We start from the raw sequence: 64,527 nt of genomic DNA on the forward strand, positions 1-64,527 counted from the left end.
TTGCAGCTGTTTGATAATCTCACGACATAAAGATTTGCAGCTAATTAAGCTCGTAAGTTCAAAGACTCAACAGTATCTCTCAAGAACAGGTTTGCCTTTGTCATTTTATTGCTGCCAGCTTGCCTAAGAACTATAAAGATATCAATGGTAATTGTAGCCTTTAAATTCCCTATTTCCGACGAAATATTTTATAATTCTACTTTCGGATGCCTTGTGCAATGATCGCTATTATGATGGATGCGATAATATACAATTTGCTGAACGTTTTGCTCTTCACTCTTAGTCGCGTCTTGGATGGCGTCCTATTTATGTGCGGTGAGAAGTCTCAATACCGTGATATAAGAGGCCCTGACAGACTTCTTTTCCGTGAGAAAACCTCAGGTGTTTGAAGCACGCTTTTATGCTGCGCCAACGGCCCATGTCACGGCTATAAATTAGCAGACAGCTTGACGCCAGGAATAAAATAAAAAAATTCCCCCGCATTTCCCCGAGGGGGAGAATGTGAAAGTGCGAATGCACGGTTGTCGGCCCGCTTGCGGCGCTTGCGCTCGGCCCCCGCCGCCCACCGCCTCGCCAACTTCTCTTCCATCTCTTCCATCGGGTTTGTAGTATCACGTGTACACCACGCAGTTATCAAGCCGCTATAACGCCGCTGAGTCGCCAACGCACGCCGCTGACGACGTAGTTTGAATGCGTTAAAGATATAGGGCGCGTTACTCACACTGATACCAGCGTGGCGTCCGTAATGTAGACCTTCTATACTGATTTAAATATCACCTACTTTCAGAGCTCCGGTCTTAAGGAAGCGGAAACTTCCTCCCTTTTTCAACTCAAAAGGGTTCGTCGATCAGTGACATAGATAGCGACCCCTGCAAAAATATTTCCCCGTAGTGTAATCTGTTTTGTTTTTAGCTAAATTGTTCTTTTGCGGAAAAAACGCCCGCTAAACCTCTGTTTTTGCGAGCAATTATTGGGACTGCTCGATAAATACGGCGCCTCTTCTTCAACTGCCTAAAAGCCTTTCAGCCCATAATGAATTTTTCTTCTCTCTGCTTTCACAGAATTTGTATTTCCCTACTGTTTCAAAATAGTTCAGGAACTTCTGGGAGCGAGAAATAATATGCTGCTATTTCTTGTGTTGACAGCTTGTCCGCAACGTTTTAAATATAGAACAGAATGGCACACGTATGCAAAAAGATGTAAAAACCCAAAAATGTGGCCACAAAAACTTTAAAGTATTATACATAATTTTTTAGCAGTGCACCCGACCGTATCGGCCCCATGGGTTTACATGCGTTCATTCGTCAAAGCATGACTCTAATCATGGGGATACAGTACGTAAAATTATATAATACCTAACTCTAAAAGGGATTCTTCTGGCAACACAAGTGCCACCCTCAGAGAGTTCCCTTTTCAATACTTCATGGTAAAATGAAAACACCTAGACCATTACTTTTTGTTGCCCCAATTAAGCTTTCACAAAAAGGTCATTCTTATGCCAAACTGTATAGGCACCAGACACTCTGGGGGTTATCTCAATGTTTCCGAACGAAACATTATTCTTTGTTGCAGTCTTTTGACTCCTTTCACGCCTTAAGAAAAAAACTTTATTTTTACAGTCTTTGAACACCAATAAACCCAGCTGGCTTTGGTGGAGAAGTTATAATAAGACTCTCCTCGGGGATCGAGGAGCTTGCGTGAGAGACAAAAAGGATTTTCTCAACAACACCGACTATACCTTTGATCGGATGTTTTTGTGGGATGGCCGCCTGTAAGTAAATTAATCGGCCACTGTAAATATTACAAAAACTTTAATACCGCTATGTGAAAGATCATCCCCATTTTCGTAGAAATAAGTTATAGACTGCAATTTAAAATATTGACGTTGCTGACGCACACCTCATGCATAATTTCCTAAACAATCACAAAATGTGCACTTCATCCTGTGTACACCAATGTTAAGGTTACCTTTATACAACCTTGAACTAAAATTTATAATTTATAACTTATAATTTTTTTTATAACTGGAAGAAGTATTAAGAGAGGAAATTGTATTAGCACGGTCTTTAACAATTCATCGCCTCTGAATGCTTATGCTGATGATTACAAAGGTATTTATCGGGGCCAAAAACTTAGAAGGGCCTAAGTTTGTTTATGAAGCCCTCTCTATGTATTATTTGCGTCGTTTACAGTCCCAAAAATCTTTCTTTTTGCGCACAGCCAAAGCAAGCACCTCACCGCCAAGCTTGTCAAAGGAAAGGGAGGCATGCCTTTGAAGGTTGTCCGCAGAAAGAAAGGTAATCTCGGTTTACCTATATGCGGCCATTGAGAATAGACAGGGACCCATAGGACATGCACCAACCCCTGCCTTCATGTAAATTAAGCATACGTTTAACAAAGAAATTAACCTTCCCAAAATACAATGAAATGTTTCCTGTTTTGGTAATAGTTTTCAATCTGCAAATAGATCTAAAATATTAATAATGCAGCGAAAAACAAAACATCTGAGCAAAACTACTCGTTCTTTCTACTTGTACTACTGTTTAAATTATTTTTGCACGCCACGAATTTATGAAAACTGTGACCAAACAGACGTGCGGGCCCGCTATCAGTCATACACTTCACCTGTCTTTGACAGGCGGGGCCTATAGGTGTTACCGCTACCTGCTTACTTCAGGCAAGTGTATTAAAAGCACTGCGAATGAAGGACAGCCACCAAAACATTAAAAACTGTTTACAACAACAGCGAAGCGGGATTACTGGCGATTTCCTAGAAATGCCACATAAAGGGGTAATGTATGCTCTTAGCTCATTACTCCGGGAGCAATAGACAACCCATGTCGGCAAAACATTTTCTCCTTCTATCTACGGGTGGAGGGCGGTAGAGTAGCTGTAGTGTTGAACTACCCACAAAAGTACATAGTTTCTGTTCAAGTAATTGCGCTTCTCTGTATTACCCATTCATGTTTTTTGGGATGTTCGTACTATAAACTATTTTTTCGATATTTTAGAGTACTGCCGATAGAGTGAAAAAAATTCCAAAAAAACGCAGAAGTGGTAATTTACAAAAATAAACTGCTTTACACACAGAGTTTCGGAAGAATTTTTAACTCCGGAAAGGACCCTGTGAATCTCGCGGAAAATAAAATCTGATAACACAGATTTCTTGTTATAAAGTGCTTTACTGCATAAAATGTAATACACCAAGTCGTGTAATTCATCGCGGTATTGAGGGCTTTCCAAATTTTACTTTGGTGATTAATTTGTCTGCCACGAAAATTGCTTTCCTGTCCTTTGTCTAACATTGGTGGTCATTAAATTAAAGAGCAGCGAATTTGAATTGGCGAGTAACAAGTTACAATCCACCCCAGCCATTTAAATTAAGTACACATTCCAAAAATATGAAGCCACGGCCCCACTTGACCAGTGGAATGCAGGAAATAAACGTTTTCTTCATTTACTATTTATGGACCATTTATATACCATTATACAGGAAGTACACCATTTACTATTTAAATATTGGCTTGGCAGCATACTTGCATACCGACACTAGCAGTTCCTCAGACGCGTCACAGAGCACCCAAAGAAATGTATCTATACTTCAATGCTTCTTCTGAAATTTTTGTTTCCATCAGAATGTTTCCCAAGAACTTCAGTCACTCTTTGTCTTGAAAATATCTGTAAACATTTAGACAAATGCCGCTGAGGTACAGAATTCTTATGCCGTTTGTATAGAGTATGACTTCTTAAGAGCCAATTTTTTGGCTTTTGTAAATTCTTTCCAACCAATTATCTCCATGTAGGGCATTGTAATGATTACAGGTGTTACTTCCGCCAAAGCTAAATTTTTGCTTAAATGGAGGGCATTACACTTTCCGCTGATCCGCTTTTTAATTCGCCTTTTTTTGTTTTCAAAATAATGGTCGACCAATGATCTCTAGTACGCTATTATAACGAATAAAATGCAAGTTCTGCAAAATCTGCCTTTTTGTGGTAATGCAGGGCATTTGGATGATCACTCTATACAGTACCTTCCTTATATTGTTCTTATTTTTTGGTTTTTGAGAATTCTACTCGAACCATTACCTCTATTTACGGTATGATGAGGATTAAAGATGAAACTTTCACGAAATCTGCCGTTTTTTTCATTTGGAGGGCAGTATGCGTTGCGCCGTTTTCAGCATCTTTTGACTACTTTCAGCATTTTTTTACTTCAGCATTTTTTACTTCTTTGGGGTTTCAATGCTCTATTCGGCCAACTATCTCCATTTGCACTATTACAACGATTAAACGTAGAACTGCCACGCAATCTGCATGTTGTGGAAATGCAGGGCATTGCAGGGTTCTCCATTTTCGCTATATTGTTATGTCAATCTTATGTTATGGTTTTTTTTTAAATTCTGTTCAATGAATTACCTACCTAACGATTACCTATTATAACGATCAAATGAAAGGTTCTGTGAAATCTCTATTTTTGGTAAACAGCAAGGTCTTCAACGGTTCACCTTTTTTGCCGCTTTTTTATAAATTTATTTTTTGTGGACGATCAAAAAAAAGGTTCCGCGAAATCTCTATTTTTGTTGAAAAGTAAGGTGTTCAACGGTTCGCCGTTTTTGCCGCTTTTTTATATATTTATGCTTTGTGGGTATTCAGAATTCTGTTGAACCAATAATCTTCCTTTACGCCATTATGACGAATAAAAGTGCAACTTCTGTGAAATCTGCATTATTGTGGAAAGCCAGGGCAATATACTTTTCACAATTTTCAATATTTCTTGCATATTTATTATCTCCATTCACATTACTATTATGAATAAAGGTTGATCTTCGGCGATATCGGCTTAATTGGGGTAACTCAGGGTGTTACACGGGTGGCACTTTTCGATATTTCTTATCTTTTTTTTTCTATTGTTTGATCTTTAAAAATTCTGCTGGACAAGTTATATATATTCGCTCTGTGGTAATGATTAATAGGGAACTTCTCCGAAATATTTGTTATTGTGGATATGCAGGGCGTACCACAGTCCCGGCATTGGGGGGGGGGGGGGGTGCAGAGGAGGGAGGGAAGCGGTGGGAGTACTTGGCAAGGAATGCTACGCAAATAAACTATGTATCTCATGTTTGCTTCTTCGCGGTTCAAACTTTCACCGCCATAAAGCCCAGGATATAAAGACCAACGATAATTATAAAATACGCGCACTTACGAAGGCAACTTTTGCACTTTCTTTTCTTTTAGCCTCACGGGTATCATTCCAACTTAGATATTGGAATAAATTTGAAAAGTGTTCTGTTTTCACCACACGTTTATACGGTAAGTTTCAAACTATATAAAACATTGTTTATTAATCAGTAACGGCAATGTAACTTACGATAACGCCACCAACGCGTAACAGGCGTGTTATATTGTGAACAACAACTTTATAAAAACGTTTCTGAGAGACGTAAAAATTTCTTTGCAAATGTAAAGAAACGCTATTAAGATACTAATGGTGATGGTTGAAAAAAGTTGGACAACTTGCACCAGTGGTGCAAGGCCGGAGAAACAGCACAACTGGCGTCCCTTCTTCCTTTGTCTATGACCCGGCTCCTGCACCTCACATGGATATCTGAAGTTGCCGCTGAAATTTCAACACGACTGGCAAGCCCACATCGTTTAGTCCGCGGGTTTTACACCTCTCTTTTACACCGCGGCAGCCAGTTTCGCTTACTCGGCGTCTGTAGTGTAGTGTGAACTCCGCGGCGGTGTCCACTTCAGGCGCGTATGCCCGTGAACTGGCGAGAAGAACAGCGGGCAAGAGATCATGTCCAGAACGCTAGGCACAATGTTTTTGAAGGTCGAGCTTGACGACGCCGGGCGCTCCTGATAACGTGCGCGCTGACATGCTCTCGGTGTTCTTTCTTGTTTTTTTTTTTTCTGAGCTGCTTATTTGGCGCGGAGCTTGCTCGCAAGCCTGAATGGCTACGGGTGCTCCGCAGGAGTCGCTCGCACACTCACGTGCGTTCTGGTAAGGCTCAACGGGGGGACTAAATGCTTAAACAGCGCTGCTTTTATAACATTGTTCAATTCATTGCGTCTAGTAGCTCATTCCGTCTAGTAACCTAGTAAGTACACCGATAACACCCCAAGATTTCACTACTTCTTCCGGATTTCCAACGTCTGTTCAAACGTTAGAACATGTAGCATTTCGGTTTTTGAAAATTGGGCGCTGTATTTGCAGACGTCGGGAGTAAGCTTCCTGTTTTGAAATACACAAAATACAACAAATCGAGATTGTGCAACGGATAAATTCAACCGCTTGCAACAGTTATGCATAAAGCACATTCTCTTCTCTCGTGCTAAATTTTCATTTCATTTATAGACACGTAACCACACACCCATGAATCACCATGAATCACCACGTGGAAACAAGTTACCTATCAGGCTCTATCATTTTGTTGCCTACCAGTACGTTCGTCTAGAATGAAAGATAAGTACAGTGCGCTCCAGAAGGGATGCTTGGGAGAGCTTCTGTCATTTTAAACGTTTTACTGAATGTAATATGCAGAAATACGGCCGCACAATCATGATGTTAAGAACAGTCGGGCTTCCGTGTGTACAAGGCAAGGTATACATTCTAAAAATTAATACTGAGCCTTTCGGTTCGAGGATCTGCTAGACCGATTTCAGTCCTGCTGTGTTAAAGCGTGCAAAAAGGTTGAGTTGAAGGTGCTTAGGACACAAGGTCTGGGGTAACAAAAAAAACGTACTTTGATCTTAACTGTGGTATTTCTTACTCGTAGTTCGTTCAGCAGCTTGAAAATTATTTCTTTCTGGCTGTTTTGTTTAACGGTATCGGTAAAATTTTCCAGGAAAGCTGGAATGTGAAATGTACGTCTGGAGCTGGAAGCTCTTCGGAATTTTTCCGAAGTGTAGAAAAGCCTACAAAACGTACTTCCCAGACAAACCTCACAAAATATTCAGCGTAACTTGCCTGGAATGAAAGAAAGCGAAAAATTCAAAAACTGCAAAAGCAGCAGAATAAATGGTGTTACTTGAATGAGTGTTCTGTATTCACTGTTTCCATCTGCGTGATATTGTGTAGACTGTCGCAATTCCGCATTCTTTGAACGTGATTACTGTTCGCTTACGACCCAGGAGAATTTTGGGCAACCCGCACGTGTTTGTGCATTATGCGGAGTTCTTTTTCATTTTCATACAGCCGCGTGTGTTGAGACATAGAACCCAGAAATCAAAGCCAATGCCAAGAGGGCTCATCTCTTCGCGTATTGTTTTCTTTTTCTTGTCTCATCACTAGACCTAACACAAGCTGACACTGAAGCTCCTCGCGTAAAACCGCTGGTGGCGGCCGTGCAGCGTTCAACGCCCTTTATAGAAACTCTACCATGTAAACCATGTAATTGTCACGGGTTCTTACGGGCCGCCCCGTAAGGCAGAGACAAATACCAAAGTATCGCAAAAATGCGCTACCTAATCACTAGTATCGCCCTATAATAGACGCGATCGTAGATAAAACCAAAATTATCTTTACGCAACACGCAGCTGGTTGCGATCATGTAAATGGCGTTGGCTTAGGGCGAAATTCCACGTGGTGTGGATCCCAGAAGTAAATTTCGGGATTTGAAGGCTCTTTGCAAAGGTTCACTGAAGACTACGCAATTGGACTTCGTAGCTTGATTTTCACACCCCGTCACACACCCGCACGGCGCCGCCTGCATTGCATTTAAAGCTAAGCTTTCAGCTGTTCAGTGATGTCGCCTATGATCCACCCAAACATCGAGCAGAAAATCGAGCTGTGTTTGACGATGCTGATGATCGGGGGTTAAGTAAAGAGAAATAAAACGCTTCCTCGGTCCCTCGCGAAATGAAGCCCAATTGCGGCCGCTATAACACCATCCGGGCATGGTTGCATCTGAAGCAGTTTGGATTTGGCAAAGGGTGCATGAATGAGCAAACGTAGACAGAAAATGCGCCCCTCCGTCTAACTACGACGATGGTTGATCCCAGCGAAAGACAGTGAATGCCCGTATCAGTAAAGCACTAGAGATAACACTAGAGATAAGAGTTATATGCAATCCTGCCACAGCCACCGGTGTTTCAAACGTAAAGCTATAGGTTTCCCGTGGTTACAGTTTAACTGAATTTAACTTTAGTCCTGAGCGCTTATGGCATACAGCTGCCACAAAATTTCAAAACGCGAGCAATGATGCTTTTTTCTTCCGAATACATGCTCATCACTAGGATTCTAACCCAGCTTAACTTCGAGTTTGCAGTTACCTTCTGTTAATTTTCATGAAAAGTAAACACGGTAATGTTTCAGAGGCACTGCAGGAGCAAAAGTGCGTCTCATGTTATACTGTGCAGCCCTCAAGTCCATTACCGAAGCTACAATTTCCAAATCTGTTGCGCTCCCGGAAATGTTGCACCTTCTGGGGCAAATCCCACTACCACTTCGATGTTACATCTTGCCCTACCACGTCGACGTTGCTCTACCACTCCGGTGTTGCAGGGCATGTTGCTATGGCCGAGTATATTCGCAAGGTGTAGTGCAATGAGGGCAGCGCCAAGACCATTTGATCTACTGAAAAGAAACCGTATTTGAATGTCTCATTTACAAAATTAAGCAGATCTCTTTATGTGCATGATCGTGCTGCTCCTCCACCGATTTAGTCAGTACGCTGCATAGCTTGGATCAAAATGTTCCAAAGGCTGCCTAGGTAAGGGGACAGTAATGCCACGAATGGAATATTTCATTACGTATTGTCAAGCATTCAAGGACGATAGAGTGTTCCTAAAACAATACGGTTTATTGTTGAAAAGTTGTTTTCTGCAATAAGCTATAAAAGCACAAACAGCAGACAGCGCAGCTATGTCACGTAGTCTAGAACAACTTAGGGATCTGAAAGCAATTAAATTTATTGGAGGGATCTTCGGCTCCGCAATAAGCCAGAAAAGCACAAAGACGAAGAAGCAGTCAGCAAAGTGACTTACAGAGACGGTCGTTGGCGAATTCAATGCTGCAAAATTCGCTCTGCAATCTCTCGTGTGGGAATGTCTTTCTTTCCAGAGACAATCGTACACTCCAAGAACAATGTCAATGAGATAAGAAGCCTCAGTTAGTGACGAAAAGGCTACAACGTTTCCGTATCAAACAAGACTGCAGGACGTCGCTTACAACAGAAGCAGTAAATTAGCGCTCTCCTCGAAACACAAGATACTGAGCACGAGGTCGCGGGTTCGATTCCCGGCCGCGGCGGCCGCTTTTCTGATGGAGGCGAAAAGCAAAAACGCCCGTGTGTACGAGATTTCGGCGCACGATAAAGATCCCCAGGTGGTCAAAATTAATCCGGAGCCCTCCACTACGGCGCGCCTAATCGCCTGCGTTGCGTTGGCGCGTTAAACACCACAATCAATCATCAATCGAAACACAAGATAGGTCTGCAGGATGTGGTCAAGTACTAGTAACAAAACGGGCGTTTGAGGCGTCACAATGTTTTTTCCGCCGACACGGAGACGTTGTGAATGCAACGAAAATGGCAGCATCTCCGCTCCGTGAATGATGGCGAGGGGGCGGAGCACGGGAACTCGAAATGACATTCAAGTTGCGCCCGGAGTGACATCCGATTTGCGCCCCGACCGTCATTCGATTTGAGCCGTGAGTTGCACCTTGATTATTACCTAACTGAAACTGCAACTCACGGCTCAAATTGAATTTCGCTTGATTTTTGCTTGATGGTCGTGTGCGCGTGATGGTCGCTTGATGGTCGTGAGGGCAATTGTGAGGTCCTAAGGTACTCCGGACCGTTACCGGTGAGGGAGTAAGCCGTTTGACTCTCGGGTACTAACTCACGGTCGGATTAGCGTACTTACTCTGGTAATGATCGCCCTTTTTTTCACAATATTATATTCACAGTTATGGGTGCGATCATTACGCGAGGTAAATTTTTCAAGAAAAGGTTTCAGCGCAGAAAATGCACGTTCACATCAGAATGTTTACTATAAGTCTCAAGAACATAATAAACATAACAAATAAAAACTTACTAAAAACTCCACTGACCACCAAATGAACACTGAGTGATGCAAAATGGAGTGTTTTTATTACGGAATGCGCCGGAATTACTGAATTACTGAACGCGCCGGGACGAGTTTGCTGTGAGGTGAGAACAGGTCGACCAATAAGTGGCTGCTGCTGTCACAGTGTGGGACATCAAGACGCGGCCGCCGACGACACGGCAAGCCGAGCGCGTTTTTTTATGTTTTATCAGTACAGTATGTGTATTTACAGAGTTTCTTCCGCACCAATATTGAATTCACGTTTGCCGATATCGCTAATATCATCACGTCCGCGGCAATAACGTAGCCATGTCCGCTTTGAAAGATGAGGAAACTAACGTAAGCACGACCATCGTCGTCTAGACTTGGCACACATACGAAATGCCATACGACATGACATGTCGTATGGCTCCGGCAAGTTCAGGGTGCGATCATTGCGCGGGAAATAAAGAAAGTCGTATTTTGACGACGAACTTCAGGGGTGAGATCATTGCGCGAGTGCGATCATTATGCGAGTGAATACGGTAATTAATGGTAAAGACGACTGACACTAACTCTGTCTGGCCTACCAGACACAGGCTCGAATCCTTCCGGTGCCTGTGTGATTTTGTTGCGATTGTATATGCTATCCACACGGACTCGGACGGACATTGTGCGGTCCTAAAGTACTCCGCACCTAAAAATACGCCGGCTTCCTGTTGCAGTATCACAAGTTTGCACTGCTAGCGCTTATCGGCGTCACTTGGTAAACAAAGCAGTGACCCCTTGCCGCTCCTGCTTGTTCAGGCGTAGCGACATCCCGCTACGCAGGAAGTCTCGAGCATTTCATTCCAGTGAAAGCGCACGATATGACCCAAGGCGCAACATCGACTAAATTATTTCAAACTCTCAAAATAACCCGCCGATGGTTTCGGATTCCGTGGGAGCCTTGTTTCGTTGACACAGCGCAAAGGTCCCGTCGGTCCCCCACTGTTCTCGTAGTGCCGCCCACGCGGGGGCTTCGGCGACTTAGCATTCTATAGTGTTACGGCGGGGTTTCATGACCAAAAAAGCATTGAAGTACTCTGGTAAAACATACTCGTTATGTAGGATTGGGCAACGAATGAATCCATCAAAGGAATGCGTCGCGTACAAGTCCGTCGTTAGACGGAGGGGTGCATGATTTTATATTGGACCTTTTGGAACCTTACGTTCATGTACGGTTAAGGTACAATCTCTAACCTCGCTAATTCACCTATTTTGGAACCGACCTGCCTTTTAGCCGACGTCAGATGGAAAATTAGAGCTGGGGCGTAATCTGAAAGTATGGGATTTCCTAATTCTCCTCTTTCGGCATTCGACGTAATAAAGAAACCCCGAAATTCGCCGCACTATTTGTCATCCTTTTCATTTGTAAAATTCTTCAATATTCGTAGAGCCAGAACTATGACAATATATCACAAAGCGATACAAACTTTGAATTTTAAGTGCTACACTTTTTAAAAGCTATTAAGAATAATGAATACATTGCAGCTCTTACGGGCATGGGTTGCATAGCCTAATTGCAACTGCAGAATACCTACGCTTAAAATGGTTCGGAATGGTGCAATTCTATGAGAGCGACTCTTTTTCTGATAATAAAATGAGTTTTGGGCGCCTACGGACTACTTCCGCAAGCATGAAAGAATCCCAACACTCGACTAGGTGAACATCTGGACAAAAAAAATTATTTTTATGTCAGGATACACTCTTTTATGCTGATTACGTTTTCAGCTAGTTAAAACACCAATGTTTCTGGATTCCCAGGAAATAAATGAGATTTTCCCATTGAGGATCAGTGGCGCGTGCGGTATTGCCTGGCAGTTGTGTACGAGATAACGAAAGTTATATGCAAAAATCCTTGTCTTGCTAGTAGATTAACCCTTCAAAAAGTTTTCTTTGTGAGGTACAGTTCTGGAGCTCAAGACACTTGTGTCAGTTTCAACGTCTCTGTTGAACTAGCAAAAATAAATAGCGAGAGAAATAGGTTGTTCAGGCTGTCCGTACTTTATTTTACCCTAAACACCATCTATAGAAAACCTTATATTGGTGTTTCGGGCAAAGTGATCGGTAAACTTGCATACACTTGTTGGGTGTGCCAAAAGCTGCCTTAGTCCAAACACGTATTTCACACTGCGGCATCCCTGTAAACAAAAAGAAATGCTTTTGTAAATATGTAGGCTACTGAGACCTTCATAGGGGAGTTTTGTCCCAAAAATACCTGTCTTAACATCTAGTTCACTAAACTTCACTTTTAATATCATTTGTCTTCAAATGACAATAAAGAGATAGTGCGACATATCTACCGAAAGAAGCAGCCGCTACGCACGACCATAGTTGAACGAAAAGTAAATTATTCACCACTTCAGGCACAAAATATTGAATTTGGGATTTCCAAAATTGCCTAGTCAAAAAAAAAAAAAAACGTCAATTCACCGGACACGGTGCTAAACAACAACTACGAGTAGATGCCTCGGCTTTGACTCCTTAGAGAGGCGTAAAAGTACAAAGCAGATATGCTTTGTTAGCTATTTAAAATGAAACACTGTTAGTTATCTAGGTAAAAAGGCGTAAAAGGGAACCAACGACACTCTTAGCCTCACTCAGAAATATATGCAGAGGGTATACAAACAGCTCCAGTTAAGTAAGTTTTGTATTTTTAGATATTGCTGGCGCAAGCCTACATTTAAACGACTGCACATCCTCCTAACGAGGAGTTAACGAAGACGTGTCCAAAAACGCAACGCAAATGAAGTTCATAATTTAGATCTAACGAGAAATAAATGAGCAGATTCTTCTGGTTTTACGTTGCTTAGGTTCTTATGAGGAAAATACCAGTTCATATGTTGGCGATTGGTACTTACCATCCTGGTGGAGGGAAAAAACTGCGCAGTGTTCTGCCTGACTCGCGAATAGAAGCATGTACCGTTTTCCGTTTCCCCTTCCTGCATCAAATTGGGATGTCAATGTGGATTTATGTGCAAAGAAGGCTGGGTGGTTAGTTATGTGCGAAGAAAATAAATTAAAGGAATTTTAGCGCGCACGAACACTTTCACAAAAATATCGCCCACAAAAATGTGACTATACACCGTCGCCCTTAGTAGAGTGTTTAGTTCCAGAGCGTGGCGAACATCTCGTCTCCAAAAATGTTCCAACATTCGGCCGGCGATAGAATGCCAAACGCTTAATTGCGAGGTCCTTCAACAGAACGTTCTTTGAAGTCAATTTAGAGGAGAGGAATCTTTTGGAAACTTTGTTTTATGTAAATGCATTACGCTTTGGATGAAACATTGGTCGGTCGCCTTCAACGCATCGTGATTTGCGTCCTCTCCGACCTGTTCGCTTTAGAGGTGTGCGGGAAGATAACTAAAAATCGACCTCTTACGCAGTAACTACTGGAATAATGCCTAATCTGCGAGTCATCGTATTTTGCGTAACAATGTGGCTGGCGCCGTTGTTGATGTAAATACACCTCCAGGCCTAGCATACACCAAAATCATCAATGAATGTTTCATATTACCGTATTCTTGCAATCCTAAGCACCCCATGGTTCTAAGCACCATGCCCTACTTTCGGGACAAAAATTGTATACAGCATTTGCATGAGAATCTCAGCCACCCTTTTTGTAAGCAATCATCGCAAGGTAGACTTCCGACGCGTGGGAACGGGCCCGAGTTGACGTTGTGGCGAAGTCATTAATGATGTTTTCAGTTAAAAGCGACTTCTCAGAGCAGAAGACGTCATCCTGGGAGATACTGAGGGCGGCGGCCGAAGCGGCACGGCGGTCTCTAATGGTAGTGACGGTGACTGAGTATCCTACGTAAGCAGTGGGCTGACTGTCTGTACCTATTTCTCTATGATATGTCCGCCAAATGAAAACATTATTCTTCGCGCCTGTTTCGTCGTGATGAGGTCGAAAGAAAGTGCGGAAGAGAATGAGGTAATACAGATTTTAGAATCTAAGCACCCCCTCCCCTCACTTTGGGCATCGCTGTGATGAAAAAAGGGGGTCGCTTAGAATTGAGTAAATACGGAAATCTTGTCACGAAAATTTGAGTGTACTGACGGTACTGTCCAGTTTTACAGTTTGCTCTGCCAGTGCACAACGCGTACAGCCACTCAACCTGTACACTACATTGCTTACAACTACAGGCTATTCCGTAGGTTGTGAGGATCCTCAATACCGTGTCGTGGTCTTTTCATATCATTCCTCGCTTGGAAAATAATAGTCTGGCCAATATGCAGCTACCAATTGTTATCGTTCCGAGGTAGAACAGTTCCGCGTTTGTGGGAAATGTGACAACTTAGAAACGCAAAGTTGTTTCTGAGAAAATAACCCTAAATACAACCAGTTCTGCTATTTTTCCCGCATTTTCTGATGATATCAAGTTTGCCACACACATATTTATGCGATATTTTTTCTTCTAAGCTTTTCTAACCAGTCGCCGTGACTACAGTGTACACTGGTATGAGCATTATGCCTTTTTAACCCGACGTGATACCCTTCTACACTGCTTCGCGACGACACTCTAATTGCGTTTGAACTGCTTAAACCCGCCTTCGTCCACGTACCCATCTAACTATCTTCCTTTTTAAACATAGTAACCCTGCTGCAAAGGCACACCTTCATTGTTGTCTAACGTAAAACCCGTAAAACCATGACTTATACCCGCGGGATAATTCTGGAAGCACTCCCCAATGCTTCAACACGTTTCGCAACTCTGAACGATCTTTTGGAGCAAGCGAAACCTCTCTCTCACCAGGCTGACCCTGGTTCTCACGCTGAACTCTGGAAAAGCCGTAGCTTATGTCCCTTGCAGGATCCTCTGTATACAACAGAAATTTCCGTCGCATGCTCAAAAGGAATGTCACTCATGCCTATACAACATTTTGGTCTTGTTTTTGTTCAGTACTTTTCTGCCTTATATTTTTTTCCCATGTAAAAAAGAATCAAATCATGCATGTTGCTTGGAAAAACAGTCTTTGCTCGGCTCATGGGTAACGCACAGTATCAGAGTAGCATACTGAATCACTTACTTGGGTTCTTGTACGTCGTAAGGGTTGGACCAAATTCACCCCATTTTGCGGCGGCCAGAAATCCAAAAATGCGTTCTCCATGTCTGTAGAAATATTACCATAAATATTGTCAGTTATCCTGTGACAAATATACTAATGAGCCGTGACAATAGTCCAAGCGGACCCCTGATAATCTTTCTAAAAATGTAACGAATTTGGGATTTTTCTTGGTGACTCTTTCTAGAGATCATGAGGTCACTGCTTGAGGGGGATATATAATGGCTCACATTTATGTAATATCTTCAATACTGTAACTTCAAAAGTTCAATGAACGTATCTTTACATAATGTCTATGAATTCTTGAATTGCGTCCTATTTTTTTCGCTTCAGCATGACGCACTGTATATAATATCTCAGCCGCTGCTGTCGCCAATATTGAGAACTTTGGTGCGTGTAATCTTAAGCACGAGCACCACGTGGCATGCGCGCTCCGAGAAACAAGTCTTTCAACAACGCCTCCGATGCGGACGCGGGTGGATGACGTGGCACAAGGTATCATTCGCGACAGTGAAATGACATTTTAGAGCTTCTTTTCAGAAAATTAACTACCTCTAAATCCTCTCTGCGCTGTTTTGACTATTCTGCAGTACCTGTACCAGTCCTTTGATCAGTAAACGATTCTAGCCAAGGGATAGCGTTGATGACTTGGGCCCCATGCTCTTAAACACTATACCCGCCTAAAAATTGACAATTTTATGTCGATGAGTCGGTTTTATGTAAGTGCTACACCCACAAAAGCAAGGTGTAGCCAGTTCTTGTAAAGCTCGGAGTAATATGCTGACAAGCGGGGAGAATGTGAAATAATAACAAGCACGTTGCTACGTACCTCGACGCCAATTTTTACGCTAAGGGTTTGTATTGGTAAATTTTCGACTGGTAATTTTATAAATTCTAAATTATAGGTTATAAATATTATAAAATATATAAGTTATAATATAAATAAGTTTTATATATAAATATATATATATATATATATATATATATATATATATATATATATATATATATATATAAGTTATAAGTTATATAAATTATAAACTTATAAGTTATAAATATAAATTATAAGTTAACCTGCAGAATTTTATAAATTCTGCAGGTTAACTGCACGACCAGTGATGTGTAGCTATAAGAGCTTTAACATGGGGTTTCCGGTTTACATTTTTTGTGGCCATAGATAGGGTGAATACAATTTATTTGGTCAAAGTGTGCTTTCAGTAAGAAAACGTGGGCTGTATGTGCCACCCTAGCTCTAAAAATCCTTTATTACGATGATTCCACGTATTGAAAAGTTGTGAAAAGAGGATTACTGACAAATGCTTGCGAAATGCCTATAAAAAATTATGGGCACAGCACGTTTACTACAGTGTACAGAAAAAGGGCACCGCCTTGTTGCTACTGAATTTCTCTCAGACATTCTGTTCTCTTTTCCAGGATACATAATAAAAAAGGCGCAGTTTTCGAGCGTTGTGGCCAGCGCGACAGCAGAGACACGCACAATCCGCACAGTGGCAGTTCCATACGTGCACCGACTGCCCCAGAGCCTTACAAAAACCGCCATAAAATATGGTACCACCGCCATTTTTTCTACACCAGGACGATTTTTACGAGTGTGTAACTTCGTGAACCAAAACCAGAACACAGCAGGTTGCCAGAAGCACGCGACTCGGTTCATCAAATGCAAGGTTGCCGTCTTTTACCAGATACTACATATTCAAAATTTATGATATAAATGGGGCGAATGCACTGTCAGCCAAACAGGATTGTGCGCAAATGTCCGAAGGTGAGAGCACAAAGCAGCAGTAAAAGCAGTTGCAGTCTCAAAACATTGCTTAGTCACTGCCACCGCTACACGAGTACACCAGGATTTTAAGGCACAATCGCCTTGTGCGGCTTGAAGGGGCCGATAGAAAGAGAACGATGTTCAAACCATACGAAATAAACACTCAGGATGAGAATTAGGCAAGCACCATTTCACTGGCACTTTAAGAAATGGTCTTGATTTACAGAAGTATTGTGTATACTAATGCGACGTGCGGAGAAACTTGATTTTGGCCTTCATTTTTACGGGTTTAGTTATGTTTTTTTGTATCTAGTTGATGACTCGCGTCGGTTCCGTCCGCATTCTACTCCGGTATTCTCGCCTTTTTCGTCTGAAGAAATGTATGCGCAACTTATCCTTCCGTGAAATTTCTTTTATCTAAATAATATATTTGGAAAGCAGTAATAAATAATTTCAAACAAACCTTCTTGCTATATTTATTTTACTCATTTTCCTATTACTGCAAAGCCACCTCTTTCTTGTTAAAATTCGTTGCGTTTGTGTAGCAACCTACAGTGCCTAAATATATTATCAGGCATTTGAAAAAAAAAACAGCGCATACACGTATAAAACCAGGAATGAGCCACAATAAAACCCCAATAAACAATCTGTAAATAAATCTCACAAAATAGCAAGAACGAATATACGCCCGTTGTTTAGTTGCGAAAGAACGGAAGCCTAATGCTTGGACAAATGTACCAGGGGAGCATTTCTAGAAAACCTATATATGAGCACTCGTCATAACATGTTGACAGCGAAATTCAAAATTCTGCATTCTGGCATGAAATTTCTATGGCAGATAGTATTGTCTGTGACACACGTTTCTACATTGAAGGTCACTTTTAATTCATTTGGTACACGTGCAATCAGTCAGAATTAATCAAGTGCAACATACCGGCAATAAAACAATACACAGGCATAGATGTAATATGGCATGTCCTCACCGAAACTACTTCAACCTAGAAAGAGGGGAAGGAGATGCTTTTGTACTCTGCGTGTTCAGCAGCCCCCGTAGCAGCCATGAGTTTTCGAAGCTACTCCGCGAGGAAATAGAAATAAACAAGGGGCATGCCCTGCCATAAAATGGGTCGTTAACCCAAGCCACTCAACCTGGGACTACAAACGAGATGCGACCAAAAGAACAAACCAATGCAAGGCGCCCAAATAGCTGGGATTTCTTTAAGCACCGATTCAACGTACGGCAACGAACTAGGCAAGAACGCCACCATAGACACGACGCCAGATTTGATCTTCACAAGAACACTACGTATGCAAACCAATGGCTATAAAAGTAAAGCCATCTAAATGCTGCAGAAAAGAGTACTTAAAACGACCACATTGATATCCAGACTCGCTAATATACGCCAAGTACTCAAAGAAACCAATTTAATCACAACGATTCAGTCTTTTGTCCTCAGTAGAGTGGTATACGTAGCACCAGTTCACACTCTCAAAACAGACAAAACAAACAACAATTACCAATATGATGGCAAAAGATTGGAAACAGGCCATAGTATAGTCATAAGAACGCCGAAAAACAAATTAGAGACGTTAGGGGTGCACGATTCGCGTGACAATAATCAAAGCTTTGCAAATTTCCGAATTCTAGTGAGGTACGGAACTTCACACTTGGAGATGCATGCCGAGATCACTAAAAAATGGTTATGATTCGCAACGTAAAAAAAATATAACATTCCATACGAGCCCGAGAACATGTGCACATTCCTCCATTAGCCAAGAACATGTAGCCGTTGAATAATCAGGAGTGCAGACAAGGAAAACCCAATGCTATCTACAAGCGCTTCGAAGACACCTAGAACGCCTTATACGTCGAGGCTACTCACTGCTGGGACCGCACTGCCATAACAATGGCGGTGGTTGACCAGCATGGCCACCTGATAACATCAGTCTCCGTTCAGGCAAGCACGCCTGATAGTAAGGAAAAAGCTGTCATTGCTATGTCATCAGCATCAATGTAACAAGATGTATAACCAAAAATTCCAAAAAGTCCGTGTGAAATGACGCCAGGGGATCGATATCGTTCAAAGAGCTGAAAATTATGAATAGAAAAAGCGGAGCAATGCGATAAGAGTGCTAATAATAAGGGCACCAGCTCACATAGCCCCACCCCGCAATCAGGACGCTCACAAGCTAGCTCGAGGACTAACAGGCTAGGGTTGCGTTACAAGCACCACGGAGCAGTCCTCGCCCAGAAAAACCAACAGTGAATGCGTCACCACTTACAAACAGTTGATAGATCATTACCGATCAGGACGGCTAAAATACCCCGGGGGTGCACAAAACATTCAACAAAAAACAGATGCAGGAGTCTACTACCGAACGCATGGTGAAACGGAGCGCGAAAAGGAACAACAACCACCGGGAGGAACAAATACGAGAGTAAGGAGCCTGCTATCAACCAAGGTGTTTATTGAAAAAAAAAATTATACGTGAAGAAAAAAAGATACACAAAATAAGATCTTGCATGACTTACGTCCGAGACAAACGAAACCACCTTTTACGTAGCATACAAATGTTCAAATTTAGGTCTGACACAGATACGGATGGCTAACTTACACACTTCTCACACATTTTTGCAATGTGAGTGGCCTCCTCAATTTCGCGTGCCTTGTGGTCTCAACGTGTACATACATTGATGGTTGAATAAACGGAGGATGGCAACCAAATGACAAGGGATGCAAGGACAGGTGTGAAAGCTTATCGCTGTTCAGGGCCATTTTATGCTCGTGCAGACGTATAATCAAGTAGCCGTCTGTTTGACAGAAATACACTCGTTTGCATTCCAATGGTATCTTGTGGAACACCGCCACGTGGCAGGCCACAATCCTACCAGTGTGTTTAATAAGTTGACTGCCGAACCCTGAGCATGACGCAACCTTTTCTTCGACAGCCGAGCAAACACGAGAACTATTACCAGGGGCACTAAACACCAAATTAGCACAAGAACGGTCTGCCGCCTTTTACAGGCAGTGTAAATTGAATGCATGTAGGACACCACCACGCTCTTTACTTGCATAATTTCCACCTTCTCTAGATTATGCTAGAACTGCACCCAGACTTCGCCCATTTCACAAGCTTCTGACATAGACTGGACAAAATGTGAAAATATTAGTTCCTTCAACCTTGTGAAGAAGGATAACGTGTGACGGTGGACGCAGTCCACAGTGTGCACGTAGCAAAACAAGATGGTTTGTGATTTGCGCTTGAGCATACTTTCAAGCCAATTGACTGAAATAAACTTGGAATGACCCGAACTTTGTTCTCGCTCAAGGGGACAAACATGGAGCTATTCTCTTTCCCTCCCGCGTCACTTGTGTGACACACCAACCCAATGCCCCTGACCACTGGGTACATCGAACCGGACACATTGGGCCATTAGACGTCCGCGTTTATATTTCCCGCCACGACAACAGGCTTGTCATCATAAAGGGCATGAAACCTGTTCCTTCGCGTGCACGCCACCATTCTCCCACTGCTCCAAACCCGTGCTCGTATAAACCGGCAACCGGTTATGTTCGCATGCTTAGAAGTGAAATACACCATCGAGAATGCTGCTCTGAAAGCTCTTTACGCTAATCAAGTAATATTAGATCACGTCGTTGTTTCCAGCGGGCAAGTTTCTCTCCATCGAGGAGGGATCCGCAGTTACTCGTCGAGTTGGAACCCGAGGCGGCAACGGCGGCGGCAGTGGCTCTGCGTAGTTCTCGTACCCATTCGCGTTTTCGCTTCCGTAGACCCTTCTCTAATTCCCAGTCTTCGTCCTACAAGCGAAGGACATGCGTCCGTTTCATAGCGAGTTAAAATCTGGAAGGTGTCTAGTTTTATTCTAGCGGACAAACATGTCGCTCTCCGATTCCCTCCACCGTTGTAGGCGTAATACTATCTGCCTGCACGACAAACCCGACCTACACCATTTGATTTCGGACGAATCAGACCGGGCGCTTTGAGCCATGATAATTCCTCCATTAAATCTCCCACCAGCACAGCGCGCATGTTGTCGGTGGAGGCATGCATCCCAGCTGTGCGCGCACGCGGCCCTCCGTCCGCCTCCTTCCTGACCACTCATAGAGAGACAGCCGGTGATGGAATAAAACCATGAAAATGTTTCTCGGAAAGCCTCTCAATTTGGAGAAAAATTATCGGCTTACGCTGGCGTTCCAACCTGCCATGTTCATCTTCACCCGGGCGGGATTCGAGCTACTCGGCGATGTGGCATTTGAGATGGAAACAGCGGGGATTTCATCGTCGGCAGCGGAGGCTTTCGGTCGAGTATACGCTATGCGCTTCTGTTCAATCTCCACAATCACCTGACCATCGTCTACCGCTTTTGTCAGGTGTTTTCTCAACTTGCAAAATAGGCATCGGTGGTGGCGAGGGGAATAAAAGTTGTGAAAAGGGTGTTGGCGGTGGCGAGGAGGAGCCCTGGAGCGACGTTGAGTAATTCAGCTTCACCGGGGGAAGGAGGCGGAGACATATGTTGATTGTAGAGTTTTAACACACCGACGCAATGCAGGCGATGAGGCGCGCCGTAGTGGAGGGCTCGAGGTTAATTTTGACCACCTGAGAATCTTCAACGGGCGCTGAAATCTCGTACACACAGGGTGAGACAAATACTGCTTCCCACTAAAAGCCCAGCGGCTTTCAACCTTTGTACATGTTGTCGAAATCTGGGGCTCAGAAAATGGGGACAGGATTTGTAAATGGCCGACATGATGCAAGAATGTGCGATAGCGTTCTTCACTGTTTTGGAGTTCTCCGTTGCGTTCATTAGGAGCGGCCTTGTCGACCGAGGCCTCAACCATCATGAAACATGAAGATCATAAAAACGTAACGTCAGGTCAAGAAAGTGCAGAATGTTGTCTTTAGGAAGCTCGAAGTTGAAGTTGAGAACACCACCGCACCGGTTAGAAACTTTCAGGATGTCAACGCACACTCTGTGGTGATGTTGTATGTACGGCAGGCCTAAATAATCATCAACATATCAGAAGACGCGTTTATGAATCCTATGAAGATACCTCTCAATGAAGCGGTCCACTCTCCAATAGAAGATTACAAAAAGTGGGGGGCCTACCGTCGACCGCATGCAGATCTCCAGTTCTGCCAATAAAGTACATTCTGCCACCCGATAGACGTTGATCCGAGGTAGGACAGAAGTCCCAAAAACTTCCCACCTACACGCCACGTTGAGAAGAAAATAAAGCAATAAACTCGTGAAATATAGCATATGGCCGGAACGTGTTTTGGAAGTTTTGTCCTCCTTCCTCGGGTGAACCTTTGCAAGGTGGCATATTGAACTTCACGTGCAAAAGTCGAAGGTTTGCATAGGATTGAGGGTAGACACAACACTTTGTGAAATCTTCTTAATCAGAGTAAATAGCTTATTAGAGAAGCATCTTCATGGGATTCATACAGTTGTATTCCGGTACATTCATGATTATTTAATTCTGTCAGAGAGGAAGGATTACAACAGCATATGCTTTGATATACTCAAAGATTTTTAAGGATTGGTTCTTTAAACTGGTATAAAGAATTGCAGCAGCATGGGCTTTGATATCCTGAAAGCTGTTTAAGGACTGCTGATTTAAACTGGCTTACCTTCGAACACGTTACGGACGACGTCTTGCTGTTTTTTGACGTGAGGTTACGTTTTTCTGTTCTCCAAGTCTGTTGGTGGTTCTCGCCTAAGTGGACTAAGCGGCTCCAAAAGTACGCAACGACGCATCGAAAACCGTCAACAACAGCATCGCGAACTGTGAATTATGTCTGCCATTTTTGAACTGTGTCCCCATTTTCTCAACCCCAGCCTCGGACAACCGGTCACAAGGGTGAACGCCGCTGGGTTTCCTGATAATCTGTTGTCGAGCATATGTTATAACCTTCTGAAATGGGTGAAATATAGGTACTGTTCCGAGCCTTAGCGAGACAAGGCTGAAATAAGAAAAGGACAGATTCGAGTGGCACCCTACATGGATAGAATTTACCACTATCTGAAAAAAAGGGGCGGCGCGTCATGATGCTGATGCTTGTTTAATGCCCCGGGTAATATTTCCCGTGCTTGCTCGGCCGTCGAAAGAAAGGTTACGTTATGCTGAGGGTTTGGCCGTTGTCAAATAATACACATTCACAAGTATGTCACCTGCCGCGGGGTGGTGGTCTATTAGATATCTTTGAAATACAAGCGTGTGTATTTCGGTCAAACAGGAGGCTGTTTCAATAAACCTCTGCAGGAACCTGAATGGGCCCTGCACACCGATCAGCTTTCACATATATTCGCGCATTGCTTGTCATGGGAATACCGTACTCTGCCTGATAAAACTTCAGTGTTATTTCAACACCCAGACCAAAAGGCACATGAAAGGTGGAGGCCGCTGCATTGCGAAAATGGTTGAAAAGTGTATCGGTTCGTCTTCCGTATCTGTGTCTAACATTGAAGTTGTGATGTCACTTAAAAGATGGTTGCACTAGTGTTTGCCCAAGTCACGCCGCATCTTATTTTGTGTCTTATCTCTTTTCTTCGTGTACATAATTTCACGTTTTTCAATACAACTCTTCTTAATAGTAGCACTCCGCCCTGTTGGGCTGGCTCCTCTAGTGGTCATTGTTTGTGTTGGATCTCCGTTTCACCATGCGCTCTAATCAAATCGCCCAGCTTCCTTTGTTACTCCACTACAGACAGGATTGTACCCCAACCCGGTGCTGCACAGTAACTTCTATCCAGACCTACACAGCGACACATGTCAAAATGAAAGGTAGGGCTGACCTGAAACTTGTACTGGGCCAGCTCTGCTATCATCATCAGTGAGATTATGAGAATATTGATAACTACACCAGAGCAGTGGGACACCGTCTGCTCATCTCAGACGACGAGTCTTACATTATTGCTTTCTGGATGGCCGGCGCCGCCATCAAGGAGCAAGAGCTCCTTGTCGATGGCTGAAGAGGGACAGATGGGACTCCTCGCCTTCCATACCCCTGACCCAAAGAGGCGCTAATAATAACGTTTAAAAGCAAAGCATTTTACCCCTACCCCCTAGGTGTTCGTTCGCGACCATTGGTGTCAACAGAAAGCTCGCGGGAACAAACAAAAGAAGTTGCTGCCACCGCCAGGAACAAAACCCGGCACTAATAGAGTAACGAAGCGAGAGCCCGTTATCTTACCGATTGAGGTACGGGCCCACGCGGAGACAGGGAGGGCAGGTGGTGCACTTACCAAGCACATCTGCGGCTTTACCCCTTGTATTTTCGCTGAATGCCACGTGATAGCGTCACGCGACCTCTTGCACCGCTGTGCCTCCGGCCGCAGCACGTGTAGCGACCATGTGCGCGCATTGCGCATGCGCTAGAATTATCGGAAATAAAAGGAAGCTCGCACTAACGCTTGACATCTCACTTCTGGAACGTCAATGTGCTAAAGCCTGTGACCTCCAGTGTTCACCTAAAATATCAGAGATCCTTGTCCGCCCTCATGCCAAACGACATATCAAGGAAGACAATGAAATACACCTCGATGGCCGGGCCATCATTCCAAGCCCAGCATAAAGATTCTGGTCCTACATCTCCATGCCAATACCAAGACTGACGTATCCTTGCAGCGCCTCAAACACAGCATCAATAAAACCATACACATTGCAGGCGAGTTGCCAGCAAGAAGTGAGGCCTCGAGGAAGCCGATACCTTTCAAACATTTCAAGCTTTTGTCCTCTCAAGAATCACTTACTTCACCCCCCGCCTTCTTCTCGCAAGGAGGACATAAAGATCTTTGATATAATGATTACAAATGCAGTTGAACAGGCCATTGGTCTTGCCATGCGTGTGTGCGTCCACGGAGAGACCGCTCAGGATAGGACTCCAATTGAGCAAAACTGCAGTGGGTCGCCACATCCTTCACCAGATTCGCTAGGGAGCAGAGAATGTCACTCCTTGTGTAGCACTTCCAGGCCCCTGGCGACAAGAACTAGAAAGGCTCCCTTTGCTTATGAATTCTTCACATGACGAGTGTCGCCGACCAGCACAGGCTCATGCGGTCAATACCACCCTCGGCGGGAATCATGCCGTTATCTACACAGACTTATCCCAACATGGAGGGCAGTGATACACCATAATCGTGGCTACCTCGAGAACCAACCTTGCTTGTGCCTCACTGAAGGCCCAAGACATGATGGCAGCAGAGACAGGCATCGCCTTGGCTCTCACTGAACGAGGCGTTCGGAAGGTAGTCACCGATTCCCAACAAGCCCACCGGAATTATTATTCGGGGTGGGTGTCCCGAACTGCACTGCGTTCGCTAACAAACCACTTCCCAACCGGTTTCATTCAGGTCACCTGGACGCCTGCCCACGCATCCGTGGAGGGCAATTAATACGCCCATCAACAAGCCAGCGCTTTTACCAGGCTATGGATGTGCACAAAGACAGTCAACCGCTTGTCACGTTCAGGGAGATAGCCCAGAATTATTGCCTTCAGAGGCAGACCCTACCTCTGCCTTACCCTGACCTTTCCAGTGAACAACAAATTACCCAAGTGCTTATATATTGTGGCTCCTTCCCACACCCGACGCGTCTCTACTTGATGCGCCTGAATCGCTACGACGCTGAATGTAAATTTTGCTCAGAAGTAGAAACACTCCGTCACATAATTGGGATGTGTGACTTTAGCCCTGGACACCCCCCTCTCTTCCCGTCAACTACCCAACAAGGGCAATGGGAGATGCTGCTGTCCAGACCCTCTCTGCCTACCCAGCTTCAGCTGGTGGACGAAGCACAGACGGTGCGGTGTGCAAATGGGCTCCAGTGAAGATGGAACCGCTCCCTTGGGCCGCCCACTGGCCATTTAAAAATCTGAATAAAAGTATTCTCCCTCCTTCTCGTCTCCTCCTCCATCTGTGCCGCGGAGCTCGTCACCTGCGTCGGCGGCGGCCCAGATGGAGAAGTGAGATCGTGTAAGACCGGGTTTGAGCTTCCTGTTTTTTATAAAAAAGTGTTTCCACTCATGTGCTTCACCAATACAACTCAATCAACCACCGTTCCTGTAGTATGCATAGATTTAACCTGAGCAAAGAGTATCTCTTTAAAGGAGTAAAGGGTGCGGTTAAGTGCATTTCTCTTGTCTCTGTTTCAACTATTTCTAGATCGAGGTGAGTGAATTTAAGAGACGTCGCATTGGTTAATGTTGTGGGTGCCGTTATAGCTTTGCTTTCCAACCGCCTTCGCAGGGTGAATTTGCGCAAATTTTTTTTCTCTCTCTCTCGACCTGGGGTGGTCCAGGAGTCCCGTTTTTTGTGTTTTATTTAAGGAGACCTTGGGTACAGTTCCGCACAACCCGGTAATTACTCAATTTTATTTTTAATAATTTTAGTCGCCCTATTTATGAGAGCTTCCCAAAAATGTGGCACCGATCTCAGCATTCATTCACCTGTCTTTTATCCTTTGAGCCTGCGGCATTGTTGTGAACCATTCGTCGGCCGTTTTTAGGCCGGCGTTCCCATAATTTAGCCTGGCATAGTTAAGTAATGTAGCGCGTTATTTTAGTATTTCACTGATACTACTGCGCCCAGTATGCGTATGGTTCGGTACATTTGTTTCTGTAATGGCCTCTGACGGTATAATATTCAGGTTTCCTGCGGTATCAGTTCTAAATGACCAACCAAATTGAAGGAAACAACACGTCATGCGTTTCTATTTTGCGAAAATATTCCCCACGTTTGTGAGTGTCTGAAATATCACACGTCATGTCTCTTTGAAAACACCGGTTAAAAAAACTTGGGGAGCAGTGTTAAATCACATATTTATAAACCTTTTGTGGATCGACATGTACTTGCAAATAAGGTAACAGTTATATCAACCTACCTTTTCCCAGTAAACTTGTACTTACATATTGTTGCTATGTCGGTAGTAGCGATCAAAGTTGTAGCGCTGCCATGATAGGAGTTTTTTAACAAATACGATGCATTTCACTTCTTTCTCATGAATGACGGGACGGTAAGTTTGCAGGAGAGTCCATATTGGCTCACGGGTATCCAAAAACTGTAACAAAGGACAGACATGTGGAAGGACAGACATGCGGAACTATATAAACGGAGTTCAGACATCGGGTTTGCGTCATTATTTGATAAGCGAAAATTATAATCAGCGTGACAATGTGGACACAAGCAGCCGTTTGCTCTTTTGTACGCCTAAATTTTGGCTCAAGATCACCGGCCGAGAAACAGCGCTCAGAAATTAGAATAAGAAAATACGTCTAGAAGCTCTATTTTTTAAAGGTTATTTTCGTGGCGAAACCCAGAAAACATTTTAAAATCAACATAAAACTATTTACTCAATTAAAAACAACTAACGGGCAAAGAACCCTCCCTTCCTAATATACGCAACCCGGAATATTATTGATGACAAGAAAAGGGGAAGGGGGGTAAGAAGCAGTAAAACCGCAGGGCCGTGACTCCAACGATAAGGTAACCGGTGTTATGCTAGCTCGAGGTTAAAAAGACCCATGATTAAACACGCAGGCGTTAGGACGAGAAAAGCTGAATAGGACTCGCGCTGACTGATTACTAAATTTTATTGAAAGGAACAGTGAAATACGCACGAAGAAGAAAGAGTGCAAGCAAAATAAGAAACGGAAACAAAGGTTACCAGGAGATTATTGAACACTTGTGTGACGCGCCACATTCATGCTGCCAAAAACCCTTACCTCTTTAGTATGCAGTGCTATTGATGGCATGCCTACACAATAGTGTTCCATTTTAAAGATTGTGAACGCCTACAAAAATTCATACGTGCGTTGCTCCCGGTACCTGGTTACAATCGAGATTATGCGAACACCCATGCTTTCCGCACTAAGTAGCAAGATTGCTTCCATGGATCGTCTTGCGCAGGTTAGCATGGTCGCGTAGGCGGTGGTTGATAGAGCGCCCCAACTCTGCCTGACGTACGACTTCCCGCAGGACAGTGCGACGTTGTACACGACACAAAGCCTGCCATCCGTGTAGGGGCATTCATGCTTGACGCCGAAACGTCCCAAGCTACGGTCGTTACTACCGAGCTTTCTGCGTAGCTTGAAATTCTTTTTGGGGAGAAAACGACACTCTGACGCCAGCCGTGCTTCAAGGTTTTAAATGTTTAGATACTCTGTGCTAGTATTGCATGACGGCCACTCTGTGTTCTGGGTGCGGGTCTTCTCCGGCCCACCTACACGGGTTTCTTTCAGAACGTCTCCTGCGAGGCTCTTGACCAGCCATTTCGGGAAGCCCGCCTCTTTGAGCCTCCAGTCTTGGTTATGAAGCTCGCTGAGACATGGTGGTGGTAACGTCTGTGTAGAGCATTCCGCAAGACGCCTTGGGCGATGCCACGCTTAACCATATTTGAGTAAGCCGCTGGGAATAGCATTAGACTATTCTCGGAACGGGTGGAACTCTGACAACAAACGTGATGCGTGTCGAGGTACAGAATTCCAGAAACCGAAGCTCAGAGTTGATGGTAGTTCCCTTGCCAAAACCAAGACACAGAAGGTCGACTCGATAACACCGCAAATGTGGTCAACATCTTTCGCAGACGTCGCACCCTCCGGGCATTCGCAAAGGACCACAACATCGTTCACGTATCTAAAACGCTTGGTTACTCTCGTGGCACTTAACTCATAATTTAATTTCCTGTCGAACTGCGCCAGTAGAAGATTGTTGAGCAGCTGGGCTAGACAAGATCCAATGGAGACGCCAGTGTTCTCCACATACTGGTTCCCTTGACATTCCGCGAGTGAAGAATCAAGGTAGAATCAACGTAGGGAAGAAAGAACTTATTCATTGGGCTGTTTTAATCATGGATCTTTATCAATCGGCCTGGCATCGCTCTCTTGTCCAATGAAAAAGGTAGTATAAAAGGGATCACTAGCAGGCACGCGCTCAGGAGAAGCCGTTTACTTTATCCATCCTTCAGCGTGTTGCTAACAAAAATGTCTGAAATTACTAGTGTTTTGTTCTTGAATATTCACGTTTGTGTGTGTTCCGAATAATTAAAACATACATTTTGTTATTATTTACATGATGTCGTAGACGGAAAGTGGCCCTTTGTTAACAATAAATATTTTACCTGGAACGCGAAAAAGTATCGACATTTAAATTGGCAGTAAAATTATCTGTGGCCACTGGAGTAGACTGATTACATAGTTTTAGGCCCGTGAAAATCATTACTCTAGGTTAATAGTGTTGTGCTGCCAATCCAACAAAATTTTAGAACTGGGCACTTGAACTGATACGCGAACGCGCATTTGTTTTTTATATCTGGCGTAGGTTTGCACAATGCGCCACTATTCCCCATGAAAAAAATAGCTTAGAGAATTACACGGGGGCTATTTCTAAAGGCGCGGGGTTTTGAAGGAACCACACGAGAAGCTACCAAAATACGAAACGAACATTTCATCTAGTCTTTTAATCAGGCAGTCCCAGTTGGCGCTTTTGCCCTTATTGTTTTGAACCCTTTTAATATCCCCAGGACTCTTTATCACGAGTTGGAGTCATTGTTACATAAAAATGTGTTACATAGCAATGTTACATAGCAATAAAGTGGGAATGAAGATATTGTAGTCATGTGCAGAAAAGGTCTTCAGTCCAAAAAAAAGTTTAAACACTTAAAAATCTGTGACCAAGTCTCGTAGAAAAGTAACCACCATAGCGTGGCTTGTGGTATTCTTGAAGGTAAAATGAGAGCTGGCAGCACCATGATGAGGGAAATACTAGTATCGAAATAATACGTGATTTAATGCCATGTCCAAATCGCGAGGTCTTCCGGAAGCGTAGAGAAATAACATGTATCTGAATAGTGTATTGAGTGGCTCAGTGACGTCTTTGTTCTGAGCATTCATGCTATCGTGCTTTGTCTGGTACGCGTGAAGGAGGTACTTATTCACGGAATCCACGCATAAATCGCCTAAATCTGCCTTTTCGGCAGCGCCGCCTGAATGGTTATTGAACTGAAAAATTACATACAACATTATATTGGCACTCGAGCAGGGCAGGTTAACCTGTATGTCCCGGTACTAAATGCGAAAATTTTCAAAAATTAAAATCATCACAGGATTGACAAATAAAAAATCGTATTGGCGCTGACCTATTTCGCAACATCCTTGATTGCGTCTTCAGAACAATAAGTATTTAAAACCCTGCTACGTAGTATATTTTATTCCTATTTACAATATAGGTCTCGGTATTGTTTGTAACCGTCTAACATTCAAGCGAAAATTTGCGTTTGGCCCAGTGCATCTCAGTGGCAACCGCTTAAAACGCCACACCTCTTTTACGCGCAGCGACAACGGTCTATACGGCAGTACTAGCGTTAGCAGCCATTGAAGTCCTGGTGGCCAATACACCAAGAGATATTCCACATGCTCAGTTAATGTTTACTTTTCATAAGTATGTAGTTGAGTGTTTAACTGTACACCTTTTCTAATTCTCGCCTGGTGCCAATACGTAAGCTCCTGCCGACGTCGTGCTATTATGCGAAGCGGCGTGGCTGGAACTGACGTTTTTTCTGAACTTAGTCGTCACGATGGCTAGTGACTAAGGCGTTGTGTTGCGCAGCTGAATGCCGCTGGTTCAGCACCGGCTGCGGTGGCTGCTTTTCGGATGCCGGTGAAAGGCGCACAGGCTTTTGTCTCGAGATTTCAGCACACGTAAAATATCCACATGGGGTCCAACTGAGCCTCGAGCACTACAGAATGGTACGCATCCTATCCATGTTGTAGCATCGACGCGCTAAACCCTAGAATCATTTATTAAAGTAACTTATTTTTAATGTGCAGCACTTCGGCTCCCGGTGCTTTGGCTGCCACGGAGTGGATATTAGCGTAACTCAGCGAGCTAACGAGGCAACGATCGCCAAAAGAAAACTGAGATGGAACGTCTGGTGAAAGTGTGAGGGGGGGGGGGGGGGGCGTCACCCGTTTCTATGACGTCATCACTATCACTGCCTCCCCTAACAGTTTCACCATTCGTCCCCGCCGACGAGCACCCTTCTCCACTCACTTTAGCCAGTGCTCCTCCTTCGTTCGTGGCTCATCCGAACCACGTGACGTTTGCGCGGGACATTCAAACACGAATGGCACTAGCATGCTCACCGGACGCGACAATTGCGAAATAACGACAGAGTAGAGTGCGCCGCCGTGCGTTCCCTGATAGCGGTATCCCTTCCAAGGACCCAGTATGCATGCGCCGTGACCTAGAAGACTGCTGTCCAGCTGCGTATAAATTTCAGATTAGGCCATATGGGAATCATCAGCTCTTTTTTTCTGAAGTTGCTCTAAACAAATTGTGCAACCTTGGCGTCTTATATTGAGTACATACCAATCAAAAGTGTTGAATTGGTATCACAGATTTAGTTCAATGACAGTTTTACAATAGCACGGGCTCATACGGGAGGTGTTTGGCTGTAGAAAACGCCACGCACCGCCAAACACAGTTTGCGCAAGCCCTTCGAGTGCACGAAAATTGAACTCATTGAGTAAACATAGACTGAATTGATCATATGAATTACGAGAGACGATGGGAAGTATGTGACGGGTAGGAGGGAAAAGATGGAGAGGGGGTATATAAATAAAAAAAAAGGCAATCAGAACTTGAAAATTCAATATTTTGTATGGTTCGCCCACGTAGGTGGCGCTCGGATAAAAAGAATTTTGTTATATATCTGATTATATTTCGCTTACAAATCTTGCCCCCACAAAATATATACAACTGGATTCCAGGATTGTGTATTAACAAGCTAGGGGAGTTTTGCGCGGGATTTTCGAAATTGCACCCGTTAGGCAGTAAAAATTGCTATGACGTGATACCAACTCGGCAAGAAATCTTGTACCTACAGACAGGTAATTTCTGCAGTACCATGCTAATAGCGCGAAGGAGGCGAATTTCGTTGCATTTCATTGTTACGCTATCTTGACGTGTAGCCTTCACGATATTACATATGTCAATAACATCAGCGATTTGAAAATATTCAGTATGTGAGCATAGCTTTGTACGATCCGTAAACAACGACGACATTTCATGTTTGTAACCAGAAATTTCGATTGTGGGCGTTGTGGTTTTTAATGTATTGTTCGCTTCGACTCCCTCCCTAACAATAACTATGCACTATCGAATGCCGGCCTATATTGCTCATCCATTAGAAGGATTTTTTGCTACGTTGGTTCAGCTGTTGGCAACGCAGAGAACTCACATTATACAGCTGTTCCAACGTTGGCTGGCGGATGTTCTGCCCAAAAGAAATGGCCAGGAGAGCCAATAGAATGGCGCACTTCATGTCACGTCCACACTGTCTTCGAAAGATTCCGATATATTAAAACTTTTTACATTTGGTAACCTAATCTCGCTTATAGGTATTTTTTAGGCATTGTTTAGCGCACAATATGGTGGACACAGGCTGCGTGCAAATCCAGCGTATTGTGTACTACTCAATTTCTAAACAAACGTCAGCCATCTGGAACATACATGAGCCCGGGAAGCTATTATAAGCGAGGTAGTGAACAATAGCCATGACAATGCCTACGAGTACTTCTTCTAACAAGGAAGACAGCTTAAGCATAAAGGCTACCATTTCCATAGCATTCTTAGAGGGGTGAAGAGCGGTACAAACGATAACTTTATATCCTGATTGGACAGCATATTACTATTAAAAAGATGAGTGGTGGTCGAAACATGCAAAATTTGTGAGCTAAAATCGAGGAAGGAGTTGTGTACATTTGTTTTTTCTTTATAGCACATTAGAGTAAGCAAGTGATTCTCCCAAACTCCCAAATACCTGCACGCCTGTAACAAGGCACCGTGGCAAAGTGGTCATTTGTGAAGAACTGAGGAAAAATCAGGCGGCTTAATTTATTATTTTTATTTTTTTGCGTATTTGTTTAATTTTATTTCTTTCTTTCTTTATTTATTTATTTTCATTTATTTATTTATTTATTTATTTATACTATTGTCAAGAACTTTCTCTGCAACCGAACGTTTGAAATACATACGGGTAAAGAGCATCCTCACATCTTCCACAACCACCGAGGTGTACCGCAGGACGCTATTTTATCTCCGACTCTATTCAATCTCGTCATGTCAAAAATTGCCAGGCAACTCCGACAAATTCCCAACATTCAAAGTACTACATATGCCGACGACATTACAATTTGGATTGACCCCCGTAAGACAGACCTAACCCAACAGCAAGTGCAGGTACATATTCAAACTGCACTCGACACTCTCGCCGACGCCCTCCAACACACTGGGATGCAGTCTTCACCTGACAAAAGCACGTACGTGGTGTTTCGTGGCACACAGCAACAGAAGGACGCCTACACTTTTCAGTTTGTACGATCGCTCCTTAAGCCGTCCCCCGAAAAGTGGGTTAAAGTTCTTGGCATCCCTGTCCCTCAGGATGGCGGCTGCAGTGTGTGGCTTGAACAAATCAAGAAAACATGGCACCAACAGCTTCTCATAATCAAACGCATAAGCAACCGGTTAGAAGGGGCTACAACGGAGACACTCAAACTGTTGATCCAGGCTGTCCTCACGAGCAAAGTGACGTATGGGGCAGTATGCTTCGACTTCACTAAGGCTCAGTTGCAGCAGCTGGAGGTGCTACATCGGGAGAGCCTTCGAGTCATCACTGGCTTTCCCAAACATGCCAAACTCAAGGAGCTCTACAAGCACGCTCAACTCCTTCCTCTCACAGAAATCATCCGAACCCGCCAGGAAGGCCACGACTTCCGACGAGCATCCACTCTCGCCGGCCGTGCGCTACTCGCGCTACTGCCACAATGCGCGGCACCACAACATCCCATCCCTTTGCCGCTTCCAGCATGGGACGACTTCATCGTCGTTAACCCAAAGCCACTCCCAGTCACCGGTCCTACGCTTCACCACTCCAACAAACACAGACGCACATCTGAAATGACCGAGCGGTTTCCACATAGCGCTGTTTATACCGACGCCACTTGGGACCCCACCACGAATACTGCCGGATTAGCGGCCATTCACTCGACATTTCAAGCCGCCTGTGAACAAGAATATCCAACCGCGCCATCGTCTACCCACCTCCAACTCGAAGCTATATTACTGGCTGTCCGACAGCTTCAAATTTCTCACTGGCCTACCAACCAGCCTCATTCAAATATCTTCACAGCCAGCCAGCAGGCATTCCCCGCATTGCGCCGGGTGCCTTATCAGAATTCTATCTGAGCGTCCATCAACATCCTTTCCCGAAGGCTACATTGTACAACAGGACTACAAATTCGGGTAGACTGGGTGCCAGGGCACTGCGTTAACTCCACCAAGGAGGCCGCGCGCGCCCTGGCGAGCGATGTTCTTTCCACCCGCTCCCACCCAGTTTTGCCTCATCACGACCCCAACTTGGACCCCTTTGAAGCCCGTGCCACCTACCAGCGATGTGCTAGAGCTCGACTCCGCAGCTACATCCCTGCCAATGACTACCCGTTACCTACAGGACTGCCACGTGGCCTTCAGGTTCTGATCAACAGGGCTTGTGCTAGGGCGGCGCTTACAGAGGACATCCTTTTCAAGTGGCGTTCTTACATACCAAAAAAAGGGCGGCCACCCATTCTCCCTGGCGCTACTGCAAGAAATTCACCTCCGCCGGCCATGACACCACCCACGTGCGTCACGTGCTCTTTAGGAGCCACACCGACCATTGAACATCTCCTTTGGACGTGTCCAGGTCTGCACGCGGAGCGCACGTCTTGCAAACACAACAGCGTTACGTGTTTGACGGACTGGCTCTACCCACCCGCCGCCACGGCCAAGCAGGTGTTTGCCTCCTTGTGGGACTTCGCTCTCGCTACTGGCGTTCATCTGAGAATGTAAAGTTTTCCCGAACTAACACCACCCTCCCCACCCGCCCCCACATAGGCCGAGTCGCCATCCTTGTGTCAATAAAGTTTCATTTATTTATTTATTTATTTATTTATTTATTTATTTATTTATTTATTTATTTATTTATTTATTTATATGTCAGTTACCCACAGTGACTTGCAGCATTACAGTGGCGCGATACACTGAAGCGGATACGCAGAACACCCAACAACCAATGCTTTTAAACAGCATAACGCTAAGGTAGACCAATTGCCTTCACGAACAAAACAGCGCATGAAACTAAAAAGAAGGCTTTAATAGTGCGACATGAATGCTTAAAATATAAACCAAATATGGTGTTGAAAAAAACGACTTGCAGAAGTTGGTGATTTAGATGTAACATCTCGACATTTATGGCTGTAATCCGTGCGGGCGGATATCTCGTGCGAACAAAAAATCTGTTTCACGTAGTATACGAGCTTGTGAGAAGTATATATGATAAACTAAGTTAAGCCACATAGGGTTGTGCGTTGTTCCACTGATGCCGAATTTACACTTTTAAGGGAGCATTTCTATTAATATTCATCGTCCGGACAAATTTTATAGCTCACACCGGAATGGGAGTCCTGTTCGTTCTTTTGGAGTTTACCTTTATAAAGGAGAGGCGCTGGGTCCCCCACTGTGAAAGGGTGTTCAAGTACATACCATGTACTAGTTTCGTACAAGAGCTACCTGGCACACTGAGTGATAATCTTGTGTTACGGTTTAGCAATTCGAGTAATTTCAAAGCGTTATGAGTAATTTATTGTAAAAAAGAAGGAAGCTCACACTAACGCGTGAGACTTGGATGTAGCGAAGCTGTGCGCAACCCTAACCACCATCACGAAGGTTTAAACGCACGATTGCAGCTGATTTGCCTATTCTGCGCTTAAGCAACCACCGTTATTTCATCATTGTTGCTGTAAGTGTTTGCCTCTTTTATTTTTTTGGCAGTGATAATCATTGGACATTACCGTAGAGCGGCGTACGCTAAGATGTGTCGCTCTCGTTCTCCGCAAGTGGTGCTACGATTACGGCGAATGCTGGAGTTGTTCTCCTTCCGAACAAGTGTTGCCACGATGAACGCTAGATTTTTTTGCCAATCTTGGCCAATCTCCCTAGGTGAGTATGCTTGGTTTGACATACGTGCACAGGGGACGCTGGGCTGTGCTCGCGAGGCATACACACCGGAGCAAGCGCTCACATGCGGCGCTAAGGATTTTCTTGGTATTTGTAACTTCGGCCATGACAAAAAGGCGATTTGCTAAACAGCTTCGCTGTTAATAAAATATACCAAAAGGTTTCCTCCTTACCGTTTGGAAGTGTTATATGTCGCTCTTTAAAAGGTAATAAACCCATGAAGATGACAGTACACTACGATCAGGCACCATGTAGCTGTATCCGAAACAAAAATTACTAGTCACAAGTGGGTGCTATAGGCGAAGACAGAAAACTAACGAATAAAATAAAATGCAGCACTTATACAGCAATATATGTATGGGTAGTCCGAAGCGCCACCGATTATATAAGCCTTCTACCTTGGGTTGCTCGAGAGAACGAACCAACTTGGTTTTGGAATACAGGTACTCGTGGCATGAAATATTGGTTTCATTTTTACGATAACTGAGTGCGTAAACAAATGGGAATATTTAACCAATCTGGACGAAGTCATCGTTTACCACAGAGACGTAGCGTAGACGTTTTGTACCAAACCACAAATTCCTTCCGGTTTTTGCTATTCTTTAGCCAGCCTCATTGTTTTGGAGATATCTGTGCTACGCAAAATCCGCAAACTAGGCCTATACCTTGGCGACAACTTTTGGAGGGATAATTAGGTTGCCGTGAATATCTACCGGCTACTGAATCTCAGAACACACAATCTAGAAAAAATTAATGACGAAGTGCCCTAGCTCCTCGTTTCCAGGGGACAGAGAGCTGTGACCGACGATAATACTTTGTGATGAAGTACTTCTATTTCTTCTTTTCAATAACTACGCCAAGTTACGGCGTTTGTTATTCATTAAAAAAACGAACCTCTTTCGATTCTTGTGGTCTTTCAGAACACTTGAACTTGCGATTAAAGGAAAGAGGTATTGCGTCAGCTATCACTTGTGTAATTTCCTTCGTGGCATCTGTCGGACCTGCATTCGGCTGTACCTCCGACGATGCAGGCCATACAGGCGGCTTTACAGGCTTTACGGACTATTAAACTCGACACCCCGCTGCCACCTCATAGATGCGTATTGACTCTGGGTCACTGACAAATATAGATTCAGTGTCCTCGCCACTAACATAAGCGGAATGTGTTCCGCATTCAGAATAACCATGTTTGAAGTGTTTTTGGGTGCCATACGAGCATCGCGCCTGACGCAAGACAGCCATATCCCAAATTTCCACCGACCACAAGGGCAGTTCTGCAGTAGCCGGATCATTGGCCCATACACAACCGCCGTCCTAGATATTTTCGTACGGCTACACAAAATGTAATCACCGTTGATCCGCTGCCTCAGTGTGGTGGCATCCAGTGAAGCGTGTCAGCGGACGCCCTCGCGTCACAGCTACACCATTACAATCTATCCTCCGGGTAACCTACAACGTCGTTTCCAACCGACCAGCACCACTTTGAAGGTCATCGATCTTTTACGCCCCGTCGCTGCTCCTTATCCACCAGGCATCTACGCTGTGCCTTTGGACGGGAAGGAAGCAGCTTGCCGCAGACCCTGCTGCAGGAACTGTGCACCCTTGGAAATGCCTTAAACGGTACCAAACTGACAGACTCTCATTGAACAAGCTGCGCTGGCTCTGCTGAGAGAGTTTCTGTGCTGGGCTGAGGGAATAATTCGTTCCCCCACCCCACCGACACCTAAGTATAGTGCAGGCACCCCAGTACCATGCCTTGCAAACAAAACCTTTCCCCACCCAAAAAAAGTCTGCCACTACTCCGAACAAATTACGTCGCCTAGCTGCCCCTTCTGTGGAGCAGACTGTACTCTTTTCCACATGGTTGGTGGATGCCCCTCCCACCTTCTCCCCAAAACGAATCCGTAGATTTCTCCAGAGCTCTGGAGGCACGCCCTGTCCAGCTCATGCCTGCCTGACCAGCGTGGACTGGTGGAGCGGGCTATAACGGCTGGCAAAGCATATGGGGTCCTGGACTGAGGACTCCACCCTCCTGAAGACGCCATACAAATTTACTACACAATAAATATGTTTATCTTCCTTCTCCTCCGCTGGCTGTGGTAGCCGAGCTATGCGTCTCAGCAGTGCTTAATTGACTGAAAATATTTTGTCACCACTTGGGTACTTTTAACCCGGTCTGAATGCATGAAACAGGTTACTCGTTGGACTGCGTCACTGCCTGAATTCCTCCTCGAAGACATTACCTATACGCTACCTTATTTATGTTTTTGTCATCGTGCTCTTTGGAATCTTGTACAATATCTTCTTTGAAAGATTCTTTGTGGAACCACGGTGCCATGAAGGACAGAGGCCGTACGGAAGTTGAATTCTGGTCCCAAAAAGACGCGCCGCGAGCGCAGATGTAGCCACCTGAGAAGCTGGCCATCGATGAAGATGACTAGGCAGGGTGGGGGCGGCCCCCCACCCGGGCCCCCTGTGCACACGACTATGCTGAGTAGTCAGCGGCAATCACAAAATTACTGGCGGTGTTCTCCAAAACATTCTATGACAGGCCTTTCTGTTAGGGCTCTCCGCGTGAAAGGGTATTATATCTGCGCAGCTCCGCCCGCAAGCATCGTGTTAAGGGCGAACCGATTAGTTGTTTTCCGCCTGCTCTAACACTATGTCTTTAAAGAAATTTCCTCTAATCGGCAACCTTCACCGACAGAACTTCCTAGCAGTGACAAGCACCCGGTGATTGCTGTTCGCCACGCTGATGACTCCGGGTTCCAAGTGTCGAAGGGAAGCGGTTTAAACGTGTTTTTGTAAGTTCTACCAAAAGCATGAGCCTAAACTCCTCTTACAGCAGCGCCAGTTACACAAACCATTAGCATGTCTTCTAAAACTGTGGTTTCAGGAATACCTTTTCGGTTGGGAATAAATGAAAAAAATTACATATAACACGCTACTGAGTGAAATACTTCTGATACTAATTGTTGATCTTAGGTTCAGTTGCGCTGCTGATCACGTGGACGCGGGTTTGATCCCCGGTCGCGGCGGCCGCTTTTCTGATGGAGGCAAAAAGCGAAAACGCGCATGTTTATGAGATTTCGGCGCACTTAAAGATTCCCAGGGAGTGAAAATTACTCTAGAGCTCTCCACTACGGCGCCCCTCATCGCCTGCGTTGCGTCGGCGCGTTAAACCGTGCAATGAATCAATTACCTTAGGTTTGCAAGCACAATTCCCTAACCATCCCTCTTTTTCAGGACAATTCTGAATTGGTTCTTCAGAACACAGAAGATCAACAGCGGAGCTGTGGTAGCTTGAGCCTCGTCATACGTCTGCTTAAGGTCATGCGCAGAGGAGAGTTGGAGCAGGTTCACAGACACTCCGGCAGCCTTTATCGGTTGTGCTTGAAACCTACTCCCAGGCGGTTCGTAAAGCTACCGATAAAAAGTGCAGTAGTCTGGCAGGGGCGCGTCCCTGCCTTTCTACTAGGGGAGGGAGAAAGGAGGCCGTTTCGCGCCGCAGTCGTCTAGCTGCTGATTCCTTCGCGCGAACCGTGGAATTTGGGCGGAGTCAGCGCCGCCGTCCTAGGCTGAGTGCTCGTTTTTGTTCCAGCCGAAACAATAGAACCCCAGCCCTGCTGTTTCAACAGATTTCACACTTGGTGGAACCCCATTTTTTTTTAGAGTACTACCGTAACGTTCCCAGTGGGTTATCATTTACTGCGTTAGCAATTTCGTCGTCTGCATCCTATAAGATTATAGTGACCATGCACGTTTTGGTCTTGTCCACAAGTGGGGTAAACGACTATTCCTTCACGCCAGTTTTTCTACAAACAACGACGCCCTTTCGGAGTCAGATTGCAGTTGACAATAGTGTGAAAAAAAATCTAATTCAGAAAATGCCTATTCCACTCAATGTTTTTGTGTTTTCTGTTGAGCAATTAGCAATTATCGTACTGCAAAAAGGAATATGCCTAACGGGAAAGCGAAAAAGTTTCGCAGAAATAGAAACCAGCACAAAATATTGGCTGTGGCTCTTATTTCAAGTTTACTTATCGCTTTAGTTATTTTCAATTATTTCAGAGGAACGCATAACGTTTCAACGAACCTACACTCTCATCACAGGTAATTTGCACGAACTACTCTCTTCCTTCTAAATATTGTTTCTGGATTATGATTTACTATTCGCCCTTCAATTTAAATGCACGCACCGTATTTTTATTGAACGGAAGGTAATTTTGCATCTCTTCGAGGAACCCTCTCTCATCGCGCTTTCTCAGTTTTCGCCCACGCAAAAGAAATATCTCCATATACAGATATTTTAGGGCGGCTCTCACAAAGGTTGTCCAAATGATAGGGCATGAATACGTCAAAGTGGTGGCTCTGACATGTAGGGAATGTCGCAACAAATTCTAGTTGGTGACACGTTCTAGATCCGCTGTAGAGCTAGCGTTGTATTCAATCCTTGTTATTAACGTTAGGGCATTCACTGTAACAATATTTCTTGAAGCATTATATGGCACTGAATATTCTGTGGGCAGGTGGATGGCAAATGTATTTTTTTACTTAAGATAACGTGCCTTATTTTAATTAAGAGATCGGGCTCGCGAACCAGTTCACCCTTCGGCAATGCGCTGCTGAGAAGAAAACTTCTTTTTCTGCGGCAACGCCATGGCAGCGCATCCCTGCTTCGATCCCAGCTGCTTGCTCACCATCGCGGCTCGCAGCAGCTGCGCGGAGGCAGCCATGACGTGTCGCTAGGTAGGCTTAGCTTCACCAAGTAATCTTCGTTGCTCAAAGAAGGTTTTCAGGTGTGCTCATCGAGGTGACACTTCCACCCGGGGTGTAGCGGAGCAGTTTACAAGGAGGTGATATTATTCTTAGGTCACCCGGTTGGTCGAACCGCGCTTATTACAAGAACATCACAGATTCAACGTGAAATCGATTTATAGCGGCCACCACGTAGCAAACGCTTCCCGTAGATCCCAAAAACAAAAAATACAGACCTGTTCAGCGCACCTTGTTCTATCGCGTGGATCAGAAAAAAATAAGCGCAAAGGAATATTTGACAAGCGCAGTTGCAAATACTGCTTCAGAAAAAAATGAAATAAAAACAAAAGTCAGCGAGTGGTCAAGTTCCCATTTGCTTGCTGCACGTTATATAGAATGTACATTACGAAGTTAGGCACCCCAAAGGGTATCTTTAAAGAACGCTGAAATTGAAAACACATTGCACCCGCCGCGGTGGCTCAGTGGCAAAGGCGTTGCGCTGCTGAGGATGTGGTCGCGGGTTCGATTCCCGGCCGCGGCGGCCGCTTTTCTGATGGAGGCGAAAAGCAAAAACGCCCGTGTGTACGAGATTTCAGCGCACGTTCAAGATCCCCAGGAGGTCAAAATTAATCCGTAGCCCTCCACTACGGCACGCCTCATCGCTTGCGTTGCGTCAGCGTGTTCCACCTTACAATCATTCAATCAAAACACATGGGAGCTTTCGCTTTCCGCCTTCATTAAAAAACCGGCCGCCCCGGAAGGCATCAAACCCGAGGTCCTTGGGCCCAGCTGCACAACGCCGGACGCACTGAGCCTCCGTGGGGGGTGCCCGCAGTCTTGGTTTACCTTCAGCTCCTATCGAGGCTGTGTTCCAACAGTATGGACACTGACTCTACAACACGTAGCCGTCTATTCTTTATTTTTATGCCGCACTGGGTATCTCATTCAGATAGGCAGACTGTTTCGCCCTAACGTCATTAGCCAAGAATAATCTCCTTTGATCTAAAGTGTTCTGGATATAAACCGACGGTTCAAGAAACACTCGCGCCGAAAGATAAAAGCCTGCAGAGAAGACGCCGCGGCATTCGAATAGACGGAGCCCGCCTGAACACCTCACTTTGGTGACTGCTGCTTCGCGGCCTGTGTATTCTTTGAGTTGTTAGGGGAGCACAAGTTGGCTCCAATTAACGTGTTTTCCTTGAAGACCACTGCGTCGTCTATGACTTCGTGACATCTGGTGGAGGAGCGGGATACATGCACCATAAGCCCTCGTCAAGTCGATAAGCAAGCCCGCTCGTGTCAGTCGCCGACAGCAAGATCTTCAGCGGGAGTCTGGACTGCTTCCGGAAAAAATGAAGAAAGAAGACGTCGGGATCACCACCATGATCAACGCAGGCACCGTGACTAGCGCTACCAATCCTGCCCTCGTTCTTTAGCAACCCAGGGAGCCCCCATCACTACATGGGTCACCTTCGGAGGATCCCGAAGACTGGTTCAGGCTTCGGGTGGAACGGGTCAAGCTGTTTAACCGATGGGACGACGCGGAGACACTGAGGCAAGTGTTCTTCTACCTTGAAGACTCAACACGGATCTGGTTCGAGAACAATGAGAGCTCCCTAGAATATTGGAATGAATTCTTAACGCAATTTTTAACGACGTTCACCACGGTTGTGCGAAAAGAGCGGGCCGAAGTGTTGCTGCAGACGCGGACACAACACCCTAACGAAGGCATTGTTGTGTTCGTCGAAGAGATAAAGAGACTATTCAGGCGTGCTGACCCTTGCATGGCGGAAGAGAAGAATTTACGCTTCTTAATGCGCGACGTGAAGCAAGAACTGCTTGCTGGACTTGTCCGCAATCCGACCAAACCCGTCACCGAGTTCGTGATCGAAGCCAGCACAATTAAAAAGGCTCTCGAAATGCGCGTTAAGCAGTACGACCGCAACTTTGTCGGCACGGCCAATGCGAACTACGTCGACAGCATGTAGATTCCGGCAAATAGCCTACCCGAGACTATCCTCGGAATAGTGAGGGAGGAGCTGCGGAAACTCGATTACACACTTGATTAGCCGTAACCATGCGGTCAGCGTCTTGGGCGACAACTGCTGCCTCCTGCCGGTTCCTTTTGGTTAGGGCGCAAAATTTTCTGGCCTAAGAGAGGCTAGCTGCTTCTGTGCAAAAAAAGGTCGGCAACTGCATGCGGGAAACAAGGACGTTAATTTCGCATAACGTTAAATGAAACCAAAGCTAACTGGCTATGGCTTATAAAAAAGATAAAACTCCAGAGCCTCACAATCGTGAGTAATAGTAGCACTAAAATTTACTGAGCCAAGAAGTAGGTGTCGATTCCTAATCGAGGAATCTAAGCGACGACCGGGGGCGACTGACGCCCTAGGTGCCAAAAGTAGCTGCAGGCGCAGGTAGTCGCTGGGAAACAGGTTGTCCCACATCTCAGGGGTGGTAGGCGGAAAGGAAATGGTAGAATTACAGGGTTGTGTGCATACTCTAATAAAATGTCGCCTTGTGTGCCAGGCTTAGAGCAGAAAGTGTATTGGGCTGGAAATTCTTTTAGAACATCGTGATGTGTTTAAAAAGCGGATTCTAAACTCCTGGTCGTATGATGCCAACATGAACCACCGGGATCCTGGACATGTTTCGACAGAGGTTAATAAGGACGGTAGAATTATCAGCTCATGAATGTCGTGATTGTGAAACAGAATACGAAAGGGCGTTTGCGCTTCAGGTGTTAACGACACTGGCAGTGTCACGTTTAAAGTTTTCTTTTTTGAGCGAAAGCTATACTAGGGTACATCTTTCGAGGTCATTCTTCGCGTGGCAACCATTTTAATCAGCCAGCGCCAAGCTGCGCATTTTCTTCGTTACGGCTTCGCGTCCTCGACGCTTCCTTACGGCAGTACCACAATATTGGCGAGGGGGAAACGTCTGCTTTGCATCGAGGGTGTTAGTGCGTGCGGGTCAGCGCAAGCGAATTATCTGGATGGTCGAAGGCTAAACGACAGACATACGAAAGCACTGTCCTGACTGAGCTTACAGGAACGAAGCCAGAGAAACACATCATGCACCTACACGAAAGCGCTGCTTTTCATTCGGCTTCGCCCGTGCTTGAAGGCATAGTCTCGCTATCGATGGCCTGCCGGCTCGGCTGCCTGTGAATTCAGCACCAGTTAAACGATCAATTCAATTACCCAGTACACGTAGCTACGCGAAAAGCTTCTAAGGCTGAAGCCAAGGCACACGGTGAAAAACAATGTGTGCATCGTGCTAGCTTTCGCTCGTGCTAACTAAGTTTAAAAGGGTTAAACTTCAGCTATGCTTTAAATATACGTACTAACCTTAATTCTCGCTAGCAGCGCGCTGCGTGGTAGTGATTTGTAGATATACATTGCATCGTGATTTTGTGGAAGGCATTTAAACAGTGGTTTGATATGAGAGCCATAAGAAAGTCACCAATAGCCTGTTACCTCGGTAGACAATGCTTGTGGGGCACCATAACTACTCCCTCATGTGCACAGACGCTCCACACCTGAGGAGTGCGGACCAGTCAAGCCGATTGTGTGAAGGTATTTTGTATGTGCTCCAAACATCTAGGAGAACAATGTTCAATAAAATAGGATTTGGGTTTTTTCAACCTTGCTGTTAGAAGACTTGAATGAAAAAATATAGTAAAGGCACGGCAAGATAAATTGTTTTGATATCAATACTTTCCGCATTTCCTCAGCAGTCAAAATTAGGTCTTGAATAAATGAAAAGTGTGAGGAATGTTTTTCTTCTTCAGGCTAAGTTGTTTGAGCACTTTAAGGTTTTTTTTTGTGCACCGTATTTCAGTACAGAATACAATTTTTTTGAGCAAAGGACGGTTTTTTGCTCTTAAGCAAGTTGTTGCCATTTTGATCACCCCATTAGCTTTACCCTTTCAATATAATGTGTGCAATGTGAAAAGAGAAATTACGGTGAATAAACTTGCCACAGACTTTCATGCTTTATTTATAAAGTTTCATCAGGCATGATCGATTGAAAATCCAGAATGCGCGTCCCGGACAAAAAGATTGGAAGACTCTAAGACACATGCGTGGAGTGCGGAGAACGGCCCTGTTCCAAACATGTAATTCACACTGTAGCGCCCCTGTGAGGAGAAAGAAATGTACTATAGCTCAATATTTCGCCCGGATATAACCTTACACCGGAGTGTCGTGAAATACATAGCTGCATCAATCAGTATATTGCAAAGCTGCTCATTCCACATTTTTTACCATAAACCAGTTTAATGAGCAATTGCTGCGTTTAAATTGCGACAAAAATAAAAGCTACACGGAAAAGTAACAGTGGCGTGCACGACCATGATTTGAACCCTAGATGAAATGTTTACCGATGCTGGTACATAAAATGGACGCAGGCACTTCGAATCATGCCTTGTTCGTGAACAGGCGAATGTGACCTAATTGCAAACGATGCTCAATAACAATCGTGTGCTGAACGTTGTATTTTAATTTTTGAACTTGTGATCAATTTGGATAGCATATAAGCCTTTGTTTGATTTTATTGTGTAGGCCCTCTTTCAGTTGATGAAAACAAATTGTCTAAGAAAAGTAGCGATAATTATTCTACGCTTCCCTCGAAATATAAAAACTACCAAAAATTGGTTGAACTTTGGTGACTACGACAATGTACTTTATTATATACTACAAGTGAAAACGTTGCAGTTTAAAGGGAGCACATGTTTTGGCCTATGACATGGTTGAAGTGTGTTGAGAAGTCCAACCTATACTACATGTAAATGTTTATGTTCAGAAAAAAATTACCAAATTGGTTAGTAATGTTTGTTTTACATTTGGTAATGTCTTGTTAGATAAGCATCTGATCGTGACAATGAATGATCATCTTACCGTATTGTTTCACTTGAAAAACTGAACAGAATTCTCCATCGTTCCAGTACATAAGCGTGTACCTCTTTCCGTTCCCTAGTTCTGGACAAAAAAAGAGTTTAAAAGCGGGTTCGCTGGGCGAGCAAACGAGTTTTGTCAACATTTGACAAGACCAAAAATACATACAGGCGTCAGCTACAATACTTTTACACAAATATGTCACACAAGTATTATTGTCATCATCGTCATCATCAACAACAACAACAGTAACCATGACATAATCGCAAAATCAGCCTGGTTATTTACTAACTTCACCTTCCACTTCGCATTGTGCATTTTACTGCTGAGCACTGCTTCGCTCTCTTTCCTCCCGGAAATAAATTTTATTTACCGCACTACCCTGTCTATATTCCAAGTCATGGGGCGTTAAGCAGCTGCTGCCTTTTATTCTGTCTGAATGCACTTATAAATACACTCGTTGATGTTGATGTGGTCTTATGGTTGAACAAGTATTAGAGTTCATCAATTTTCAGGACGTGCATTTTGAATTGGCATTCGTGTACAAAAAAAAATATTGTGTCCTTTTTTGGCAATTTTTTTAATCTTGATCGTGTTACCAATTGTGACATTGAAATAAACAGCCTATTAAAGGGACACTGAAGTGAATTTGTCAAGCTCCCGTTTTTGCTTGCACTGCGTAGACTGGCTCAAATTAGCACACTTTTCATCGTTTATCCGGTTGACAAAACGGTAATTATTTTACAAAGCGCGAAAGAAGAAAAACTACCATGCGCGGTTTGCGGCGGCCGCACCAACTAAGGCTGTGACGTTGAGAGGAGGGGCGCCGTGATTGGACGATGCCCAAGGTTAGCAATCACACAAGTTTCGGTTTCGGTTTCGGTTCTGTAAAACATAACCAATGGCTTTGTTGGATGGGCATTCTCAATATCTCAGTAATCATCGTACCGCGCTTCTGCCATGTTGTCGGCTGTAAAATGCACAAGATAAGCCTCCCAGGACAGCTTGTAGTCGTAGCATTCACTAGCCGAGACCTACGCAGTGCATGAACGCCCTCCGCGTACCCGCAGACGCCCAAACGTCATGCGCTTTTCCCCCATATTTGGAGCTTGCCTCCCTCATGCCTGTATCGTAAAAAGCGTGTTCGCACCAGGCCAAGGGTCTGTTCATTCTGGCCTGTGCCCACTGCCTGCAAGCTGTCGGTGCTTATGGCAACAGCACGCCAACGAGAACTCGCTAGCGCGCCAGTGCCAGCCTGCGCGCGTTTTGTGAACTAGTTCGTGTAGCCATGAACGTTGCGGCCCCAAAAAAGGTGAACTCAATATAGAAAACATCGGCGGAAAAAAAAAAGTTAACTTACAAAAAAAAAGCACGTACCCGCGGGGATTCGAACTCGTGACTCGCAAAACATTTGCGGTGCATTCCTAGCGCCCCAAACTGCTAAGCCACGGAGCTGGACGCTAATGCCTTGCTAATATAGGGTATATATTGTACAACCGGTTTACACTTTTATTTAGTTTTGGCATTTCAAGCCGCTTAGGTGACTATTTGTTGTACTGCGATCGTGCAGTAAGCGTCGCCCGAGTTTCCACAGTAGCTCACGTCTAGCAATTGCATTTCGTAGACGGAAAAGCGTTCGCAGATGCGTAGTCGTGCTGCTGACCACTGTGCTTGTTCGCCCAGCGCAAAAAAGTGCTTCCCGCGCCCTAGTTTTACGCTGTACGGTAAAAATATCAGTTGATTTTATTTGCTTACTACCTACATTGACTTCGCTGACTCTTCTCCCGCCTTCAAGAGGCCTTATATTTTCCTACTGGCGTACCAGTCAGCGAAGCGTCGCATGTGAAGCGCTTGTGTGAAGCGACCTTGACTTGGAGCTAGATACAGTGTACAAACAAACCAAGTAAAGAAAGGCACATTCTTCCATTCACAAACGTGTCCTGGCTTCGTTTCAACTAAGCGAACGAATTGCGACCAAGCAATTTTTTTTTACCTCCTTGATTGCGACGACCCGCCGGCGGCCGGCGGACGAAACGCTGGGCCGACTGACTCTGTCGGCCGGGGAGCCGTGCAGTAACGCAGCCGTGGCGCAGCCAATTGCCAGCTCATCCCCTCCTGACGTCACACGAAAACGCCACAGAAAATGGGCGAGCGTAAAGAGAGGAGGACAGCGTTTTCGAATTAGTTTTTCTACTAAATAAAATCGCGTAAACGCGCCTAGAGTGGTCGAAACATGGCCTGGGGACTCCGGACTACAATTTGCGCTAGTAATCCCGCAATGTTTACATATCACTTCAGTGTCCCTTTAAAAATTGTATTGAATATTACTTTGTATATAAATTTGGCGGTTTTTTCCTTTAGCTAAAAAAGTTAGATATTTCAACAAAAGTATGCGGCTATTCCATTTACTGTTGTAACACATTCAGTTACAAGAAATCGCCACGGGAGAGCACCAATTCGTAAATGCTTTATGTTGTTCGCTATATATAAATCTGCTTTTTTTGTAATAAAAACAATTGGTTTGCTTTCTTTTGGCCTTATTTAAACAATGATCTCAAAACAGAACAATTACCGGTAAATGTCAGTCAAAATTGCGCAACAATAATGAATCAGCGAAGTGCAATGTATAACAGCAGTAGACCAGTCTTTACAAACGCTTTTCAATCACTCCAATAAGCTGTGTTTACAGATTCGATTCGAGTAGTCGATAGAATACGTAATTGAGCAATCCTCGACAAGTGCTATGTGGGAAACAAACATTATATTTTTTAGCAAAATACCCATGATCCCATACTGCTTGATGACATGCTGTTACTTGCAGCAAAAGAAAAGCAATACAAGTAATGCTGCGAATCACATAATCCTAAATGAGTTTATTGTACTGGAATAATAATCAATGTGCGCATGTCGTTCAGGGCGAATAAATTGAGAAATTTCATCGGAAAAAACCATAGGACCCTCCTTCTCCTACAGCCCCCACAAATAAGGACAGGGGTTATTTCGGCCTTTCTCAAAACAGAACTTGCCTTGTTTTTACATATAATACTTCACAAAGCGAGTAAAATCGGGGAAAGAATTTGTACTTTTTAAGATAAGAAACATAAAACTGCAGTGAAAAAAATTGCTCTAACCGTTACAAGGAGCTAAACAGTTATGCTGCACCAGATACGTATCCGTAGGGGGAGATATATGCGAATCGAAAAAGGTCGAGATAATATTAACTAGCTTTTCACAGTTACGCAGTTTACAAGTATAAAAGTGTGTCTTGATAAACTTTTTGTGGGCGTTCGAGTGGCCCACGTGCGTAACTCTCAACTACGCGTGTCACGCAACTGACCATTCAAAACGACCCAAGGAAAAGCTTTATTTTGCGGTTGGAGTGTTTGAAAGATTAGTTTGTTTCTGCTGAGTAAAAATGGACACCCTCTTTTTTAAGGATAGTTAAAACGCGAAACGTTCGCTCATATAACCCGCGTCCAAGTTCTGGATCCAAACATCTTCCACCGTGTCGGATGGCGTAATCGGATTTACATCAGCGCCTTAACGTCAGGGAACCAGGTTTGAATCCGATCATTGGAAGCGTTTCTTTTCTGGAGGCGCTTGGTGTGTCTGTGAAAATCAATTCTGTAAGTTGGCTTTCTCTCAAGTTATTTCGAGCGTAAGGATTTGACTTTTGGAACTTGGCTTTCTTGCAGTGTGGTTTGAGCGTACGATTTGAATTTTGGACTTGGACTTTGGGCTTTCGACCAGAGAAAGCCGTCTCACCTTTCAACCGTCTATCACTTTCCCGACGACCATTACCATCGTCAGAGAAATTTGCATTTCCTGCAGTACATTTTGGTGCAATGTCGCCTTCAGTGAGGCATAGAAAACTTCGCCTAATTTTTATACTGACGTTCAGCGGAATGCGAGCTGTATAAAAATGCCAACATAACAATTACCTAAAAAAGGCCATGCCATTGAATGATATTGTCCCATATTCATTACGTGCACTTTTTAAATTGCTGCAGAGCTTGTGCTACGTACACCCATAATATATATAGCTAAGACTCCTTGCAAAATTGAAATCGAACATCGGGGTGAGTATTGTGTACAATGTTTCTTCCCGCAACCGAACATTAGTGGTATCACTTATAAGGTAATACTGCAGGACAGTTTGATCGAGCCACGCAGCTCTAATAACTTCTTGGAGCGTGGTTTACACTATACGTTTTACAATGACTGTTTTAGAAGTTCTTGTTGTTCAGCTCTGATAAATCAATTGGGCTCCATACAACCATACAGGGAATTTGTGAGATTGTTATTCCTTGTTACATTTCTTGCATAATACGAATGAGAAGCTTACAAAGTAGGTGGCTGTTGTGTCACGAGAAACGCAGAAATTAGAGTTCTTTTTTTTTCAATCAGCATAATTACCAATTTAGTAGGGGTTGTGATAAAACCGAACATATTGCCAATGTACCCTTTTACATCAGCAAGGATGATTTCTGGAATTTCTGCTGGCAAAGGATATTTTGCGTGCACCTATGCTCAGTGCCACATCCTTGCAGTATACTTATAAATTCGCTTACTTGGGTCTTTGTACGTTGTCAGCGTGGGACCAACCCCACGGCTTGCTGGTGGGGCAAGAATTCCATAGAGACGATCCTTGTGACTGCAAAGAATGTCGACAAATTGAGTGCCAGTCATCAGGTGAAAAGTTTGAGAGGAAGGGACCACCTCATAATGTACCCATGAACAATCTCCCTAGATGGTGTACCAAAGTTTAATATATAATGATATAAGCCTATTGCTCATATCCTTATGCGAACGCGAATAGGGCGCTCGACGATATCATATAAATATCAAATATCCTCAATAGAGCCATTTGCAGCGATAGATGTATATTGCGGTGCTTCCACTATCTCCATTCTTTATTTCCTTATATCAGACTCCCTCCCCGCAAAGCCAGATTATAACATGAATCCGTTGTGGCCGTCTCCAAGTTACAGGACTCCACTGCGAGAACTTATCCAAACCAGCTCAATCTTAGGGACATATTTCGAAAAGCAGATTGTCCGTGTTGTCACGTGAACGGATGGTGGGGTAGTCTTAACCAGCTCAGAGATGGACGCAGGAAAGCCGTTGACGTGTTTTGCAAAACGCACATTTAACGCATACTCGAAAACCCCCAACGCAAAGCACTCAATAATTAAACTACACACAAGTTATGAATACTCAAACCTCCAACACTCCCAAAACACAATTCAACTCAAAACCCAAAAATGTCTACAATAAAGTCCTACACCATTAGTTCATATCCACTCACTACATCGTCCTAGTTAATGACTTTCCCTCAACAACTCCCTAGTTGTGTCCTTTACGACTGCGTCCCTACTGGACTGGCCTACCCCGGTCGTCGGCGCTGACGTGTCGCACTCTTGCGTAGCCGCGACTCGGTGGTAGCCGTTCTCGTTTCGCTTCGGTGCCGGCGTTCCATGCGCGCGATCACTCCTCGGATGGCGTGGGCTCCGCGCGTCCCGACTGGTTTCTTCGGTGGCTACCCCTTGGTAGCCGCTCCCGCTGGAGGTCCCAGGTAGGCTTGGCGCGAACGTAGCCTTTCGGGGTGCTTTTTAGACCGTAAATCCTCATGTTTTTCAGGGGTAAATATAGTCATTTAGTTTTTGTGTTGGCTTACTAATGTAACACTGTCAGCTAATGGCTACTCATGAAAGACGCTTGCTGGGCGACTGTGAGTGTACGTGATGGTGCTCACGTGTGTGGCGATGCTGTGTACTGGATCCGCTGGTACGATCGTTAGCGAGGGTTTCTTTTACCTCCCTATGTAGTTTTGTAGTCAAAAAAGGTTCTTTAAGGAGGGCATTTGTGAGGTGGAAAGGTCGGTGCGACGACGACGACGGCGAAGACGGCGTCGCGAAAACATGCACTCATAGGGCTCGTGGTGCGAATGCGGGCTGCAGGAATTGCCCTCTGTGTGGTTGCGTGGAGGTTGCGTGTGGTGGGCCAATGGTTAGTGGCCACAAGGAAGGAGCTGCTTAGGCCAGGCTGGAACGGGGGAGAACGCCTGAAGGAGGAGACGAAGCAGGTTCGATGAACGTGACGTCCAAGTGAAAGAGTCGAAGCTCTCCCGGGTTTTGGGACCTGAGCTCGAGAAGGGTCTACCTGGCCCCTCGGCACCATGAGGCTAAGGCGTGACTCCTGACTCGTGGAAGCGTGGAACGTTGGCGTGCTCCGCCCTTTGACGACCTGCTGCCTGCTGTCCGTCGTCGAACGGCAGTGGCAGGATTCCCCCCCTGCCCGCTGCTACAGGGCGTCCGATCGTAAGTGGGGACCGAGCAGACCATTGTCAATAAGGGCCACGGTGCGTCTTCCTCGTCGACGTTCTGGCATGCTCGACGATTCCAGCGTAGTCTCGCGACGCCTCGCCTCGCATCGTCAGCAGAACCCACGACGCCGTGTGGACAACGCCTTATTGCTCTGAACTTTTGGTGGGAACTTTCTTTTGTGTTTGCTTGAGAAGTGGTATATCGCTCTGTTATGCATATATATTTAACGGGAATCTTAGGTGTGAACTGCTTTCGCGTGTAATCATTTGTAGTTTGATGAGTATTGTGTTCTCTTAAGACTACATGTTTGTTCCTTCTCCAAGCACCCTTCTCTAGCTATTGGCACAGGTACAAGGTCCAGTCACCACTGAATACTTAAAAAGAACCTGTGTGGGTATTCCCTTGCACAGGTATAATGGATTTGCAAATAAATGGCAACGGGAAGCGACGTGCTTTACTTTCTGAGATAATGAAGATGTGAAATAGTTGCTAACAGGTGACATGGGAAGTACATCTTTAAGTACGCAGTACAGTAAAGCTGATGAAAGATTGGTAAAGATCATATATAAGGAGTATTAGGCAACTCTACGTATACAGGGAGATGTGGAGACGTTTTTCTATACAAAAATGAACCTTACAAAGGGTACTTACTCATAGCCACGCAGTCGGTAGTACCGTATAAAGTTGTACGTACTTCGCGTCAATGATTTTTTAATATACCTGACGCATAGCACTTGTTTTTGATGTATCATAGCTGGGTAACTTTGAACGTACAGCCATATTGCCTCTTTCGTACTCAAAGACTGCAAAAGAAATGATTATGACTTGAGTTTTCTGGGGACCATTCACAACAGCTTTTTCCGCAATGACAGTTTGTGGAACCACGTACATCAGGTAGAGGTGTTATGGTTCTGCAAAATTTTATTGAGGGAAAATTATGCAATATCATTACCAAAATTCCAATACTTCGCAAACGTTTTACGAGTTTTAAGGAAGTTGTTGTAATGTAGTACAAAGCCAACACATGAAAAACAAAAAAAGGAAAAGCACAGGGTGGGGGCTGACTAACAACTGTATTTTGGTTAAAAGGACAAAACAATGAGATATGCGCGGGCGCTCGCACCCACTGAAGTCAACAAATTGAACCTAAATGAGAACGAGACTAAACAATATCGAAACCATGCTCGTGGCTAGGTGGAATTTAAAAGCATTTTGTCCACTATTTGGAGCATCTGTTTGCCTTTTAACTGATCAAAATCAGCTGCTTAAAACACATCTGATAATGTGCACTATTTACGCACATTTTGCCTCCAAAATGACACTCATATTTTTTTGAATTGCAATTAATATAAATGGAAACATTGCAGGATTATTGGGAATATATAATTCTCCATTTCAGAATTCCTACAGTACCCTAAAGGGCCTGTTATTTTTATATGCAATTTTATCTACGCCTGAATATTGTACATGCATTTTATATTTTTTTTACGTATTGTAATAACAATGTTTTGCTCTAAATTCCACCATATTTTGCTCTACAACACCGACATGTTTTTAAAGATCGAATTAGGTTTGGCAAAGAAAATAAGCAATACAGACTCCCATAAAATTAGAACAAATTTGCTTTAAATGTTGAACAACGAAAAGCGCATGAAAGGTAACGTGAAATCATTCAGTTTCTATCGCCCCTTATATTTGGGGGTGATTGCAGCTTGTAAACAACAATATATTATTTCATAATTGGCACGGCTGTCAGTTGTACTTTATTTTTAACCAGTTAAAAAAAGTCGATGGTATGCTTGTATCTTGACACTTGTAATAAAGGAGCTACTTTCAGGACTTACTTTTCAACACGTCAGAAATTATCAATACGGCCTCACTGTAACTACTCGCCACATGCCGGGCCTTTTTAAGCACTGCCTTCCGAAATCATTCGTGAGACCTTGGGAAGAAACGCCGCTCAAGGGTAGGGACAGTTGATTTATTTAAAAGAATTAACTCACACTGATGTTTCGACTCTACAGAATTATTGCCTGCTCTCCGTACATAACCACAAGTGGAGAGAGTATGGTTTCAGAACCGCCTGTCATTCATGTACAAGCAAAACTGTCCAAAACAAACGAAATGACCTTTCGCAGTTGAGACGACTCCAGCATTTCGCCGGAATTCCTTTACGTGTTAGAATTAGTTTCCTTACCATGAATTCTAAACGTTAAAAAATTGCCGTCTGCTGTCAAATATATGTCCATCACCAGCCGGTGTACTGTTTCAGATAACGGCTGCAACGCTTGCCTAATCAAACCAATCCTTAAACAATTTATATTTGTTCACCGTGACCTGTAAACGTTAAAGATAACCGCGTGCTGTCAAATACAAGGCCATCACCATTAGGTGTACCGTTTAAGAGAACGCCTGCAACGCTTGCCTAATCAAAGAACTCCTGAAACAGTCTATATTTGTTCACCGTGAATTGCAAACGTTAAATATTACCGCCTGCTGTGAAATACATGGCCAGCACTAGTGGGTGTGCGGTTTAACAGAACGCCTGCAACGCTAGCCTATTGAAACAAATCCTGACACAGTATATGTTTGTTCACCGTGAATTGTAAACTTTAAAAATTACAGCCTGCTGTAAATTAAACTGCCATCAACAATAGGTGTACGGTTTAAGAGAACGCCTGCAACGCTTGCCTAATCAAACAAATCCTGAAATAGCCAATATTTGTTCCCCGTGTATTGTGAACGTTAAATATTACCGCCTTCTGTCAAATACATGGCCATCACCAATAGGAGTACGGTTTAAGAGAACACCTAAAATGTTTGCGTAATCAAACAAATCCTGAAACAGTCTATAGTTATTCACCGTGAATTGGAAACGTTAAATATTACCGCCTGCTGTCAAATACATTGCCATCACTAGTAGGTGTACGATTTAAGAGAACGCCTGCCACGCTTGCCTAATCAAACAACTCCTGAAACTGTCTATATTTGTTCACTGTGAATTGCAAACCTTAAATATTACCGCCTTCTGTCAAATACATGGCCATCACCAGTAGGTGTACGGTTTAAAAGAACGCCTGCAACGCTTGCCTAATCAAACCTATCCTGAAATAGTCTATATTTTTCACGTAAACGTTAAATATTACCGCCTGCTGTCAAATACATAGCCATCACCAGTAGGTGTACGGTTTAGGAGAACGCCTGCAACGCTTGCCTAATCAAGCAACTCCTGAAACAGTCTATATTAGTTCACCGTGAAGTGTAAACAATAAATATTACCGCGTGCTGTGAAATCATGGCCAGCACTAGAGTGTACGGTTTAAAAGAACGCCTGCAACGCTTGCCTAATCAAACAAATCTGATAGGGTCTATATTTGTTCACCCTGAATTGTAAAGGGTAGTAATTACCGAATGCTTTCAAGTATATGGCCATCACCAGTAGGTGTACGGTTTAAGAAAACGCCTGCAACGCTTGCCTGATCAAACGAATCCTGAAACAATATTTACAGAAAAAAACCTCTAGACGACTCAATCGCTACGGGTTGTTTATTTACATTTTAAAATTCTGCATTTTTATGTGCAGTCCTGAATACTGCAAAATTTCTTCTGTGTTCTGAACACGAGGGTGTCTATGGGAGTGAAACGTACATCCCCATTTTTGCCCGCATAAATAAAACTCCCGTAATCCCGGTTTCCTTCAGTAAATGGAGGAGGAAAAGATTCGACATTAAGGATTTCTTGCGGGACAGAATGCCAGAACACAGATCCTTGGTGACATCTAATACTCCTCAATACAACACGTCAGTCCTGGAACGACGCAAGGGGAAGTACTATACCACAGCCTTGATAGGCCACAGGCCTTGATCGGCCATATTTACTAAAGCCTTGGTAGAATTTCCAATTACTTACTCGACTTCTCCAACATCAAGTACGAGCATCTCTTCGAATTATTGAACCGTCTGAATTACCAAGGTTTCAGCTGTGTCAAAGAGTACAAATTTCGAAGGGTGGCAGACCTAGTTTACACATATGCAAAACACGTTGACTTAGACTGTACACCGCAAACGTGGGAGCTCATCTTAGTACGGGAAGGTCACATAGACTAAGCACACAACATCACAATCTGTCTTTGCAGGAGACCTGTCAATCCTACCCCGTAAATCGAAATTTTGGCAATGACTCACAAAGCGAATACTAAAAATTGCGGCGTTGGTTACAATATTGCACGGCACAGGTTGCTCAAATGCTACGCAGGAGGGCAAACCAGGGCCTTGTGCTCAGAGAGCAAGACATGGTTCGTTTATTTCGTCCTTGTGTTCAGCACCCTCCGCATTCCTTCTTATGTGTTTTTCAAGGCATCGGAGCGAAAACGCTTTTTGCATTTCTAGGAAAAGCCCGTAAGCCCTTGCGCTCACCACAAGCACCTCAATGGTTTGCATTACGCCCTTGACACTGCACAATGCTGTCATGATTTCGAGGTGCACCTAAAAAGGCAGAAAGTGAGACTTCGGTGAAACATTCCAGGAAGGAAACAGTACAATCTTTGATGCGTCGCACCTTACACCACAGACGGTGGGGTAAACGTCTGCCTTACTTAAGAGCCCGAATTGTGGTACGACCAATTCCCTGAAATTTGTGGCCCGCTATCATAAGGAAAGGCGCAAGCAAGAGCAACTGCACTGAAAAACCAGTATGGAGGCCAAGCAACGCCATCTAAACAGAAGCAGCGGAGCATGCCCAGTACAGAGTAAGACTCATGATCGTCACCCAGGGAGCAGCTGAAATTACACGTCTGGCTCTACACTCATCAAACACCCCGCAGGCGTAAGAGATGGCCTTTGCCCATGCCACGACATAGGTGAAGTAAATATTTTTGAGTATCCAAAAGCGTACCGAGCTTTCAGTGTCGGTAGAATTTTAAAGCAAGCTCTCAGGGCTCTTCTTCAACGACTCCCTCCGAAGAACGCCATCATCATATAAACTCTTGCTCAGTCTACTCTTCGCAGGAAAGAGACGGTACCCACATTGGCCCAAGAACAAGCCCACTGGACACCACAGGAAGAGTGTGAGCATACGTGGCAACCACTCCCAGTCGACGCAGATCTTACCCAACACTATCCACTGACACGACAACTACAACCCCTAATCAGATAACACCAGAAAAGAACAAGAGATACTCCTTAGACAACTTCAAACAATTACCGACGCCCAACACGCCTACATGGTTTACTAGTCTACTTCAGTCTACCCGGTTCTCTCCAATTCCTGCACCTATCTATACAATCAAATTAATTTCCTGACTTTACCCACCTAATGTCAATTCCCGTAGTTAAAGCAATGATATAGAGGGTCAATGTAGAAGCTCTATGCCTGTGCCTCTTAACGTTGAAAGTTTATTTTTTTGCTACGGTACTGTTCGCAAGCTAAGTTCACATTGAATTCCATATCTGTTTACAAGGAATTTTACCCAAAACATGTTATAACCTATTTTCCTGAAATGCAAATTTTACATAAATACCAATATCGAACATATGCAGGCCTTCTCCGACATGGTTAAGGAAATATGACCAGGTGAAACCGAAATTTTTATTTGCGTATTAGCCAGTTCTGCAGTACATACGGGATTATAACAATCAGTTTCATAACAAAAAAATGAAACAATTTTTTAAAAATAAATTGAACTGAAAACTTTGCGATGTAAAATTCCAGTTGCGGCGTTACTTCCTTCTGGTACTACCGCGTAGCTGACCAGCAACCCGGAGTGCCACTGTGCATCTGTTTTGGTGTAAAAACCATAAGATCACTTGACTGTTGATATGAAGGCTACATTACAACCCGGCACTAGAAGGGCACACCCTTTGGTAGCAAAGAAGTGCTTCTAGTAACAGAAGAGGACTTTCTTGGGTGCTTTAAGGTAAGTAATATCGCCTTGATGAAATGATCGCCTGCTGACCTCTCACAGATCGAGTGAGAACACCACATAACGATATCTGCCATTGTTCCGTGCCTTATCCCTGGATGTAAGAGGTCACGGCAGCTATTCAATGCGCGCAAACCAAACATCAAAGCCTGCTTGAGCGAAATACTTCGCTCGAATATCTCAGGCGTACGCAGAGTTTCTTGTTTCTTTGGCTTACTTTCGCACTGAAGAAACAAACAACTGCAATGCGCTGCCTTTTTTCCCGAGATAGAACTTATAGGACACGATATTCACAAAACAATAGCTCCCGAGGTGTTAGCCGCTGGAACACATTGTAAAAAGTTGTTCCAGTATTTAGGCGTTTGTCCGTCATCTCTGGAATTTGATTTTAGCCCCAAAATTTGATAATCGTCGAGAATGGACTTCAACTAACAACTTTTGGGAAGCGTTTTCGGTACCCTTGTGTGAAACAACTTTTGGTGAACCACACGGCTGGGCTGTCTCATAGTTTTGTTACACGAGTTATGATAACGGCTGATTACACAGAGATACATGCACAATCCCTTCAAGCAATACTTTAGTAAACGTGGTACTCAGTTGAAGAAAACTGCAGCCGTCTGGCAAAACGTACAGCGTTCTCGTCAGCGCACATCAGGTTAGTGTTACAACAGGTAGCAATCGAGGCCTGTCTTCCAAAATTAAGTGTGCCATAGGAATCCACAAAATTTTACGCCCTTAACGTATAAAAAACCAAGAAATATTTGGGGTCACGTGTCACATTTTTCAAACATTTTTAAACTAAAAAACTGCATAAATGTATAACTTAGAACAATTGACAAATCTCCCCTTCTGTGGAAAAAATCACTTTTGCTGATATTTTTGGCCCTGCAAAAATCACTATAGGCGCACTGTTCTTCTCATGGCGACATTTTGCCTGTACCCTGAAGATCCCAGCCCACCCAAGAATTTATGATTTTAAAATTGCGGAAGCCTCCGTAACTAAGAAACACATGAAAACAACATTATACCGAGGTTCCACACTATGATCTGGGAAACGCAGCCAGTACAAGTGATTCAAACATTTTGCGGATGACTTATCATGGCTATTGTAACAGCAGCATCCATCCTAGCCGTCAACGTATTGGGAAAAATTGTGGTTTCAGCGACAAATTTAGAATATTTATTAGAGGTATCAATTACATGTCTTATTACGGGTACTCAAACAGCTGCCGCATTACAAGTAATTCCTCGACTGTTACTCATTTCCCTCGTGTTAAGAGTGTTGGTTAGAAAAATGAGCATTCATTAAGGGAGTTTTTTTTGTTTTCAATTTATGGCGATTATACAAGTTTTTGGTTAGGGAGTTTGCAGAAGGTAGCAAATAAGTAGGTTTCGGCGACTGTATCAGAACAATAAAGACTTATCTCAAAAACGTTGCTCCGAATTGAATTATTTTGCACTTGATAAGGGGCAAAAAAGTGTGATAAGCGTCACATTTGCCATATTGTGGAGAGATGCCGATGTACTGCATGTATATTTACTTCATTTATGTTTTAATATTCACATAAAATATTTGAGTGGCAGCAAAACGTATAATAAAGTCGTAAACCATAGTAATAATTGGCATTCATTAGCCAGTATCTAGTTTGGAGTCCGTGAGTTCCAGTTGATATTTTGGTGCTTGCATCTCATTTGTTTATGCCAGTAAGCTTGTGTCACGCAGCAAAATCTAATGTCGTTCATTTGGAAAAAACCGTCTTCACTAGCGGTTGTTCAGTCTTTGAAAAAACAGAAAACTTACCCTAATAAGGTCCTTGAACGATGGCGGTGCGACACTAAGCCCAAACGAAAGACCAAGTACAGACAAAAGTATGGCGCACCGCATTTCAAAAGTATCGCATAAAGCTTTGTGGTTGATAACTCCGCTCAAAGGCTGCCCCTATGCGCAATCTTTAGTAGAACCATCAAGTTCGCCCTTATGGCTGCTCCTTCAGGCATTGTTTGAATTTTGATATTGTGCGGACCGGGTGCTTGCAAAGCTACCTCATTGTTCCTTGCTCTCTTTCTGAGCAAACGGCAGCAACCCTAAATATACATGCCTACGCCACCTGTTTTTATGTAGTATGAAAACAATACTCCCAACCTGGGTAACCTCACCCCTATGGAAAAGGAGGGAATATTTCGCGAAAGGCGTTGAATTTTTTATGGCGTTCCTACAGTTCTGGAAGGCTATTGTAAGCTAATAGTAAAAACTTGGTATTGAAAATCACTGGCTTTACAAACAAAAACAAATACACAGTTGACAACGCCAAATATACAACCACCGGATTCAAGGAAAAGCCGTATAAGTTTAACTTTCCTTACTTTTTCATTACGCATATCTAAAAATGACATATTCCTTCAAATATCTGTGCGGCCCGAACAACCCAGGGCGGAAACCTAGTTATTTCTAAGACATTCTAGGCCAGAATAGTGTTACTCTTTAATATGTGCGAAAGAACACGAAAACCTCTCGCGATGCTTATTCGGGTAATATAAATGATTTTTGAATACCTAAGCGCGTGATGGCGATTGAACTTTTTATTTACGAGATATTACATTGCGACCCACAATTTCATGCTTTGTAGAGGTACACTCTAAACACTTCTCATTTGATGGGCTGTGAGAGAATATAAAAATATAAAAATGCAATATTACATACCGCCCATAGCGCGACATAAAGTGAAGAAGGCGAAAACGAAAAGAAATTTATTGGTGGTTTTATTTTCCAAATGAGCACCTAAAGCCCCTCATAAACTCGTTCCACTCTTTATTCTTTGTAACAAAACAAACGTATGCACTTAAAAGCCCGAAATAAAATAAATAAAATGTTTCGAGATGTTTCATGCTGTGCTGATCAGTGCGAACTTAATACCAATCTTACTAATATAGTTGAATGGTGCAAGAACTGGGGTATGGTGTTGAACGCCGACAAAACACTGTATCTTCGCATAACACGAAAGAAAGTTCCCTACGACTACCAATACACACTAGGAACATCGCCATTGAAACAAGTCACCAGTCATAAGTACCTCGGTGTCACACTAACCAGCAATCTTTCGTGGAATTTACACATTGACAATATTTGCTCATCTGCCTTTCGTAAGCTATGCTTCTTAAAACACAAACTCAGAAATTCCCCTTCTAACGTCAAGCTCCTCAGCTACTTTACTTTTATTAGACCTAAGCTCGAATATGCCTGTATCGTCTGGGACCCCTACACTAATCACAACATCCCTAAAATAGAAAGAGTTCAGAGAAAAGCAGTAACGTTTATTTACTCTAAATACTCCCGCACTGATTCTCCCTCACAAATAATGCTTACTAACAATATCCCAAGCCTCGAATCCAGGAGACAGTGCTTCCGCCTTGATTTCCTTTTTTCACTAAGCAAAGGTGCACTGTCAATTGACCCATCACCGTTTTTGTCACCGTTGTCAACAAGACCTACTAGACATCACAACCCGAACGCTTTCACCCCATATTTTGCTGCTACTGACACCTTCAAATATTCTTTTTTTCCGCGTACGATACAAGAGTGGAATGAATTACTCCCTGTATAAGTGCCTTGTTTGCTTGTATTGTTTGTATTTTTCTGCACTTTATCTTCTTGTGCCCCCCTGCTTGTACCTAGCCATGGTCTGCAGTATGTATTAAATAAAATAAATAAATAAAAATGGAGGAAGGTGTTTGGATTGAGGAATTCGTAGAATGAATACGGAGAAGAAAGCCAGCAGTCTAGAATATCAACGAAAGCATACAAAATTGTTAAATCGACATTCCCGTATGGCTTTTGATCTCCCACATAACTACAAAAAATATTTTATTGTTGTGATACAAGCGAAAACTGGCCGCATATCTGCTCCTTTCGTTGCAAGTGTCTCCGAAAGAAAAAAGTCGACTGGCGCTCCTGCCAAGTAAAGGCCTGTCTTCGCTCACCTCCCATGCTGTTCCTTTCCCGTCTGGTTCCTCCCAAGATAACACGATAGAGGTTTGCTCAAATAAATTTAAATTTACCGCTTTCTACTGCTCCAAGTCGGGTGTCTCGATTCTAGTGCCGTACGGTGGAGACGCGCGTGGATTGGGCCCTACTACAACATTTATTCCCTACTGCACGGGCTTTCAAAGCGTAACGTGGGTCCCATCTAGTGGACCCTTTTGTTGCTATTGTCGTCTTGATTGATTGTAGGGTTTAACGCGCCGACGCAACGCAGGCGATAAGGCGCGCCGTAGTGGAGGGCTCCAGATTAATTTTGACCACCTGGGGATCTTTAACGTGCGCCGAAATCTTGTACACACGGGCGTTTTTGCTTTTCGCCTCCATCAGAAAAGCGGCCGCCGCGGCCGGGAATCGAACCCGCGACCTCGTGCTCAGCAGCGCAACGCCTTAGCCACTGAGCCACCGCGGCGGGTTATTGTCGTCTTATTTCTAAAATGCCGCCAGGAGGTAGCGCTGGAAACAGCAGGCGACGGTTTTCTGTCGTTGATATAGTATTTGATTTGCTTTCGCAAAACAAGCATCCATCATTTTTTTAGGAAAAACTTCAAATATCACTTATGTATTAATTTTCGTATTTATATTTTCGTAATGTGTTGTTCCTGTTCAACAATGTTGACAAGTGTGAAGATTCACATTTGACTTATTCATTTCGATTAGGCTGTGGGTATAAAGACTATTGCGAAGCTTCTGTTTCACTTTGGCGGGGAGTTACAGACAGACAGAGAGACAGACAGACAGACAGACAAAGTGACCAAAATTTCTGCGTTTAATTGGCCCAAGACAAACTATTGTCTTTAAAATACACGCGTGGAGAGGGGGGAGTGAGTCTACCCCTCCTGACTACATTTCAGAGGGCTAAAAAATAGGTTTATTATGGCTGATGTGTTTCATCGTTCCTTTCTAGAATATTTATATTTAGTACTACTGTACCCAACGCTTCAAAAGTGTCGCCAGTACCAACTCCGACCACCCTTGGTGAAGGAACGGTGGCTAGAATGGGAGGTTGGAGCTTCGCAGCAAGCAGCGCTGCCAAGGCGCGTGGCCTCCGCGATCGGCTACCGGCGGCGCGCCGTTGCTCCGGGCGTTCCAATCGCCCGGAGGGAGCGTAATTCCGAAGAGGCTGTTTTGCCGTTTTCCGCCGCACCGCGGCGCGCGTAGCCTAAGGTCATTTTCCCTGGCGCGGGCGGGTGCAGAGGACGAAAACTCGGCCGTCGCAGCCTGTGTGTGATGTTTAATAAAAAAGTTACCGCACACCAATGCGGGTGAAATGTAGAAGTAGTTTCTGGTGCCATTAGGGTAGTTACTGGTGCTTTGAATTTTTGACGTAGACTATGCCCGGGGTGATGCATAAGTGAATTCATTGCACAGCAGTATTCTTTTTTGTCATCACGCATGGTTCCAAAACAGAACACGTTTTCCGGTTTTGTTTCTAAAAATCTTGTACATGTTGTTTGGAACGCACGGAACGCATATTCCGTGCGTTCCAAGCAAGAACCAAATTAGGGGAATTCAACCCACCGAAATCCAACCATTAGTAAACACGAAAATACCCACTATGTCGTTTCCTTTTTTCTCCTTTAAACGTGCGGTCTTTGACAGATAAATTAGATGACATGGCAACACTACTTGAAACGTTTGGCGTAACTTTTACCGCTACACTATTAACAGAGACGTCGTATACTTCAGCATCTGAATTGTATACTGCATGTCCAAATGGCTATCGGTATTTCTTCCGCAATAGGCAGGGTAAACGTGCTGGTGCCGTTTATTGGCATGCATGTAAAAATCACGATGTGGTGTTATATTTCTATTATATACACAGTTTTCACAGTGATAATTAGACTGCGTTCCTCGTGCCCTACAAACGGATTTTTTAGAACCTAAGCAGTCGCGTCCTCGTATGTAGAAGCACAGTATATTCCCGCTCCCTTTTCAGCGCAACGATTCAGCGTCGAACGTAGGTTTGTGAGTAGATCATTCCTGTATTGAAAAGCCAAACGCGAAACAGCACTGCGCCGGTGCATTTAAAAGTGCTTTTCTAGCAACAATTCATTCTGCTGCTGAACAACGTTTGAAAAATACTCGTCAAGTGTGCGGATATGTATATGCCAGTGGTGAAACGTCTTGATTGTTCAATCCAGATATCACTATATATGAGAAAAGTGCCAGAGTTGTACCTCAGAGTCCTCATGGGAGAACGTGTTAATTTTTTGATAAATCGTAGTTTTTCTTGAGTTCAATTTTGTGTCTGTTCCGGTGCGTCTTAATCAAATTCTGTCAAGCTCAGATAAAGTCGCTCTGTTTTAGTCGCTAGCCCTAGCCCTAAATTCTTTTTTTTTGCCTGCTTCAGTTTATTCCGCGCTCGAGCACGCAACAGTGGCCATTGAATTTGAATGTGAGAACTGCACGTCTTAAATTAAGATAATGATTAACAATTAGTTGAGAATTTTTACGAGACAACCAATTGGTCGTGTTCAACTCTTGGCGCCTTCGTGTGGTAGGCACATGTCGACCATGTTTCCAGTTTGAATTACTTGAATTTATGTAAACATTGATTGTGCATATATTTACGATGTTGGAGGCT

The 64,527-nt window shown here is 44.0% G+C and overlaps 1 protein-coding gene across 1 annotated transcript; it reads right to left on the bottom strand.

The window, feature by feature from the left end:
* Positions 1 to 12,056: 12,056 nt before the first annotated feature.
* Positions 12,057 to 59,909, bottom strand: LOC144151759 (uncharacterized). The gene is made up of 8 exons (XM_077682893.1): positions 59,706 to 59,909; positions 52,636 to 52,787; positions 50,230 to 50,312; positions 45,662 to 45,742; positions 26,855 to 27,006; positions 15,106 to 15,188; positions 12,933 to 13,013; positions 12,057 to 12,212 (listed from the first exon to the last, which is right to left on the bottom strand). Exons 1-5 carry the CDS (start codon positions 59,787 to 59,789, stop codon positions 26,990 to 26,992), a joined length of 417 nt encoding a protein of 138 aa, XP_077539019.1. The 5' UTR covers positions 59,790 to 59,909; the 3' UTR covers positions 12,057 to 12,212; positions 12,933 to 13,013; positions 15,106 to 15,188; positions 26,855 to 26,989.
* Positions 59,910 to 64,527: the final 4,618 nt, after the last annotated feature.

Source organism: Haemaphysalis longicornis, unplaced genomic scaffold (assembly GCF_048455015.1).
Source record: "Haemaphysalis longicornis isolate Haplotype H1 unplaced genomic scaffold, Haemaphysalis longicornis Haplotype H1 scaffold_9, whole genome shotgun sequence".
NCBI lineage: Eukaryota > Metazoa > Arthropoda > Arachnida > Ixodida > Ixodidae > Haemaphysalis > Haemaphysalis longicornis.

Bases quoted from the DNA above. Each gene is read 5' to 3' on its own strand.
- LOC144151759 (XM_077682893.1), bottom strand. From the start codon at position 59,789: ATGCGGTGCGCCATACTTTTGTCTGTACTTGGTCTTTCGTTTGGGCTT. The intron at 52,788-59,705 runs GTAAGTTTTCTG...TTTCTTTTGCAG, and splicing joins CGTTCAAGGACCTTATTAGG to TCTTTGAGTACGAAAGAGGC. The intron at 45,743-50,229 runs GTAAGCGAATTT...TTTTTTGTCCAG, and splicing joins GACAACGTACAAAGACCCAA to AACTAGGGAACGGAAAGAGG.